Source organism: Oncorhynchus tshawytscha, linkage group LG08 (genome assembly GCF_018296145.1).
Source record: "Oncorhynchus tshawytscha isolate Ot180627B linkage group LG08, Otsh_v2.0, whole genome shotgun sequence".
NCBI classification, from domain to species: Eukaryota; Metazoa; Chordata; class Actinopteri; order Salmoniformes; family Salmonidae; genus Oncorhynchus; species Oncorhynchus tshawytscha.
In genome coordinates this window covers 54,945,572-55,017,660 of record NC_056436.1, presented here as the reverse complement: position 1 = coordinate 55,017,660, position 72,089 = coordinate 54,945,572, and the positions used below count along the sequence as shown (strand labels likewise).

General features: G+C 40.9%; 1 protein-coding gene across 1 annotated transcript; it reads left to right on the top strand.

The window, feature by feature from the left end:
• Nucleotides 1-13,513: 13,513 nt before the first annotated feature.
• LOC112256312 (gamma-aminobutyric acid receptor subunit alpha-2) lies at nucleotides 13,514-70,889 on the top strand. The gene is made up of 10 exons (XM_024429472.2): nucleotides 13,514-13,832; nucleotides 14,359-14,448; nucleotides 17,329-17,444; nucleotides 25,931-25,998; nucleotides 29,025-29,245; nucleotides 30,132-30,214; nucleotides 36,047-36,190; nucleotides 43,301-43,453; nucleotides 49,596-49,798; nucleotides 70,028-70,889. The coding sequence occupies exons 2-10, from the start codon at nucleotides 14,378-14,380 to the stop codon at nucleotides 70,334-70,336; spliced, it is 1,368 nt and encodes a 455-aa protein (XP_024285240.1). The 5' UTR covers nucleotides 13,514-13,832; nucleotides 14,359-14,377; the 3' UTR covers nucleotides 70,337-70,889.
• Nucleotides 70,890-72,089: the final 1,200 nt, after the last annotated feature.

Below are 72,089 nucleotides of genomic sequence, written 5' to 3'. Positions count from 1 at the left end.
AAACAACACTTGTAACAGGGGAAAAGCTAAGTATTTGTGAAGCATGACTGAGTTATTGTTACCATCTGTCAGAGCACAGTAATCATGTGCAATATTTTGAAATGCATCAATGTTTTACAGATTCATGAACGACACCAGAATAACAAGGTATGTCAAGTGTCATCATATTATTTCACCTTTTCATTCTAGAGAGACAAGGGTTCAACATTAGGGTTGAATAGCGGGAACCAGATTTACCAATATTTCCAGCCCAAACCCGCTCCCTTTTCCTGGGATAACTAACTGCAAGAAACCGGTAAATTATAATCAACTATTTATATGAATGTGAAATGGAACTGTAATCTCCAAAGACAAACATTGGCAGTAGAATGGCCTTACAGAAGAGCTTAGTGACTTTCAACAAGCAATGTTCCAACATCTAGTGGAAAGCCTTCCCAGAAGAGTGGAGGCTGTTATAGCAGCACAGGGGGGGACCAACTCCATATTAATAGCCATTATTTTGGAATGAGATGTTCGATGAACAGGTGTCCACATACTTCTGGTCATGTAGTGTACACAGATGAATGGATGGATGAATAGACTACCAGTCAAATAAAATTGAACACCTACTCATTCAAGGGTTTGTCTTTATTTTTTACTATTTTCTACATTGTAGAATAATAGTGAAGACATCAAAACTATGAAATAACACATCATGTAGTATCCCAAAAAAGTTTTAAACAAATCAAATATATTTTATATTTGAGATTCTTCAAATAGACACCCTTTGCCTTCATGACAGCTTTACACACTCTTGGCATTCTCTCAACCAGCCTCATGAGGTAGTCACCTGGAATGCATTTCAATTAACAGGTGTGCCTTGTTAAAAGTACATTTTTGGCATTTCTTTCCTTCTTAATACCTTTGAGCCAATAAATTGTGTTGTGATATCCCTATTTGGTAAAAGACCAAGTCCATATTATGGCAAGAACAGCTAAAATAAGCAAAGAGAAACGACAGTCCATCATTACTTTAAGACATGAAGTTCAGTCAATACGGAAAATGTCATGAACTTTGAAAGTTTCTTCTAGTGCAGTTGCAAAAAAAACAGAAAGCGCTGTGATGAAACTGGCTCTTATGAGGACGACCACAGGAAAGGAAGACCCAGAGTTACCTCTGCTGCAGAGGATAAGTTCATTAGAGTTACCAGCCTCAGAAATTGCATCCCAAATAAATGCTTCACAGAGTTCAAGTAACAGACACATCTCAACATCAATACTTATTTTCCACCATAATTTGCAAATAAATTCATTAAAAATCCTACAATGTGATTCTCTGGATTTTTTTTTCTCATTTTGTCTGTCATAGTTGAAGTGTGCCTATGATGAAAATTGCAGGCCTCTCATCTTTTTAAGTGGGAGAACTTGCACAATTGGTGGCGGACTAAATACTTTTTTGCCCCACTGTAGTAAAAATAAAGAAAAATCCTTGAATGAGTAGGCGTTCTAAAACTTTTGACCGGTAGTGTAGATACCTTTTCTTCTCTTCACAAAGAATCTCTGCATCTTATTCTAGTCCTATATTATTCAGCATGTCATTTCAATTAGGAAGATCAGCACAATGAAACATTTAATTTAACTGCTGAAATAAAGGAAGGAATGAAACAACAATGAAGATAGCCTACCTCTTTCTAATCCGCACCTTGCAAAGCATTAGGGGAAATGTTATGAAAGATAAGCTATACTGTGCCTACATAAAGCATTCATACCCCTTGACTTATCCAGATTTTGTCTTACCCATCTACACACAATACCCCATAATGACAAAGTGAAAACATGTTTTTAGATACTGTCATATCTGTCCTGATCAGGTCAGGTTACAGGAGACCACAACCCTACAGATTATCTCTCAACCCCAACAGAGGAGGAGAGATTTAGGGGTCTGAAGATGTGGGGGTTTTATGACCCCTCACGCCCCTGGTAAATCTCAGGCCACAGACAAATTCCTTTGTCCTGTTACTATGGAGAACCAGCCTCATAACATTAAACATGACATAAAGGGACTTTGGAACCATGGTTTCCGTCAGCCACAATGGTGGGCATGACGATAGATGGAATATGAAAATGTATGTCATTTTTGTTTTGTTATTAAAGGTTAATAGATGACGTTATTACGAAAACATTGTAATGTGAAGAGTTTTCCTAGTATATGTTTGATGTTTATACATTGTATGTTGTGTGGAAAATGTCCAAATCAAAGGAAATGTTTTGGTAAAGATGAAATGTTAAGTTAGTTGTCTAAAAATGGCTTTGAGTAAAATCTTGACCTTGCGTCATTAACTTGGTACACCCAGAGAATTGCCCTAAAGGCGGTTACGCCCATTTCTGACCCAAGGGTATAAAACCTGTGAGTATAGAATTTACAGAGAAGACTGCATGACCCAAGCTGCAGCTAAGGTCTAAAAAGTCAACGAACCTAGAACGCAACACAAGTTTGAAGACAAATCTTTTTCTGCCCAAGCTACGGATGAGTAGCTGTGTCTAAGCAGGTGAATTCAAGCCGGACCCCCTTAGCACCCAATCCCAGCGAATCGTGGTATCTAAGAGGTTTCATTCCTATGCTGTGAGCTCTGAGCTACAGAGCCGTCTGTCCTCAGAAGACCCCTTCCATAGCAAGGGTGAGGGAACAGACTCCTAACCCAAAAAGACACTGACATCGCGAGGACGAACAGAAAGGCGCGCCGGAGAAGTGCATCATCGAGCAGCCTGAACGGTCCACACGGAGGATCCACAGATAACTTCCCCACGTAATTACATAATTATATTCTGACCCATAAGAGCGGCAGTTTGGGGCAAGGATAGGGTTAGAATAGCATAGCTGACAAATTCACCCACATGTATATTTCTCTCGTGTACTTTCTTTTTTCTCTCTCTCTCTTTGAAATCCCCATTTTGGGTAACACGCGCCATAGTGTGTTGGCCCGTTATACTAAGTTCTAATCAATAGCCTATAATGTGTATCTTTTATCATCATTTTAGCTTTTTAATAAATAAATATTCAACTAAGATTGGTGTGGTACGAACTCATTGGTGAGACCCGGGTCCGTGCAGATTCACGGACTATACGACGTTCAGAATGAGATGGTAGAGGTAACTGGTTAATTAGCGGCTGTTGTAAAATCGATATTCTGAGTTCATTTGGGAAATAGAAACTCAATAAAAACTAGTTTTCCAATGGTGCCCTAGGTTAATGAGTTAATAATTGCTTGATGGTTGCTTGATTCAACCATGCAAAACTTTAATCATTCGATGAGCAACAGTCGTAACATTAACTAATACAACGTCGCAACAATACTTTAGCAAATGTATTGAAATACAGAAATATCTCATTTACATAAGTATTCACACCCCTTTGCTATGACACTCCAAATTAAGCTCAGGTACATCCAATTTCCTTTGATCATCCTTGTGATGTCGCTACAACTTGATTGGAGTCCACCTGAGGGTAATTCAACTGTTTTGACATGATTTAGAAAGAAACACGCCCGTCTATATACAGTAAGGTCCCACAGTTGACAGTTCATGTCAGAACAGAAAAGATATCATGAAGTCCAAGGAACTGTCAGTAGATCTCTGAGATTTGTGATGAGGCATATATCTGGGGATGGTTATAAAACAATTTCTAGATTGTTGAAAGTTTCCAAGGGCACAGTGGTCTCTATCATTGAGAAATTGAAAAAATGTCCCATCTAACTTAAAACTTCTTATGGCTGAAATCCCATTGACGGGATCGATTTGACAACAGCCAGTGAAATTCAAACAGAAATCTCAAAATTTAAATTCTTCAAACATACAAGTATTATACACCATTTTAAAGACAAACTTGTTGTTAATCCCACCACATTGTCCGATTTCAAAAAGGCTTTATGACGAAAGCATACCATGTGATTATGTTAGGTCAGCGCCAAGTCACAGAAAAACACAGCCATTTTTCCAGCCAAAGAGAGGAGTTACAAAAAGCAGAAAGAGAGATAAAATTAATCACTAACCTTTGATGATCTTCATCAGATGACACTCATAGGACTTCATGTTACACAATACATGAAAGTTTTGTTCGATAAAGTTCATATTTATATCCAAAAATCTCAGTTTACATTGGCGCGTTATGTTCAGTAATGTTTTGCTTCCAAAACATCCGGTAATTTTGCAGAGAGCCACATCGATTTACAGAAATACTCATCATAAATGTTGATGAAAATACAAATGTTATGCACAGAATTATAGATATACTTCTCCTTAATGCAACCGCTGTGTCAGATTTTGAAAAAGCTTTACGGAAAAAGCACACCATGTAATAATCTGAGTACAGTGCTCAGGCACCAAAACAAGCCATACAGATACCCGCCATGTTGTGGAGTCAACAGAAGTCAGAAATAGCATTATAAATATTCACTTACCTTTGATCTTCATCGGAATGCACTCCCAGGAATCCCAGTTCCACAATAAATGTTTGTTTTGTTCGATAAAGTCCATAATTTATGTCCAAATACCTCCTTTTTGTTTGCGCGTTTAGTTCACAAATCCAAATTCACAAGGCGCAGGCACTTAGTCCAGACAAAAGGTCAAAAAAAGTTTTGTTACAGTTCATAGAAACATGTCAAACGATGTATAGAATCGAAACGATGTATGTTTTTAACAAATCTTCAATAATGTTTCAACTGGAAAATTCCTTTGTCTTCAGAAATAAAAAGGAACGCAGCTCGCTCTCATGGTCGCTCGCCTGACTTAGCTCATGGCATTCTGCCAGACCTCTTAGTCAAACAGCTCTTATTCGCTCCCCTTCACAGTAGAAGCCTGAAACAAGGTTCTAAAGACTGTTTACATCTAGTGGAAGTCTTAGGAAGTGTAATCGGACCAAATTTTATACAGTATATTGGATAGGCAAAGACTTGAAAACCTACAAACCTCAGCTTTCCCACTTCCTGATTGGATTTTTTCTCAGGTTTTTGCCTGCCATATGAGTTATGTTATACTCACAGACATCATCCAAACAGTTCTAGAAACTTCAGAGTGTTGTCTATCCACATCTACAAATAATATGCATATCTTAGCTTCTGGGCCTGAGTAGCAGGCAGTTTACTCTGGGCACCTTATTCATCAAAGCTACTCAATACTACCCCCCAGCCATAAGAAATGATTAACAGAGCTTGAGAAAATCTGCAAGGAAGAATGCAAGGAAGAATTCAGATGTGCAAAGCTGATACAGACCTACCTAAAGATGAACCAAAGCTGTAATCGCAAAGTATTGACTCAGGGGTGTGAATACGTATGTAAATTAGATCTTTTTGTATTTCATTTTCAATAAATTTGCAATAATATCTAAAAACATGTTTTCACTTTGTCATTGTGGGCTATTGTCTGTAGATGGGCGATGAAAATATTGAATCCAGACTAACACAAAATGTGGATTAAGTCAAGGGGTAGGTATGAATATTTTCTGAAGGCACTGTATACATTGAGTGTACAAAACATCAGACACCTTCCGAATACCGAGTTGCAGTCATCGAAAAAGCCGGTGTTCCTAATGTTTTGTAGACTCAGGTTGTATATTTTATTTTAATTTCACCTTTATTTAACCAGGTAGGCTAGTTGAGAACAAGTTCTCATTTGCAACTGCAACCTGGCCAAGATAAAGCATAGCAGTTCGACACATAAAACAGAGTTACACATGGAATAAACTAAACATACAGTCAATAATACAGTAGAAGAAATAAAATTAAAATAAAAAAAGTATATATACAGTGAGTGCAAATGAGTTAAGATAAGGGAGTTAAGGCAATAAATAGGCCATGGTGGCGAAGTATTTACAATATAGCAATTAAACACTGGAATGGTAGATGTGCAGAAGATGAATGTGCAAGTAGAGATACTGGGGTGTAAAGGAGCAAGATAAATAAATAGATACAGTATGGGGATGAGGTAGATAGATGGGCTGTTTACAGATGAGCTATGTACAGGTGCAGTGATCTGTGAGCTGCTCTGACAGCTGGTGCTTAAAGCTAGTGAGGAAGATATGGGTCTCCAGCTTCAGTGATTTTTGCAATTCGTTCCAATCATTGGCAGCAGAGAACTGGAAGTAAGAGGAGACCAAATCGATCGATTGAAAAGCATGCATTTAGTTTTACTTGCATTTAAGAGCAGTTGGAGGCCACAGAAGGAGAGTTGTATGGCATTGAAGCTCGTCTGGAGGTTAGTTAACACAGTGTCAAAAGAGGCGCCAGAAATATACAGAATGGGGTCGGCTAAGGCTACATATGCAGCAGCCTACTAATTATAAAAATGTAAAACAGTGCCTATTATATTTAAAAACAAGGCAACAGTAAACATGTCATCCCCCACAAATGATGCAGCCCCATGGAGCTTGTTTAATTTACTGACCTAAGAGAGCATAGCTACATCTATGGGCTTTTATATTTTCCTGCCGTGCATAAGGTGCGGTAGCATTAGCCTATATATCATAGGCTATGTATTGGATAACAGCACAATCATTTGGGATTTTTTTGGGCTTGGACTCATCAATGTTTTTAATGTATGGCTCATCAGGTTAAGGTACTGTAGCATCAGGTTTGAATTGTTATGCCGTACAAAGCTCTAATCGAATTCAGACATTTACTGTACATGTTTTATGTTCTAGACTGACACTTCCGGTTGTGGCGGGAAATACCGGGATACCCGGTAGAAAAGTGATTTATTCTCAAGATGGAATATTTGTAAAATACCAGAAAACATATTCAAAAAACATGTTGGGTGAACAGGTTCTACCTGGAAAGGGTTCTAGGGTGACAAGCCGTAGAACCCTTTATGACCGGTGGAACCTTTTTCCAAGAGTGGGGATCATTACTGCCTTAAAACTTCTCTGGGATAGGCGGGACGCAAATGTGCCACCTGGCTAATTGCCAGGGAAAATGTAGAGCGCCAAATTCAAATAAAATGCTATAAAATTCAAACTTTCATTAAATCACACATGTAACATACCAAATTAAAGCTACACTCGTTGTGAATCCAGCCAACGTCAGATTTCAAAAAGGCTTTTCGGCAAAAGCATAAGAAGCTATTACCTGATGATAATACAACAGTAAACAAAGCGAGAAAGAATATTTCAACCCTGTAGGCGCTACACAAAATGCAGAAATAAAATATAAATCATGCCTTACCTTTGACGAGCTTCTTTTGTTGGCACTCCAATATGTCCCATAAACATCACAAATGGTCCCTTTGTTCGATTAATTCCGTCCATATATAACCAAAATGTCAATTTATTTGGTGCGTTTGATCCAGAAAAAAACAGCTTCCAATTTGCGCAACATCCCTACAAAATATCTCAAAAGTTACCTGTAAACATTGCCAAAACATTTCAAACTACTTTTGTAATACAACTTTAGGTATTTTTAAACGTTAATAATCAATCAAATTGAAGACGGGCCTATCTGTTTTCAATACAGGACAACAACAAACTAACGCTACTTTTCAAGACTTGCGCAACTCTCAACAGTGTTACACTGTTTCAAGATGGCCGTACTTCTTCATTTCACAAAGGAATAACGTCATCCATTTTCCAAAGACTGGTGACAACCAGTGGAAGCGGTAGGAACTGCAAACAAGTGCCTTAGAAATCTAGTTCCCCAATGAAAACTCATTGAATAGACAGTGACCTCAATTTATTTTATTTCTGAATGATTAGTCCTCGGGGTTTTGCCTGCTACATACAGTGGGGCAAAAAATTATTTAGTCAGCCACCAATTGTGCAAGTTCTCCCACTTAAAAAGATGAGAGAGGCCTGTAATTTTCATCATAGGTACACTTCAACTATGACAGACAAAATGAGAAAATTGTAGGATTGTAGGATTTTTTATGAATTTGTTTGCAAATTATGGTGGTAAATAAGTATTTGGTCACCTACAAACAAGCAAGATTTCTGGCTCTCACAGACCTGTAACTTCTTCTTTAAGAGGCTCCTCTGTCCTCCACTCATTACCTGTATGAATGGCACCTGTTTGAAATTGTTATCAGTATAAAAGATACCTGTTCACAACCTCAAACAGTCACACTCCAAACTCCACTATGGCCAAGACCAAAGAGCTGTCAAAGGACACCAGAAACAACATTGTAGACCTGCACCAGGCTGGGAAGACTTCATCTGCAATAGGTAAGCAGCTTTTTTTGAAGAAATCAACTGTGGGAGCAATTATTAGGAAATGGAAGACATACAAGACCTCTGATAATCTCCCTCGATCTGGGGCTCCATGCAAGATCTCACCCCATGGGGTCAAAATGATCACAAGAACGGTGAGCAAAAATCCCAGAACCACACGGGGGGACCTAGTGAATGACCTGCAGAGAGCTGGGACCAAAGTAACAAAGCCTACCATCAGTAACACACTACGCCGCCAGGGACTCAAATCCTGCAGTGCCAGTACATGTCCAGGCCCGTCTGAAGTTTGCTAGAGAGCATTTGGATGATCCAGAAGAAGATTGGGAGAATGTCATATGGTCAGATGAAACCAAAAGAGAACTTTTTGGTAAAAACTCAACTCGTCGTGTTTGGAGGACAAAGAATGCTGAGTTGCATCCAAAGAACACCATACCTACTGTGAAGCATTGGGGTGGAAACATGCTTTGGGGCTGTTTTTCTGCAAAGGGACCAGGACGACTGATCCGTGTAAAGGAAAGAATGAATGGGGCCATGTATCGTGAGACTTTGAGTGAAAACCTCCTTCCATCAGCAAGGGCATTGAAGATGAAACGTGGCTGGGTCTTTCAGCATGACAATGATCCCAAACACACCGCTCGGGCAATGAAGGAGTGGCTTTGTAAGAAGCATTTCAAGGTCCTGGAGCGGCCTAGCCAGTGTCCAGATCTCAACCCCATAGGAAATCTTTGGAGGGAGTTGAAAGTCTGTGTTGCCCAGCAACAGCCCCAAAACATCACTGCTCTAGAGGAGATCTGCATGGAGGAATGGGCCAAAATACCAGCAACAGTGTGTGAAAACCTTGTGAAGACTTACAGAAAACGTTTGACCTCTGTCATTGCCAACAAAGGGTATATAACAAAGTATTGAGATAAACTTTTGTTATTGACCAAATACTTATTTTCCACCATCATTTGCAAATAAATTCATTAAAAATCATACAATGTGATTTTCTGGATTTTTTTCCTCATTTTGTCTGTCATAGTTGAAGTGTACCTATGATGCAAATTACAGGCCTCTCTCATCTTTTTAAGTTGGAGAACTTGCACAATTGGTGGCTGACTAAATACTTTTTTGCCCCACTGTAGGTTCTGTTATACTCACAGACATGATTCAAACAGTTTTAGAAACGTCAGTGTTTTCTATCCAAATATACTAATAATATGCATATCTTATATTCTTGGCATGAGTAGCAGGAAGTTGAAATTGGGCAAGCTATTTATCCAAAAGTAAAACTGCTGCCCCCTATCCCAAAGAGGTTGACCACCTACACTCTTAGAAAAAAAGGTGCTATCTAGAATCTTAAGGGTTTTTCCAGCTATCCATATAGGAGAACCCTTTGGTTAACCTATTTGGTTCCAGGTAGAGCCCTTTTGGGTTCCATGTAGATTCGGGAACCAAAAATGGTTCTACATGGAACCAAAGAGGTTTCTCCTATGGAGACAGCCGAATTACCCTTTTAGCAGTGGTGGGGAAAGTAGTCAATCGTCATACTTCAGCAAAAGTAAAGATACCTTGATTGAAAATGATTCAAGTAAAAGTGAATGTCACCCAGTAAAAGTCTGAGTAAAAGTCTAAAAGTATTTGGTTTTAAATGTACTTAAGTAAATGTAATTGCTCAAATGTACTTAAGCATCCAAAGCAAAAGTATAAATAATTTCATGTTCCGTATATTAAGCAAACCAGAGGGCACAATTTTCTTTTTTTATTCACGGATAGCCAGGGGCACACTCCAACACTCAGTCATAATTTAAAAACAAAGCACTTGTGTTTAGCGAGTCCCCCAAATCAGAGGCAGTAGGGATGACCAGGGACGTTCTGTTGATGAGTGTGTGAATGTGACCATTTTCCTGTCAAAATGTAACAAGTACTTTTGAGTGTCAGGGAAAATGTATTAAGTGAAAAGTACATTATTTTCTTTAGGATTGTAGTGTTGTAAAAGTGGCCAAAAATATAAATAGTAAAGTAAAGTACAGATACCTCAAAAAACTACTTAAGTAGTACTTTAATGTATTTTTACTTAAGTACTTTACATTACTGCCTTTTAGAACCCTAAGGGTGAGAAACTAATGTATGACATTAGAGAACATCCTGTAACATTATCATAATAATATACAAAGTACATTGAATTAATAAGCGAATTCTATTACAAATTAAACAATTATACATACTTCATTGAACCCATTAGACTTGCAACCTCTTCATATCTCTATTTCTCTCTCACACACATACACACTCACACTCTCTCTCCCTCTCTCGCACTCTGTCTCACACACACTCTCTGTCTCACAAATACACACACACACACTCTCTCTCTCACAAACAAACACACACACTCACAAACACACACTCTCTCTCTCACACACACACATACACTCAGTCTTTCACTCAAACACACACACACAAAATTTCGCCTCCCGAGTCCTTGCTACCTGTGAAGATGTAACACGGCTTGTCTTTTCTCATGAAGCAGTGGGATCTTTATCAGTGTCACAGACCCTCGACAGCCTCTTCATCTGTATTCTGCACAGCTTGTTGCCGAGGCAACTGGCGAGAGACAGGTCTGGCAGTTCCAGCAACATGTGTAGGATCAGCTGACCAAAATTATGATAATGTGCGGCTGATTTAAGTGTGTGATTTGTGTGTTCTCATAAATCACCGCTTGCTGTTAATTGCCCTTGTTATAAGTTTTTCTGAAATAATTCCAGCATGTCTAGTTTAAATACACAATTACCGTAGTATCTTATCTTGCCATTTTATAATAACGTAAAACACATGAATGCCCTATATCACCTCAGTAAGCAGATTAGAATATTTAATAACATGTCTATTTTGGATACACATTGAAATAGTGTCAATGTCTTGACTGTTAATATTGCAATCTTCCCCTCACAGATGATATAGCTATACTGTGAGGAACAATAGATGATAAATATGAGTAAAGATCATTTTATGAGTTTTAGATGGTAAAATTAGATGTTCCTTTATAAAGATGGGACGTGATATGTTGAGAGTTACAGTAATATTTTTCTCCAACAGAGGATGCTGTCATCCTCATTACTGGTTGTTGTTGTTGGTATTGGCGGCAAGTGAAACATCATTCAGGGGCGGGAGTGCACATTTCGGCAAGTATTCCTCAACCCTGCAAATCACACCTTCAGTTCCTATCCAGATTCATTCTGCTACATTAATCATCTTGCCGTGTCACTCTGTCATCTTTTCCAAAGATGAACCCATGAGTCCTGTAAGCTTAATGTGATGCAACACCTAGCAATACAAATGATGTGCCATAATAAGTTTTCTCATGATCCTTTTCTGGCTGCTATAAAGTGTTCTTTGCCAATGGCACAGAAATTGGGAAAATATTTCTGTGCTTCAAATTCCTGTGAATTCTAAGATTTGCTTGACCTCATTGAACTGTATTCTTCCTTCCAAACTGGTCTCCCTTTCAGCCATGGAGTTTAGTGTACCCTGTTCATTCCAGGTTTGACTTGACAGTGGGCATAGACCCCTTAAAATGAGAGTGAAAGTGCCATTGATGACCGGTCACAGACTCCCAGGTATGTCCACTAATGGGATCAATGTAACCGTCCCCTGGCATGGAATGACAGCCTCCTCAGGCTGATTAGCTGCAGTAATAGCTCAATGCTGGTGGGAAATTGTGTTGTAATGAAAGGGTGGGTCGGAGTTTTAAATCAGTTATTGTAATATCGTGGTCTTACGCAGTACCAGTACTACAAGAATGTGCTTTAACCTAGTCTTGGAACTAATAACCAAATTTCACATGCTCCTCTGTCATTTAACGGTCCATCAAACTAGCTGGAACCAAACTATAGCTTTAATAATTTGTAAATACATTTCCCCAAATAATCAATATTAGGTCTGAAGGATGGTCCCTTTGATGGCTGGTTTGTTCACCTACATTTTTTCCTCAGCTGCCCACAACCTTGGTCTGTCAGCTACCAAGGTGTCTGACACCACGCTGGCCTGGACGTAAGAGGACACAGAGAACAAGGAGAGGGCAAAAAAGAAGGGTGGAATTAGCGGCATCAAGGAATAAAGAGTGGAGAAAGATTCAGCAGATGGGAGGGAGAAATGACGGAGGAGGGGAAAGAGGGGGGAGAGTGTGTGCACAGATTGCGTTGAGGGGTGACATCCGGGTAGCAGTATGGCACACAGATACATTTGAACATGTGAAAATCTGAAAAATCTAAAGTCATTGCATGTGCTGGTTAATATGAATGTAAATGTAGTGAGAGTGTTGTTATTATGTATTTACATGTAGGTTATTGATTGAGAGGTGGTGTGTTTATTCCTTACACTTTTAGGCAACCATTTATTTCTCTGTTAAAACAAGACGTTTTGGGGCTGTCTCTCAGCTAAGGAGTTATGAACGGTTAAATCTCGCTCTCATCTTGTCACTATAACCGTGTTTATGTTGGTCTTCATGTGTACAAGTGTTCCTTCCTCGCCATTCAAATGACTTCCCCCATCCACTCACAAGCCACCTACATCACTGTGCCACACATGATTTCGTTTTCAATAAGACACTGGAGACATAATCAATGTATCTGATAGTTAGGATGTGCAAATAAATAGGATTTTACTGTAGACTAGGCCTATATAGACGGAATGAGGCAGTTTATGCGTTTCCATTAGCAAATATGTAGAGGAAGCCTACAGATGGAAGTGGTCTTCAAAACATGTTCATTTTTCTTCTTCTTCTTGGATTGGAAGTATCAACATTCCTCTCTACTTAAAAAAAATGGATCTGCTATGTGGAAAATGCAAATAGACTAAGATCAAATTTGCAGCTCCTTGCTTTCACTAGATAGTGCCATTTTTCTTTCAGAAATAGGGTATTTCTCCTCCTATGTGTTTTGCTCTTGGAGTGGTTACAGCTGGTTACAGCTGGTTTACAACTGATGTAATCTTTCTTAGAGCTCTAAAGAATTAACAAAATGCCATGCAGTGTATACAATAACCCGGTATTATTATGGATGACACAGTATTATGCCATTGGATGAAGATTACGGTAATGTTCATTTTAAATGTAGAAGCAAATATTCCTCAACTTTAGCCGACTAATTACATGTGTTCATTGAAAAATTGTTACTGAACGTTGAGTGGATACAAAATAACTATCTTTAGGACCCTTTATTTTCCCGTCTTTAACCATGTAGTTTAGCGTGTGTGTGTGTGTGTGTGTGTGTGTGTGTGTGTGTGTGTGTGTGTGTGTGTGTGTGTGTGTGTGTGTGTGTGTGTGTGTGTGTGTGTGTGAGAGAGAGAGAGAGAGAGTGATATTGTCGTGGCTCGGAGCGTGTGTTCTTCCCTTTCACCAGCTAAACTGAAATGGAAACAGAATGGGAAAATGTTAGACGCTGAACGTCAGTGACATCAAGGAAAGGATAAAGACATTAAGTGCATAATTGGCCACAACTGTAATTATTGGTGCTTTGAATGTATAAGGCTCGCTCTTGTTATACTCGTGCGCGCTTATTCCATCTTGACAGTACACCGTAGTGGCTCCACTGGGTTCAACTTTCACATCTGGCTCAATTTCTGTGCTGATAATTGCTTCAATTAGGCTACACCCTGCATTCCAGGTGAGTCTCCTTGCTGATGAAAAGTCGTTTTGTGGTGAGAATGATTTGATACAGTTCCTGTCTCCGCCGATAAGTAGGCAGGAGTAGCCTAGCCTAGATATCATGTAGAGTTTATCTCAGTGGGGATATCCCTCAAGCATTTCGGCACAGAAGCAAGGGATTTCAGATCTGTGGTTGAACTCGTCCACTGCGCTTTTGAACTCGTTCACCACTACACGCTAAATGTTCTGTTAGGCAGTGGAAATTAATTATCATTCAACACAGGCATGTTATGTGTCAATCAATACTAATTGCAGTCCCCCTAGAAAACATTCTGTAAATATTAATGTCATGTACGTTTTTCCTCTACGGGTCCAAATGATGTATTCCCAGTAATACTGTAGGCCTTTCTGGGTATATATTCTCCGAGTTCATTCTGTGTAGGCTATTTGAACATATTCCCGTACAAATAGACCTAGAAAAGAAACGTAACATCGCCAGTTTGATCCATTATGGTTCCATTCATTATTGTCTTCCCTGCGTGTAGGTGTAGGCTACATGCAGCTATGAGGAATAGAGACTACATTTTTCAATGTCTGTTCATCTGCCTCTCGTTGACGGTCGTCTGGCAAACGAGGTAAGTCGTTACCTTGAATAATAAAAATTAATCAAGTATGTTTTGTCACATTACAAAGTAAAACTGAACGTATAGCGTACCACTATATCTAGAGTTTGTAATTGAATTAATATTTTCTCCTAATCGTATTCCTTTAGTTTTGTACACCACAGTGTCGGGATTCTACGTGCTTTGGTAGCCTACTTTATAGGTATCGCCTATGTATTTAGGATAGTGAACATCAGGCTTTTGTCGACTTGGGGGTCTTTTTGAAATCAATGAAGTGGGGAAATTATCGGATTAAGTTCCTATGGGTGGTGTAGAGAAATGCTATTTCTTATACAGGTGACCAAACTATTGTTAATACAGGGCTACGACTCAAAGTAAAGCCCGTCTACTTATCTAATTTCTAACAGTGGCGATGAAGTACAGACACTATTTTCAGTCAGAAAAAGCTGTGCTCACACCATGATGCCATGGAGAAGTGCTCATATCACTATAGCCACACTGTAATATGTTTATCATCAGAGCATGGGTCACGAATATGCAAATAGCACTTCATGTCAATGCTCAAGGAATGACATTCCATGCGATCACTCAGTTCTCAATTGTACCGATGTAACTACATACCTTGTATTGTATGACCATTGTACAGCATCAGTAGCCTACAGCCTATACAGTTTCTCTATAAATAAACGTGCTTGTAATCTACACATATTGGGACATGCTCTTCATTTTGTGACAGCATATCGTAGTCACGTAGTGTAATTCTCAAATGGACTAGGAAGTCTCATGGTTGCAACATTTTTGACACGTTGCGCTTGACTCGCTGTGTCCACAGCGTTCACGAATGTAGCTTGTAGACTGATATTAGCTCACAAATCAATCAAGAAACCAATACATGATCAATATCAAACATGTGCATTTAATTCAATTACGCCTCTTCCCGCTCATTGGATTCATGAAACCGATGACATTTGTGACCCACCACCTCAATTCGGTCTTATGTACAGTAGCAACATTTTAAATTTGAATTTTTACATTGGATAAAATTAGAGACTCAGAACTACAAAAAGGTATATCATACACTACAGTTGAGGAACAATGGAAACTAATTCTGCTTTGAAAGCTGATAAACTTGTAAACTCACTTTTGACAAAATGTGCCTTGAATGTTTTGGTACATCTAATGGAGAGCTCTTGTTTGTCTACACCTATTCAGCATCGTTCACATCCTCTTAAGACTTAGTGAGGCCATGTGCTAAACAGAGTGAGTAAGGTTGTGTATTAAGCAGCCAAAGATCTCAAGACTACAAAGGATGAAAGTAGTAGCAAAAAGTAGTTGTAAAATACCCTTTAACTAGTCCTTGGCCTATATCCTTATCTGATTTTAGTGCAGGTCATGTTGTTTTTCACATTAGGGTCTCTGGTAAACACAAAGTATATCAAATAAAATGATGTTTATTTGTCACATGCACATGAAACAGAAGGTGTAAACAGTACAGTGAAATGGTTACGTGCATATTTGCATAGTAGCAATATAAAAAAAATTGAATGTGTGCAGATAAAAAATATTGTATAATTGCTAGATGATGCTTACCCAGACACACTTGTCTAAATTGATGGGTCATGTGAAATAAACTCTATAACCACCCCCAGCTAGACATGTATACATGTTCATGAAATACAATAGATGGCCGTAATCACCCCTGGACACACCTGGCTAATTTGGTGGGTCATCTAATCATCTGGCGAAGTGGAATATTTGTTTTAGACATGTAGCTAGCTAGCTAATCAATTAGCCATAATCCCAACCCATAGCTACAGTACAAACATATTGCCATAGCTAGCCACCATGTATGAAACGTTGTAGTATGAATCTGCAGGTAGCTGAAGTTAACCAACTAGGCTCAATGTTAGCTAGCTAGCTAACATTAGACTATAACTAGCAATGCAAATCAATTTCTGAGATACAAATAATATTACTACACTGATCATACACGTAACATTAGCTAGCGAGCTAGCAAGCTAACATTCACTAGCTTGCTAACAGTATGCTTTAACTTGCAATGAAAACAACTTTCAGAAAAAAGGTGAAACTTGTAATGTCTGAAAATGTAGCTAGACTTACCTGTACACATGTATGAATGCTTGTTTCGTTGTGTCAAGTTACTCCGGTTCACACCGAGTGCAGAAAGTCGTAACTTTTCCCCACTGATCTTTGTCAATAGTGCCAGGAAAATTTAGGGCAGCAATGTTGTTGAGAGCAGTAGCAACACTTTTGCAGCTTTCCATGGTTAACGTTATATCTTTTTAAAAAAAGCCTTTGTAGCGAGGATTATCTACACACACTGAGCAGCTCATGTTATAAACAGAAGCCAGCTACATGGCAGACCAATCCGAACTCATCTCTGGGCATGTCCAGCCCATCCATTATCTCAGCCAATCATGGCTAGCGGGAAGGTTCCTGACATGTTTACGTGGCTAAACCAACTAGGCTTGTAATTTTACATTTTTATTCATATTTACAGATGGTGTACAAGTTTGTTATTAACGTCTATGAAAGCTCACATGTTCCAGAGGACGTTTAAAAAATATATATTTTTAAAATCGAAGTGCATTTTTTTGGGGGGGCAAAGTATTACCTACAAAAGCCTCTCTTGTAAATTACTGATGTGCATCATATGCCTGGCTTCCAGAAATGGGTCACATTTTTATATTCAATTGTGTTTTTGCTCCAAGATCAGATGGCACACAAATGTTCAGCATTGAAATGGGTCATCTGGGAGAATGCTTGGGAAAGGGGGAGATGTGTGTGTGTGTTTTTATCTTCCCTCTTTCATTCCCTCTGGAATAACTGTGCAAAGGCCTTGTCAATCTGACACTCTTGTCTGTCCCCAAGGCCAGTCATTGCTGATCCTACAACAGATGCCTTCAAGAACAACATCACTCTCTTCACACGGATCCTCGACAGACTTCTAGATGGCTATGATAATCGCCTTCGACCCGGCCTTGGGGGTAAGGAATCTCTCTTGGCTTGATTTTCCATGACAAAACAAGCTTAGGCCTGTATTCATAAAGGGTGTCAGAGTATGAGTGCTGATCTAGGATCAGTTTTATATTTGACATAATAATGAACAGATTATATGGACAGGGGTGACCTGATCCTAGATCAGTACTCCTTCTCTGAAACTCTTTATGAATACGATTCCAGTTTGTGGACACACATTTTAGAAACACATGGTATAAATTCACATCACAGATTGTGATGACTTTAACTTTGTTGGCTTCATTTGATTAATTTTCCTGTCAGGTTTAGTGAATCTTAGTGGAAGTATTCCTCACAGTATTTCATATTCCTCACAGTCAGCATGCAGAACAAATACTGCCAGCGATGCTTCTGCTTGTGTCTTGTAATGTGAAAGATAGTGCAACCATAAATCGTGTAGAGTGCAGCTTAAATTTGTGTGGAGCAGCGAAACGCAGTTCAGGCAATATTTTCTCATGACATTTAATGGTGCTGCACATGAAACCACATGAACATATCGGTCATCAGTGAGCTTGTTATTCCAAATCCTCAGTATAAAGCCGTGTCCCAAATGGCATCCTATTCTCTGCACAGTGCACTACTTTTGACCAGAGCCCTATAGGCCCTGGTCAAAAGTAGTGCACAATAAATTGAATAGGGTGTCATTTGGGACGCAGTCCTGTTTGGTAAAGGTAGTGTTGTCTAGTCAGCAGGAGACAACGTTTCAATAGCTCTTCCCCAGAGGCAACAGCATGTGAATACTGTAATTGTTGCAGTACACGATAACACTATAACATGGTAGTTCAGCTACAGACCACTACTACCACCACACAGAGAAAAGGTTCCCTTAGCACTTTATTAGGAAACTGCCCTGTTATATTACAGCTGCTCTCAATCCACAGTGTCAAGATATTGGCTGGCGCCTTATCAAGTGGGCTATTTGCTGCACTAGCACACAGTCCACCTGGGAAAACAAGTGACGCTCTGTGGTGTGGCACGATGGTCTATTTAGGAACCTTCGGTAGACACGAAGACACGCTTTATATGTTCCTTATCCTACAAACCTGTATTGGTAGGCATCCAAAGCTCCTGAATACAGAATCAAACCCTCAATCTTTGACGTCAGCACCATGCTCAAACCCATTAAGACATTCTGTATTTATCTACACACCCAGCAACCATCAACTAAAATCTGTAAATGTGACAACAGATCATAAACTATATTTTAGTACTAGGTGTAGATCAAGGATATTATCCAATAAACTAAATGGGAATCACTGGGGCACTTTAAAATGGGGTGGAAATTGTATTGCACAGAATGACAAGTAGTTTTGCGTTGGTGTAGCAAGCCATATTTATAAATGGGTGGTACAGTAAACCTACACAGAATGTGCTATCGTCAAATATACTTTGTTTGACCATTAGCTGTAATAACAATTAAAAGCTGATGAGAATTGAGGAGAGTATTTTGATTTATGATATATAATCTGCTCTTGGGTCCTTAACAGATACATTTCTGTCTGCCTGAGGTGGACATCCAGTCTGTACAGTATAGAATTCTCATTATGTGTTTGTCAATTCTGTTCTCCTGCGCAAACAGGGCAAATCACCTGCCCGTCGTTTTGGCCCATTATGTCGTAACCCTTGATTTATAGTTGTATCTGTTGGAATAACCTTGGTTGCTTTCAATCCTCCTCCTCCTCAGTAAACTTTGACCTGTGCACTTAGACATTGGACCCAACCCAGCACACAGCCATCATCAATATCAGACGTCATCGTCTGCTGTGGCCTGGACTGGGATGTGTGGTTCACACAGGTTCTCGTTATTCTCTCGATCTCGTTAGCTTTCACTGCAATTTTAGCAATGATATCTGAATGGCGATTGTAGTTTCTTTAGACAATCGAAAATAGACAACTTAACATTTCACATACATGGATCCACTAAACTAGACATGACATCGGCTGGGACATAATGCCCAACATAAATCAAAAAAGATTAATAAAAAGACACAAAAAACACCAACTCTGACGTACATGAATTTGAACAAACATTTATGACATACTTGTTTGATTGAGGTGGTTTTAGTAATGCATTTAGAACACTCAGACTCATCAGACGTTTGAAGGCTCTCTCTTTAGAGGCACGACAACGTGTAATGTCCACATTTCGACATTGCTAATGTCAACTGAGAAACCAGTAACCTGCTGCCATGCTCCTGAATACTTGGGGTGATACTGCTACATCCCATGTTTTGTATAATTTGTGCATGAAATCACAAATGGCTCATGTTTCATCGCTTATCTATCCATCTAACCACAGTAACTAAATTGGTTGAACATGCTGCTCCTTCCGTCTTTGATAACCATTTGAGGCGTATTTGTCACAGTTTAGTGCCAAAATCTCACTCTGCCAATCTGAGATCTGTAGGGGGAAGGCGTTCTGACAGGGAAGTGTTATGCGATTGAACACCGGCCCTCAGGCATCATCATGGATATTGTTTGATGTACAGTGTCAGACATCTCATTGCTGACCACCACCACCACCACTGGTTCTTTCCATGTGCCGGCAAAGAACTCCGGATAGGGCTAGTGGCTAGCTAGACACTGGAGTCATCTTTCACCGCCTTGACACTTTACCCTGTGTGTGTGTGCATGCGTACGTGTGGGTCAATGTGTGTGCGCGCTTGCACGCGTCTGAGTATGTGCGCGTGTGTTCTAGCCTTTAACAAGCTCATAAAGGATAAACACTTGGTCAGCATAAACCTCCGCCTAATGATTAGGTTGCCCTCTAGAGGAAAGTATAGATTGAGCTGAAGGTGAATTGTGTGCCTAGGTCTAGCCGACTAAACTCAACACCACGATTTACGATATAGCTGATTGGCGACTAGTGTGGGTGGACTTGAGCTCCGGCGTCTCATAAAATGACTTTAAAAAAAAATCAAAAATGACTGATTTCAGCACTCAAGAATAGCCCGCAATTACAGCGAACAACATGTGTAATTATAGGCTATTCTGTTGGCGCTGATGTGTATTTTATGTGACATTGGAGCTCCAGTTTGCCCACGCTAGTCGCCTCTCAACTCCATTGTACATTCCTGGAGTATAGTTTAATTGGCTAGTCTAGGTCCAGTAACAGAAGGTATTACTGACATAATGGTGTGATGATGATAAACAGCACAGCACATGAATCAATGATGGAGGATGATGGGATGGATTAGTAACAACTGACCTGGAGAAAGAATTTTATTTTTATTTTTTCGATCAAATGTGATATTTAGAAGCACTGAGACGAAGTGGTATGATAGTGTCGAATAGTCCTCGCTTGAAGTGTAGTGTCTTTGTGAGATCGTACTACTCCGATTCATACAATTATTTGTCTAAGCGTCTTCACTGTGTGGCTATGAAAGAATCTCCTTCCGTCATGAGAAGATGCCTCTTCCTCCCTCCACCATCCACCCACCTCTCCACCTCTCCCTCCATTGCTCCATCCATCCCGTCTCATTTCCAGGTGGCCCCAGAGCCCGGGCCTCCCAAAGAATCTGTTGAGATTCAGGGGGCCATCAGCTCAAAAGTAGCATCTGCCATATGGGTGATAGTCTTTGTTTTTGTCTTGGGGAAGGGCTGGGAAGGGTTGCCTGGATGGCAGTATGGTATAGAAGCACTGACATACTTTCTCTATGGAAAAAAACAAAAACAATTCTCCATGCCTAGAGGTACTGAATCATCCGCAGACTTCTGCAACCCAAAATTGAGTGGCTTATGAAGCAAGTACTATTTGATGCCTATGCTGCATTTGTTTTGCCATCTGTTCGACAAATGTTAGATGCCAGAGACGCATTTGACTTCCGATGAATAACAGAATATTTTTGTGTTGCATATTAATAGTGTCGGTCTTCACTTTTGTTTTTAGAAAGTGCATTGCATTTTCCCCCTAGAGTTTCCCCCAAGAGTTCTCTTTGCTTTGTGTCCAGGTTTGTCTTTAAAATGTACCATAACCCCTAGCCAAAACAACTCCATTCCCAATCGTTAAAAAATAAACTGCATTGCGTGTTCTGTTGTCGTCTTTATTTGAGAACTACACAACCCAGCAGCAGCAGCAGTGGCAGAATAACCTGCAAACCTGCACCTTTAATCCTCTGTGTTTCCAGTCTGATTGTTTAACCAGGCGTAGCTGCTGACTGGTCCATACGAGGGTCAGAAACGCACACAACCCCGACACCTCACATGTGCACCTAGGGGGAAACTCTTGATTTCCTGACGCTCCTAACTAATATGCGTTTGCCTCCTTTTCAGTACAGTATTGAGAGACCATTCATGTCATTTAGAGCAGCTACGGTATTTTAGGTATTGGAGGATATGTAAGTTTGCCTGGCAGGCAGGTCATATCCATGCTTCCTTGTAAAGGTTGTTGTGTGTCATATAAAAAAGGGGAGACCAGGTGTGATTGTCACCCCTCTTATCTGTGCTGTATTTCTTAACCTCTCTGTCTCACACAGCCCTGTTCCACGTTAATTGAAGGAACCGTATCTCACTTTGTATATACGGTTTTTGTATTGAACTATAAATATTGCACTCATATGTTCAGTTTGCTTGTTTACTAAAGTTTAGTTAGACATTTGATAGCTCGGTCGGAAGTCTAAACGCATATAAATGACAAGCTAAGGGAACTTGACTAGACCACTCGCTTTGTTCCGTCTGAGCTGAAGAAGTGAACCTACATTACTTGATACTATAAATAAAGTGGCCTCACATCCTCAGGCTTCAAATGCACTCTGGTTTCTTTTCTAAATAATAAAACGAGCGATTTATCCCCAAGAGCCACTTCTTTGTACTAAGTATGCATCATTTGTACATAACTCAGTACATTTTTTTCTGGATTCTTTTCTAAATAATAAATAAGTGATTTGTCCTCAAGGGCCTCCACTCCTTTGTATGAAGTATGCATTATTTGTACGTAACAGTATTACTTTTTTCGTGATTTGGTTCACTTTTCCATTGAAAATGAATAGGCTGCTATTTTTTTGGGGATGATTTAGTTCTATGGTGTTATTGACTGTAGGCTTGACCATAGAAACATAGAGCAGTGTATTATAGGATCTCTAAAAACAGTGCATTAGAATGGGCTACATCAGGGTCACTGTCAGTGGAGACATATTTCAGATTTCTACATATCTAGTGTATTTATTCATCTAGTGTGAGTCTGCACACAGCAAGGTGTTTTCATCCACACATATGCATTCGAAAAGTATTCAGACCCTTTGACTTTTTCCACATTTTGTTACATTACAGCTGTATTCTAAACTTGATTACATAAAAAATACTCCTCAGCAATTTACACACAATACCCCATAATGACAAAGTGAAAACTGTTTTTTTGAATCTTTGCAAATTTATTTAAAATATAAAACAGATATACCTTATTTACCTAAGTATTCAGACCTTTTCCTATGAGACTCGAAATTGAGCTCAGGTGCATCATTTTTTCATTGATCATCCTTGAGATGTTTCTACAACTTGATTGTAGACCAACAGGCACGCCTGTCCATATAAGGTCCCACAGTTGACAGTGCATGTCAGAGCAAAAACCAGGCCGTGAGGTCGAATGAATTGTCCGTAGAGCTCCTAGACAGGATTGTGTAGAGGCACAGATCTGTGGAAGGGTACCAGAACATTTCTGCAGCATTTAAGATCCAAGAACACAGTGGCCTCCATCATTCTTAAATGGAAGAAGTTTGGAACCACCAAGACACTTCCTAGAGCTGACCGGCCGGCCAGCCAAACTGAGCAATCGAGGGAGAAGGGCCTTGGTCAGGGAGGTGAACAAGAACCCATGGTCACTCTGATAGAGATCTAGAGTTGCTGTGTGAAGATGGGAGAACCTTCCAGAAGGACTACCATCTTTGCAGAACTCCACCAATCATGCCTTTGTGGTCGAGTGGCCAGACCGAAGCCACTCCTCATTAAAAGGCACATGACAGCCTGCTTGGAGTTTACCAAAAGGCACCTAAAGACTCTCAGACCATGAGAAACAAGATTCTCTTGTCTGATGAAACCAATATTGAACTCTTTGGCCTGAATGCCAAGCGTCACGTCTGGAGGAAACCTGGCACCCGAGTGGCATAAGGCACTGCATCTCTGTGTGCTAGAAGCATCACTACAGACTCTGGTTAGATCCCGGGCTGTATCACAACCGGCCGTAATCAGGGGTCCCATAGGTCTGGTCTGATAAAACAAAACTAGAACTGTTTGGCCATAATGACCATTGGTATGTTTGGAGGAAAATGGGGGAGGCTTGCAAGCCGAAGAACACCATTCCAACTGGGAAGCACGGGTGGCAGCATCATGTTGTGGGGGTGCTTTGCTGCAGGAGGGACTAGTGCACTTCACAAAATAGATGGCGTCATGAGGTAGGAAAATTATGTGGATATATTGAAGCAACACCTCAAGACATCAGTCAGGAAGTTAAAGCTTGGTCGCAAATGAGTCTTCCAAATGGACAATGACCCCAAGCATACTTCCAAAGTTGTGGCAAAATGGCATAAGGACAACCAAGTCAAGGTATTGGAGTGGCCATCACAAAGCCCTGACCTCAATCCCATAGAAAATGTGTGATCAGAACTGAAAAAGAGAGTGCGAGCAAGGAAGCCTACAAACCTGACTCAGTTACACCAGCTCTGTCAGGAGGAATGGGCCAAAAGTCACCCAACTTATTTTGGGAAGCTTGTGGAAGGCTACCCGAAAGGTTTGACCCAAGTTAAACAATTTAAAGGCAATGCTGCCAAATACTAATTGAGTGTATGTAAACTTCTGACCCACTGGGAATGTGATGAAATAAATAAAAGCTGAAATAAATCACTCTCTACTATTATTCTAACATTTAAAATTCTTCAAATAAAGTGGTGATCCTAACTGACCTAAGACAGGGTATTTTTCTAAGATTAAATGACAGGGATTCTGAAAAACTGAGTTTAAATGTACTTGGCTAAGGTGTATGTAAACTTCCGACTTCCACTGTACATGGATGATTTATAAAGCCAGGCACATTTAACCGTTAGACTATTGATTATAGACCTAGTGAAGTTGGAGTTTCTCTTCTCACTTTCCTTAGACAATTAAGGCAAGTGCTGTTTTCTCATCTCCTAACTCCGCTGCTGCCTCAGCCGCATTGTTCTCAACACCAATAAGCTGGTTAACTTTGCCATTATGCACATAGCAACATGGTCTATTAAAAGGTGCCAATTCAACAGCGCACTGATGTGTTTCAGAACCGCGGACTACGACCACTATCCAACACGGGAGAAAACGCATTTGTTATAAAGTTACGTTATTTTTTATTTGTGTTGCACAATTGTTCTTACATAATATAACCATATGCAATTTCAGTTGTACATGTCTTCGAGTGATGGATTGTGCCATCCCCACGGCCTCCACAATGGATCAGTCCTCTCAGACAGGTGCGAATCAGACAGCTGTCTTGTACACCATGATTATTATATATTGTTTTTGATACTGCTCAACTAAAGAAATCTCGGTTGACCAACAGCCTATTGAGCAAACAATTTTGGTGGAATGGAGTTTTGGCTTTCCATGTTGATAGACCAAAAAAAAAGAGTTTCCAACCTCTCTGCGAATAACAGCTCATTTCACATTTTCCCCATTCCCACTTAGACAGTCCTAGCTAAACTATGCCTGGAGAAATTGCTCTTTGCTAAGCAATTGTTGTTTCTTTTTGACCATTTTAATTGAAAACTATCATGGTAAGGTACTTCATTGTTACCCAGATATAATTTGATATTGAGATCAAAATGGCTGCATTGGACCTTTAAACACCTATTTTATAGTGCAATCCAGTGTATGTATTGCTAAATGTATTGCACACATTACCCAACGAGCCGTCTGTTCCTCTCGATATGTACTAGTTCATAAATAATAAGCATATCCATTACACGTCTGTGTGTCATTTGTCAGCAAACGCAGTGAACAGAGCGCGGTGAGCGCACTGGGCCAGCTCTCGCTCGCCGAGTCGCCTTGCATGAGAGCACTTTATTTTAGGCTAATGAGAACCTCTTTAGAATACACATGAGTTCGTGTCTGTGTGAGTTACTGTGTGTGAGTTGCTGTGTGTGCGCAGCAGAGGATACATGCAAAGCCTGAAAGCTTTTTAAGAAATTACCCAAGCGTATAAGAGATTAACTTAATGAAAGAGATGCCCAGGAGAGAAACCAAAATGTGTGTGCTGTTGTTTTCTCTAGCATTGAACAGAGGTAGGCCAGACAGGATGGTGTCGTTAGGAGTAAAAATTGAAGTGTTGTTTTACTGCAACGCAGGGAAGTGCCACTCAAAATAAGAGCCTCAGTAATTCATACTGAAGTGTCTAGTAATAGATCTGTTTATTCATGTTCAGCGAGGAAGAAATGGTCTCATGATCCGCCTTCGTTTGTTCTATTTTAATCCTTCTTGTTATTATGTTTTTCAGATCGTGTAACAGAGGTGAATACTAATGTCTACGTCACCAGCTTTGGCCCAGTTTCAGATACAGACATGGTGAGACCACATTCTAATCTTACAAGTACCCTGTTACCACACTGAACCAAACTGGGCTGAACCAAGCCAAGCTGTACTGGGCTGAGCTGGTTACACATTCACCATAGTTGCTGTAACTGTGCTGGAATGGGCATTGTGAATGGAAAAATATGCAGGCCAGCACAGTACAGTTTTGGTCTACCCTATAGTGTGAAGCATGCATGTAGGGAAATGAGTTTAACCTGACCACATCAAATGTACCACTATGCAGAAATAACTGCAATTTATTACCATGACAACACAATTATGTTAAACAAGATATGACGGGAAAGGACCAAATTGGTTCTTATAAATGGTTTCTGTGGTGTTTTACTATAATATTATACTGTTGTAAGAATGGTTTGGGGTAAACACTTAAGTTTTTTTATTGTAAAACACCACTGAAACACAACAGAGATCTTAATTACTACACAAGAACGTAGAAAAACCCAATTCTGATTTTGCCATTTCAGGTATTTTGTTTACTGTTTCATTGCAAAACCACCATTCGGCGACATTTCCCTTTCTGTCGCTTATTTGGACCTCTTAGTCCTGTTCGTATTCATTAGGGCACACCATATCAACACATTTTGCAACTGAAAATGAAAACAAGCATTTCTCATTGGATGGATTCTGTTTGCCCCTTCCTGTTTCTGTCCGTTTTTCTTCAGTTTGGTGCCAAATGAATAGGACCCTGGTGTTTGTGTTTGTTCCAAGCAGCTTTGCCTGGCTCTAGTGGAGCACCAAAGCCCCCTAACACTGACGCCTTAAGATTACAGCTCCCCTGATCGTCTTCAAAGGGGGCTTCAAAAATAGCCAAGAGACCCCTCACTCCCTCGCTCTTCCCCCGGGCAATCCATCCGCTCCTCTCTTTCTCTTCTCTGGCCAGGCATCACACCTTGTTACCTTTCCCCTTCGCTTTCCTCCGCAGCAGACTTAAGATCTCTGTAGCCAATGCTCCAGCTTGCGTCCCCTATTCAATTTCACTGTTCAAGCGACATGTTTAAATCAGGTTCTGGAAGAATGAGGGAGAGAGAAAAGGAGCGATAAGGCGCACATGCGTTTTATTCCCATTGTGTTGCTACATTGTTCTACCCTTCTTCATCCTGAGTGCTATTTCACTGTCTGGACTCCTTTTGGTACAGCAATATTATATATATATATATATATATATATATATACACACACACCTCTCTCTCTCTCTCTCTCTCTCTCTCTCTCTCTCTCTAAAGGCAGAATTGTCCCTTCTTTCTTCTTCTTCCCTGGAGCCCATCCCTATACATCGTTTCCCTCTTCACGGCAACACCTTTATCAGTCTTACTATAGAGCGAGATGTGTTCTCTTTCCCCCCCACTCGGAGCCGTGCCTATTCCTTCGACTGTTTTGTTTTATGAATTATATATATATATATATATATTTTTTTTTTTAAATAAAAAATCAACTAGTTATTCAAGTCACTTCTTCATTTATCTTGGGCTTGTGTTCAAGAAAATACACACAGATTTTTCATTCCACACTCACAGTCCCATTTTAAAAATGGCAACATCCAGCATGAGCCATTCTTTAAATGAACATTATTGTAGGAGCCGTTTTGGCCTGTGTGTTTGTTCTGTTGTCTGTGTGGCCAGGAGTGTAATTGCCTGAATATTACCGTAATATAAGATGCACCCAAATTGGCTCCAACAACTACGAATCTATGAAACATTTATGATATTTGAAGAGCAATGCAGAATTCAAAACCCTATCACCCCTAAAAGCAACATATACATTAGACATAAGTTCCCATTAAGTATTCACTAGGGGAGTGTGTCCCATGACGTGGTAAGGAGCGTTAACTTAAGTTGTGTACGATCGTCTTGATGCAAAGCCATGCCTTAATAAACGCCTAGGGAGACTATCAGTATTATAATTTATTAATGTGTGCATGGTTGACGGTAGCTTGTAGACATGATTGATAACGCCACATAGCAATCTTTGGGATTTCCATACCGAGTCCAGTGGACTGCATGAGGTGCAAATCTACTTTGATAAAGCACAGAATATTGTTATCTGTTGTTGCCATCAAATGGCTAGTTGGCTGAAGGTAAAATGATGAATTGACTGTTTTCATTGCCCATGTGGTCTCATAAGCTGTGATGTGCTCACACCTAAGGCATGTTTTTCCCATTCCAGCTCATATGATATTGAACACAGCTAGTAAGCACACATGCACACCTCTTTCAATACACTTTGCCCTGGAGGCTATAACAAGCCAGGTATCCTTTGGAGAATGACGGGAGAAGCAGGAGGAGGAGAGAGAGATTGTTCTACCTCAGCACTGTATCTCATGGCTCCAGGGCTGCTAAATCAAGTAGTGGGGGTTGGATAGGCAGGATAGGTACATGGCACACTAACACCAGAGACCTCACCTTGTATAGGCTGCTCCGCTCTAAAGAATGAAACAGAAAACTCCCATTCGGTGTGGATTAATGGCAGGCCCAAGTGTATGCAGGAGGAGCAGTGAGTCAGTAATGGATGTTATAGGGGCTGCATTGTCTGGAGGGGATAAGACAGAGAGAAAGTGTGCCATCCACCTAAGCTTCATCACAGGCTGTTTTCACAGCCTCTCACTAGGTGCCGCTTGTGATTTATCTGTTTAGACTTGAATAATTTAACAGACGCCTTGCTCAAGGGCACATCGGCAGATTTTTCACCTCATCGGCTCGGGGATTCGAACCAGTGATATTAAGGTTACTGGCCCAACACTTAACGGCTAGGAAAACTTTCAGGGCAATTGTAATATAGTAGGGACTGACAGCTAAGGAAGGTTCAGAAAGGCAGGTGGTACAACAGAAGATATTGTGTCATTTTTAGGTGAAGGTGCAGGTTTTCATATTCACAGTGCAGAAATCATTTGCAATAAAACATTTTTATATATCTTTTTTTATTTTTTTAAGTGAACTTACGGTTCAAGGTTTTATTGTCTGTAATCGATTGCCGATTGCTGACAACGTTACTTCTGCCCACAGGAATACACGATAGACGTGTTCTTTCGGCAAAGCTGGAAAGACGAGAGGTTGAAATTTGACGGGCCCATGGACATACTGCGGCTGAACAACTTGATGGCCAGTAAAATATGGACTCCGGACACATTCTTCCACAACGGGAAGAAGTCGGTGGCTCACAACATGACCATGCCCAATAAACTACTGAGGATTCAAGACGATGGCACCCTACTTTACACCATGAGGCAAATACAGCTCAAACCAAACTATTTGAATTTGTGTTAGGAATGATTCATGAAGTTGAATGAAATATTATTACTGTGGCAGGTTTAGCTTGTTCTTTCAATTCATGTGGAACAGAAAAACACAGTCAAAAGTATGAGCACCGTACCCAGTCTCTCCCAATGTCACCCTTAACCTAAACACATTTTATTTGAATGCATGACACACATTGCATGTAGCACATATCCCCTTGTTTCTCCTCATCGAAACAGTTTCGGTGTACGCCTCCCTTTGCCGCAGTAACCCCCCTAAATCAATAATTATGTTATTTATTGCGATATTTGACTCACTCAGTGCCAATGACAGGGGACATTACTTTGACAAGTGAGTCCCTGTAGAATACAGATGAAAGCATTGCCCAGTCAGAGGCTATTTGAATGGAATCACTTAGGAAAAGAGCATTGTCAGGTCCTTTAGGCTGGAATTGATATAGATAGAGAGCATCTCCACTGCACACAGTGCAATATATTTCAGAAATAGCCCACAATAAATCTGGGGGATGCTCATAGTTTGTGTGCCCTATAAGCATTCTCTATCTCTAGAGCTTTGGTTTCCATCAACTCTGGTTTATTACTGATTGCACCTTAGTTTAGATTAAAAGAGGCTCTCATGCTTGTTTGGTACAACTCCATTGGTTGTTCATTCTGACAATACCAAACACGACATATAGCTACAGGATGTAATAGCCGTAACTATTGCATACTGGTTCACATCAACCATATTTGATGGAACAGTGCAGAGAATAACAAAGTGAAAAGGATGTATGCCTGCACAGTTTGGTCGGCACGAGTGTGTGTGTGTTTTTGGACGTTACAGTGACGCATTGTGCTCCATGTGTGTTGTATCTAGGTTGACGGTTCATGCGGAGTGTCCTATGCATCTGGAAGATTTCCCCATGGACTTCCACTCATGTCCCCTGAAGTTTGGCAGCTGTGAGTAATGCACGATTGAGGAGTGCAGAGACACAAAGGGACACTGGGGGCGGCAGGGCATGACTCTCCTGAAAAGAACGTGTGATTTGAAATGCATGCAGGAATCAAATGTGTCTAAGATTTAGTTGCTCAATAGGTCATGTGTCATATGTTGCCGGGGTCTGACTTAATACATCTGTTGAGAGAAAGGGATAACGCCTGTGCTAAGTACCGTAGCACTAAGGATCCAATTGATTGGGAGTCCTACAGAAAGTTAAGAAACACCAGTAAAACTAAAACAAGAAATCCAAAAGCATCCTTCTATGGATAATACAGAGCCTTCCGAAAGTATTCACACCCCTTAACTTTTCCACACTTTCAATTTAGATTCAATTTAGATTTTGTAACACTGGCCTACACACAATACCCCAATAATGTCAAAGTGGAATTGTTTTTTAAAGAAATGTTTACAAATTAATAAAAAATGAAAAGCTGAAATATCTTGGGTCAATAAGTATTCAACTCCTTTGTTATTTATTTTACCTTTATTTAACTAGGCAAAGCAGTTAAGAACAAATTCTTATTTTCAATGACGGCCTAGGAACAGTGGGTTAACTGCCTGTTCAGGGGCAGAACAACAGATTTGTACCTTGTCAGCTCGGGGATTTGAACTTGCAACCTTCCGGTTACTAGTCCAACGCTCTAACCACTAGGCTACCCTGTAGTTCAGGAGTAAACAATTGCTTAACAAGTTAAATAATAAGTTGGACTCATTCTGTGTTCAATAATAGTGTTTGAATGACTACCTCATCTCTGTACTCCACACATACCATTTTTTGTAAGGTCCCTAAGTCGAGCAGTGAATTTCAAACAATTTCAATGACTCACAAAGAAAGGCACCTATTGGTAGATGGTAGAAAAAAAGAAAACATTGAATATCCCTTTGAGCATGGTGAAGTTATTCATTACACTTTAGATGGTGTATCAATACACCTAGTCACTACAAAGATACAGGCGTCCTTCCTAACTCAGTTGCTGGAGAGAAATTAAACTGCTCAAGGATTTCATCGCCAATGGTGACATTAAAACAGAGTTTAATGGCCGTGATAGGTGAAAGCCGAGGATGGATCAACAACATTGTAGTTACTTCACAATACTAACCTCAATGACAAAGTGAACAGAAGGAAGCCAGTACAGTATACAAAAATATTCCAAATGTTTGCAATAAGCCACTAAAGTAAAAATGCAAAAAAATGTGATAAGGAAAATAACTATGTCCTGAATACAAAACATTATGTTTGGGGAAAACGCAACACATCACTGAGTACCACTCCATATTTTTGTGGCTGCATCATGTTAAGGATATGCTTGTCATCGGCAAAGACTAATTCGTTTTTTAGGATAACAACAAACGGAATAGAGCTAAGCACAGGCGAAATCCTAAAGGAAAACCTGGTTCAGTCTACTTTCCAATAGACACTAGGAGACAAATTCACCTTTCAGCAGGACAGTAACTTAAAACACATGGCCAAATATAGACTGGAGTTGCTTACCTGTCACGTATACTCACCTCTCCAGCCTCTAGGTCATCAGGCTGCTGATTATCCCACACACCTGTCACCCTCGACAAATCTCCCCAGTGCCTCATGACACTCACCTGGACTCCATCACCTCCTTGATTATCTGCCCTATTGTAAGGTTCTGCTTTTCTTTTCTTAGTCAACCTTGTGTTCTTTTTCTTTGTGTTCTTGAAAGTAGCCCTGTCTCTTTGTGTTCTGGAACGTAGCCCTGTCTTTAATTTTTGTTCATTGATTTCACCTATGTTCGTTTCTCAGCTGGTCTCATCAGCTCCCTATTTAGTTCAGTTCTTTCTGTTTTTTTTATGGTTGTGAGGTATGTTTGTTTTTGACTGCCTACCTGTGTTTGACCATTGCCTGCCTGTGACCACGATTCCTGCCTTCTGCAAAGGCTTAATAAACATCTGTCGCGCTCTGCGCCTGAATCTACACCTTTTTCTCCCTGAGCATTCATTACAGAAACCAATACCCCACAACCATAGAAACAGAAAGAACTGAACTAAATAGGGAGTGGATGAGACCAGGTGTGAAATGAACACAGGTGAAATCAATGAACAAAAATGAAAGAGATGGCTATGTTCCAGAACACAAAGAAACAGGGCTACGTTCAGGAATACAAAGAAAAAGAACACAAGGTTGACTAACAAAAGAAAAACAGAACCTTATACCTATATCTGTCACTCCCCTTGGTTCTTTCCTCAGATGTTATTGACTCTGTTTCATGTCGGTGCGTTGTTTGTGTTTCGTGTTCATTTATTAAAACACTTACTCCCTGTACTTGCTTCCCAACTCTCAGTGCGCTCGTTATAGTACCAAGATGACTTTGAATGTTCCCCGACTGTCCTAGTTACAGTTTTAACTTAAATTGGCTTGAAAATCTATGGCAAGACCTGAACATGGCTGACTAGCAATGATCAACAACCAACTTGACAGAGCTTGAAGAATTAAAAAAAAAAAAAAAGTGCAAATATTGTACAATTCAGACGTGCAAAGCTCTTAGAGACTTACCCAGAAACGCTCACAGCTGTAATCGCTGCCAAAGGTGATTCGAACAGGTGTACTTCTGTAAATGAGATTTCAATTTCAATAAATGGGGTATTGTATGTAGATGGGCGAGACACAACAAAATGTGGAATAAGTCAAAGAATATGACTATTTTCTGAAGGCATGTATGTATGTACAGTGGGGCAAAAAAAGTATTTAGTCAGCCACCAATTGTGCACGTTCTCCCACTAAAAGGATGAGAGAGGCCTGTAATTTTCATCTAAGGTACACTTCAACTATGACAGACAAAATGAGAAGAAGAAAAAATCCAGAAAATCACATTGTAGGATTTTTAATGAATTTATTTGCAAATTATGGTGGAAAATAAGTATTTGGTCAATAACAAAAGTTTATCTCAATACTTTTTTATATACCCTTTGTTGGCAATGACAGAGATCAAACGTTTTCTGTAAGTCTCTTTAAAGTCTTTTTTTGCGACTTCACTTGAAGAAACTTTCAAAGTTCTTGAAATATTTTGTATTGACTGACCTTCATGTCTTAAGGTAGTAATGAACTGCTGTTTCTCTTTGCTTATGTGAGCTGTTCTTGCCATAATATGGTCTTGGTCTTTTATCAAATAGGGCTATCTTCTGTATACCATCCATACCTTGTCACAAAACAACTGATTGGCTCAAACACATTAAGAAGGAAAGAAATTCCACAAATTAACTTTTAACAAGGCACACCTCTTACCTGGAATGCATTCCAGGTGACTACCTCATGAAGATGGTTGAGAGAATGCTAAGCGTGTGCAATGCTGTCATCAAGGCAAAGGGTGGCTACTTTGAAGAATCTCAAATAGAAAATATATTTTGGTTTGTTTAACAGTTTTTTTGGTTACTACATGATTCCATATGTGTTATTTCATTGTTTTGATGTCTTCACTATTATACTACAATGTAGAAAATAGTCAAACTTCCGCCAGTTACAGCAAAATCATTGCATAACCACTGAGGGTGTTGAATTGTTTCGATAAACAAAACAAAGAAATGGGGCCAAATGCTTCAGCCCTTAAAAGCAACACAAAAAAAAGCTTAGTGAGTCAGTACTTGACATTGCATGTTGTGAAGTACACTGCAAGCCATCCCCTGGCTGTAAAATGTATGACCTATCAACCCTAAAAGCTAAAAGTCTACGCCTGTGGGAGAGGGGGTTCTACTAAGCTAACATATGAAATAGTTTTAAGATGGTCATACCGTGGATCATTTAGCTATTCAATTTTTTTATTTTAAGCCCCATGCAGGTATAAAAAAATATACAATTTGATACGATATTGAATTTGACCTTTACTGCTGTAGCCCATAGAAACTCATTGAATAACACATCCATAAATGGCAAAACAGAGAGTCAAAAAAAAATCAATCTTAAAGACGTTTTTTTTGTGTGTGTGTCCATACTGCCGTTCATTTTAGAAATCCGTACTGCGTTACATTGAGACACTTGTGGGTGTCCTCGAACAAACGGAGAACACCGTTGTGTTCGTAAGTGTCTCCCCTTTCCATAATGGACGCTGTAGACAGAAGTTGTCAAATCGGCGGTACCGACTTCAGACGAGTCCCGTGGGGCTTGTGGGACAAACCGTTCAGACGCTGCAGACGTTCGTTTGTGAGAAGACCTATTTTTCAGGACGCCTCTTAGTCTGCCAAAACAGCACTGCAGCTCTGTCACTTTCCACTGCAGATGTGGAAGGCCGACATGGGTTCAATCCTGCACGTCCGCCTATCTCTAGCTTAAACAGACGGATTTCGATGGGGATTTTTGCGTTGTGTTTATTGATTGACGCATGGCTGCGTCAATCGACTATAGGGGGAAACTCATCCATTGCCAATAACCAATTAATAATACAAGCCTTACTTTAAATGTCAAGATGAGTTAATATGTTATATGTTTTCATGGCGCAGCAAGACTCGCAGGGAGAGAGTATGATTCCCTAATGACATTGATGAGTCACTGTCGATGTTTACTATATGAAATGTGTTGTCCTCTTGATATCTGTGCCTCTGTATAAAACACCCACGATGGGAGAGCTTCCTGCCAAAACCATCACATCTTGGCAGAGCTTCCTGCCAAAACCATCACATCTTGGCAGAGCTTCCTGCCAAAACCATCACATCTTGGCAGAGCTTCCTACCAAAACCATCACATCTTCCTCATCGTGGGTGTTTTATACAGAGACACATATCAAGAGGACAAGACATTTCTATATACACTGAGTATACCAAACATTAGGAACACATGCCTAACATTGAGATGCATGGGGCATGGACTATACAAGGTGTCGAATGCGTTCCACAGGGATGCTGGCTCATGTTGATTCCAATGCTTCCCACAGTTGTGTCAAGTTGGTTGGTTGTCCTTTGGGTGGTGGACCATTCTTGACACACACGGGGAACTGTCGAGCGGCGTTGCAGTTCTTGACACAAACCAGAACCTTGAAACCTACTACCATTCCCCCGTTCAAAGGCACTTAAATATTTTGTCTTGCCTGTTCATGCTCGGAATGGCACACATACACGATCCATGTCTCAATTGTCTCAAGTCCTTTTTTAAGCTGTCTCCTCCCCTTCACCTACACTGACTGAAGTGGATTTAACAATTGACATCAGTAAGGGATCATAGCTTTTACCTGGTCAGTCTATGTCATGGAAAGAGCAGGTGTTCTTAATGTTTTGTATACTCAGTATACACAGTACCTATCAAAAGTTTGAACACACCTACCTTTTCAGGGGTTTTTCTATATATTTACTATTTTCTACATTGTAGAATAATAGTGGAGATATCAAAACTGTGAAATAACACATATGGAATCATGTTGTAACCAAAAAAGTGTTAAACAAATCAAAATAGATTTGAGATTTTAGATTATTTAAAGTAGCAACCCTTTGCCTGAATGACAGCTTTGCACACTCTTGAATGAGCAGGTGTCTAAACTTTTGACTGGTACTGTATGTATACACACGTCTATGGTGTCATTTGGATCCTATATAATTTATACTAGGAGTTTATTTCTTAAGTCAATAGTCATTTTCTTTCAGTTGCCAAACAAAATGTACAACAGTCATTGAGATAAGCATCTGGAGTAGCTTTTTCTGTCGGAAGTTATACAACCCTTAAACAGTTCAGTGACTTTAACGACACTTTTCTATTAAATGATCAGAAATGACAATGAACCACTGCCCTATTTTCAAATGCCACACTTATGCTGTTACCCTTACTCTCTCTGGGGTCTTAGATGCCTATACGATGTCAGAGGTGACTTACGTCTGGACCAGTAAGCCCGCCGACTCTGTGGTGGTGGAAGGCGAGAGCTCCCGTTTGAACCAGTACGACCTGCTCGGCCAAACAGTGGGCCAAGAAACCATCAAGTCCAGCACAGGTAAACTCAGGATATTACCGTTTTTTTTATCGTTTTGGTACTATTTCCACAAGTATGTGGTACATTTTCACAACTCTTAGTACAAAACTCCAAACTGGCCAGGCGTGTAACGCAGCCAGCCTTTCATTCGAAACCTGTCATTGCGCATTCATTTGGATTGTAAACATCACCACACAACCATTGTTTCAAAATATAAGTTAATTGTGAAATGTAATAAGAGTATTGGTTTAATCCACAAAACACAACATAATGATATCTATTCAATTTATACGTTTTAACGACACGTTTATCCAATAGCAAACAATGCAAGACAGTACGTGTTTGAAATCATCCTTAGAAGTGTCGAAAGTAATATGCTACTGTACTGCAAATTACAGTAGATTTCACAGTTTTGACATACACTTAAATTACCCAACAAACTTACAGAATATCTATATTTCCCATAATATCTATCCAATGTGTAATCAATGGTGTGATCAATGAGGACATCCTCTACTAATTCATGCAAAAAAAATAAAAAAGATATTAAATAAAAAAATGTAATGAATCAAAATTAAACATAATGTTTAGCACACATTCATTTGCATCAAGCCTGTCTTAAACATTTGGCCATAAATTCTCATCCACATCACAATGAATGTTCTCATTGTTCATGCACCATGGGAGAAACCTTTTTTGTATGGCGAATCCAAGCTTGACATTGGTCTGCACTGATCCATGGCCAGAAGGAGGGTGGCACACTCATGGGGATGGCTTTCATAAACCTTCCACCATGCTGAAAACAAATGAGAGGATGGGGGCAGGTATAGGGTCACGAATGGGGGAATTGGGGATGGGCCCGAAACCATGCCTGAACCACCTCTGCATGATGGAACCCGACATTGTCCCAGACAATGACATAGGTGACCCCTTCACCGTGACAGACCTGCTTAATTCAATTGAGAAACACAATGAGTTGTTCAGCGTTGTAGAATCCAAGTAATGGCCTACGTCCTACCACACCATCTTCAGAGATAGCGTCGCCCATGGAGATGTTTCCCCCACGTTGTCCAGGCACTTGGATGATCGCTCGTTGGACGATGAGGTTCCACCCACGGCGTCGAGTTTTGGCCAGGTTGAAGCCCACTTCATCAACAAAGATATACTTGTGATGGTTCATAGCAGCGTCAAGCACCATCACCCTCTAAAAATATATTTTGGTTAGTTATTTTTACAGGATAGTTCCAATATGATATTGTGAAGTAGCATGTGCATTAATAGTAACAGCAATATGGTATATAGTGCTGTACCTGAACATACTCGGCCCGCAGTTGTTTCACCCAGTCGTTGTTTCTCTCAAAAGGCACCAGGTAAATGTGTTTCATAGATACCTGGTGCCTCTTCAAAAGGCGGGCGATTGTTGGTGGGCTGATGAATGCCACATTGGCAAAGGTGTCATCATTCTCCTCAATGGCCTGCTTTATTTCAGACAGCCGTATGTCATTCCTGGCCCTCACTATTTCCACCACTGCCCACTCCTGCTGGTCAGTCAGCACACGGCCACAGCCACCACTATGGGGTCTTCTGTCAATTCTGATGGTAGAACAGAGTATACTGTCAATAGATCATACTGTAAGAATACTGTAATATGTTTTATGAATTTACATGCATTACAATATGTCATTTACTGTAAATGTCATGGTAAACCATAGTACATATCCTGCAGACTAAACAGTTTTCTTGGCGAAATGTTCTCATAATCAAATTGACGGTCAATCTTTTCAGTTTGGGGTGAACTAATCTGACAGCCTTTGCCGTGGTAAGGCCTCTGTTTACAACATGGTCAACGACGATGGCCCGGACTTCATCAGACACAACAGTTCCCTGTCCTCTGCCTCGCTCTCTCTGATGTCTACCTCTTTGACGATGCCCATGCCCACCTCTTTGACCTCTTTGACAGGGCCCACGCCCATGTCTTTGACCCCTTTGATGGGACCTATGCCCACCTCTGACGGGCCGCTTGGCCACAAGCTCTTTGATTTCTTCTTCTCCCTTGCTGTCTATCCTGCTCCATGTTGAAAGAAATTGCATGTGTACACACACCGTGTGTATATGGTGACCAATTGTGTTTACCACTATGTGAAATCAATTAGTGATAATGAGTAGTCATTAGGTATGGTTATCATGTATCATACATGTCATTTAGATGTTTATACTTTACAAACACATATTTTATGTATGTTCTCAAAATCCATATATAGTAGACAAAACAGTTTAAAATCTATAGCTTTACCAAACGGTTAAGTGATTAACCATTAAGCGCATATGGATTAAGTGATGGTCAAATGTATTTAAACAAATGACAAGAGAATCGTATAAAAAGTATTGTGAGAATTGCATTGTGAAAGGCAATTACTTTATATGAAAGGTATTTCTAGATGAAACACTGATTAGGTTTGCTGAAAAGTTTCTGCGTGATTTTGTGTGTTGTACTTAGTGATTTGAAATGTGCTTAACGTTTTTTTTTTTAATTGCCTTTTTGATAATCTCTTTTGAGTTTGGTACTGAGTTGTGACATTTTACCACACTTGTGAAAAGACTACCAAAGCGAGAAAAAAAAAGAAAAACGGTATTTCACTTGGTTATTCACTCAATTAGATAAGCACATGCTCCCACCTGCAGGCCTGGATCACATCGCTGCCACCAAATGCAACAAAGTGAAAAGAAACAAAATCAGAGTATCTGTGAAGGACAGTGGGCATGTATAGAAATTTATTCAACATCCATTTGTAGTTGGCCAACGTTTAGTGCTTGTCACTGCTGGCTGCATACGTTTGTTCAGTGGTTCTCAACCCGTTTTGGTTACGAAATCCCCCAATTACATCTCACTCATCACAAAGAACCCCCTCTTTTGCAACCAAAGACTAGGCCTAGATTCTTATGAAATCCTACAAAGACCCCACTGTGGATTTGCCAAGTCTCCCCAAGAGTACTAGAAACCCAGGTTTCGAAACATTATTAATTGACCCAGCCTGTGGATAACAGAGGCTGAAAGACTGTTCAGTCCCTGTCCTATCATACTGAAACAGTCCTCTCATGCCTGATGAGCTTATTTGTAAGAGCTGCGACTAGTCTGACTAGGGAACCAACTGCACAAAACAACAGCCGATTCCGCTTTGACTGTTGAAACGAGAGACTCTCCACTTTACTTTGGACCAATCGGACTACAAAGGCTTCGGAGATACAGGTGCGCAGCCTCCTACGAGAGGGGAACACTCCTGGTCTACTCTGTCGTTTTGAGAGGAAGCAGAAGTACAGCTGTAGGAGCTGCCATTCACTGAGACACACAGGGGAGCGCCGTTCTGAAAGGAGGGCCGCCTCCTTATTCCTGAGCTGTGCTGCTGGTCTTATTTTGGAGCCGTCGCAAGACACAAGAGGCGCCTTGTCTCACAAAAGTGCACCAGAGCGATAAATGGGGAAGAAATGCTGTGTTCTGGGCTGTGAAACAAACACACAGTAAAAAAAAGGGAAGGAAAAGTCTGTGTATAGGAACAGATGGGAAAAAAAAGCTGTCAACAAAGGGGTTGGAGGGGAGTCCTTAGCGTAAGGAGAGGCATTCGACAGTGACACACACTCCACCAAGAGGCAGACAGGCTCGTTTTAGTTGTATGGCGAACAGGTTGTTTGTCAATATTGAGCATTGTGACCTTTCGAAATGCAGTTATTCATCTGATTTTCGGGGTGTTACAAAATATGTGTATTACTGAGGGAAAGCAGAAGGCACCGTGGAATTATATATATTTTCTTATTACACTACATTTCGTGACTGTGCTCCACCATTGAAATAAAAGCAAAATATGCTAGGGAGATGTTGGCTGCTTTGAATAATACCAAAAGCTCCTAGGAAAATACAGAATATTAGTTATTTATAGCCACAGAGAAGGCAGAGAGAAACCCAGAGAAATGTGGGATGCGCTCCAGCTATGTGGCATGGCATGGCATGGGATTGTCTTGCCACCATGACTTTGGCAGCAAAGCGGATCAATACGGTGGCCAGTGTAGTGGTCCTCAATGATTAGTATCTGCCCCCCTCTGCATGTCTCCGCATGCGTCTCTGGGGAGCACTTTCATCACAAAAGTCATTACATGTTTGAAACACTCTTGAGGACCTTCATGACCAGGTCAGTCTGGTTCTATGCAGCGTGGATCTATTCTCCTCCTCTGTCATCCCTCCTTTTCCTCCTCCTTCCTTCCCTTCTTCTTCTTCTTCTTCTTCTGTCCCTTCACTTAGACATCACACACTCCCGGGTTTAGTGCCACTATCTATTACTACCCATAAGTCTACATTCCAACAATGTAGACCAAAATTACTGTTGGATGTTTTAACATTCAATGGGAATTTCTAATCCTTTTTCATTGAGGAGAAAGCTCTACGATCCCAACTAAATGATTCAGTCATATGCCACTGGTCTGAAAGTGCAGTGCTTAAAAGATTGAATTCCTGGGCTTAAGTGCCACTAAGAGCGTTGTCCAAGTGAAATACGGAGGAGCCCCCCCGTCACTGAATCCCTTCGTTTTACTATCCCCTACATATTTGCTGATTGTGTTTAAATGAATCATTCATTAGTACCGTGTCAGTGTGTAGTCTACCGTTGCGGTAAACTAGGTCGTTTGGCACGACTACCTGTACTCTGAGGCTTGAGTGTGAGGGACATCTTGCATCGGGCCATGAACATAACAGCGAAATTGTTTTAGAAAATCATTTCGTTTTGTTGTGATCTTAATTTACATTGATTCACAGAGAGGACAGGGGGTGTTTTACAAAGCACATGAGTGGACCGGAAATGACAAAATAACTCAAAGTAGATGTCTAATCAAATCAAATCAAATGTATTTGTCACATACACATGGTTACAGATGTTAATGGGAGTGTAGCGAAATGCTTGTGCTTCTAGTTCCGACAATGCAGTAATAACCAACAAGTAATCTAACTAACAATTCCACAACTACTACCTTATAGACACAAGTGTAAAGGGATAAAGAATATGTACATAAAGATATATGAATGAGTGATGGTACAGAACGGCATAGGCAAGATGCAGTAGATGGTATCGAGTACAGTATATACATATGAGATGAATAATGTAGGGTATGTAAACAAAGTGGCATAGTTTAAAGTGGCTACATGTATTACATAAAAATGCAGTAGATGATATAGAGTACAGTATATACATATACATATGAGATTAATAATGTAGGGTATGTAAACATTATATTAAGTAGCATTGTTTAAAGTGGCTTGTGATATATTTTACATCAATTTCCATCAATTCCCATTATTAAAGGGGCTGGAGTTGAGTCAGTGTGTTTGCAGCAGCCACTCAATATTAGTGGTGGCTGTTTAACAGTCTGATGGCCTTGAGATAGAAGCTGTTTTTCAGTCTCTCGGTCCCTGCTTTGATGTACCTGTACTGACATCGCCTTCTGGATGATAGCAGGGTGAACAGGCAGTGGCTCGGGTGGTTGTTGTCCTTGATGATCTTTATGGCTTTCCTGTGACATCGGGTGTTGTAGGTGTCCTGGAGGGCAGGTAGTTTGCCCCCGGTGATGCGTTGTGCAGACCTCACTACCCTCTGGAGAGCCTTACAGTTGTGGGCGGAGCAGTTGCCGTTCCAGCCCGACAGGATGCTCTCGATTGTGCATCTGTAGAAGTTTATGAGTGCTTTTGGTGACAAGCCGAATTTCTTCAGCCTCCTGAGGTTGAAGAGGCGCTGCTGCGCCTTCTTCACTATGCTGTCTGTGTGGGTGGACCAATTCAGTTTTGTCCGTGATGTGTACGCCGAGGAACTTAAAACTTACTACCCTCTCCACTACTGTCCCATCGATGTGAATAGAGGGTGCTCCCTCTGCTGTTTCCTGAAGTCCACAATCATCTCCTTAGTTTTGTTGACGTTGAGTGTGAGGTTATTTTCCTGAATATTTGTACATTTGAACGAATTCATGAAAATGTGCATCTCAAGTGGAGGTGTGCTGGCATCATCAGTGCCGACAGGAGGCTGAAGCTATCTAGAATCAGGCTCTCCATCTTCATTTACACCAACAGAGGGCTATGTCAGCGCTGCCCTATGTCTCCTGCCTCATTCTGTAATGAGGGTGTATTGCTCATCTGCTGGGAAGGCATCCTTCCCCTGGTCTACTCCATTCCCCATCAAATGTGGCTGACTTAACAGGCTATAGGGGAAGGCAGGCTAGCCACCTCCCATCTGCCTCTTTAGAACAGTGCAAGTCCCTCACCACCACCGTCTCCAGGACACCACTGGGTTTGGAGGGTGAGATTAGTATCTTCAGTATTTCCCATCCTTGGTGGCCTAGGATCTTAGTATCCGGCTGATGATATCCTCCCCAAGCTGAGGCCAGGTAGTGAAGTCCACACACCTCTACCCACCCCCCGTTGGGCAGAAGAGCAACAGCCCAATCTGTGGTCTTCATCTTCAGCCCGGGGTGAAGGGTGAGATCCATGTCATATGATCCCACGTTTTCCACCCATTGTGGAAATCATTAAGACTCCCTCTAAATGGGTGTAAAGCAGGCAATACTGTAAGTGCTCTTGAATAACAGAGATACAAAATATTTTGCGATTAGCCAGAAATATAAATCACGTTTTCCTTCTGCCAAGTGGCAGTATCAAGGCCTTTATTGCAGAATCACAACAAATGAGATATATTTCTCTGTTCTGTTGCCATGGGTAACACGCATCTTTCTCTACTCATCTCTAATCTTGGGTTCTTTTTTAGATATTCTCCCATTACAAGTCGTGCATGCTGTTGCGTCATTGGCATTATTTAATGTCCTCGGATGCGCTTTAGTTTTCAGATGCGGTTATACAGTCGCCATGTGCAATGCTTAATTCAATTGGCCTTGTTTGAAATTTAAAAAGTACACAATTTTTCTAACATTGCATATCAAACCCAAAGTATCCACATCCATATTATTATGAATTCGCATAGTGATAAATGTGAACTGGTGAAAAATATATGTATAATTGCATGTGAATTCATATGGTTACCCTTTAAAGAGTGGTACTCTAGTTTGGGCAGTATAAGTTAATAAAGCACTCTTTTCTCTCTGCAGGCGAATACACTGTCATGACGGCACATTTCCATTTGAAGCGGAAGATTGGTTACTTTGTGATACAGACCTATCTACCATGCATCATGACTGTCATCCTCTCCCAAGTGTCCTTCTGGCTGAACAGAGAGTCCGTGCCAGCTAGGACTGTGTTTGGTGAGTATGGGGCCACCTATCCTGCTTTGATGTCAAAGGGAGATATGCACAAAGGTTTGAGAGGATTTGTGTGTACCCCTTTTGCTCTATCCATATCTCTCCTGCTTTCTTCCACCATTTTTTAACTTACCCAAGCATTGGTCCTCTTCTTACCCTGTCTCACACTACTCACTATATCTCTTTCTCTCCTCCTCCCTGTCTTATTTTGGCTTGGTCCTGCATTGGTGACATAGTAGTGGCAAGTTATCATGTAATGCACATCGCCTAATTGCAGTTCAGTGTTGCTCTGTGGTGCCAGGAGCTTTGAAGATGTGCCCTGTGTGTCCGTTTGCCTGTTTTCCGACCCACTCTGCGGTATAGCTGTTTGTATTACTGTGTAATGAATGAGCAACACTTGTTCCAATCCTGTGCGACAGCCTGAAAAGCCAAGTGAGTGTTTGTTCTGCCATAGCAAGGTAATTGAATTTAGTGCTAGGGGCCAAGAGGAGGGCTAGCTTAATAGTGTGATCAGAACTTAGCCTGTTTACGAAAGCAGGGGGTTGTTTGGTAGCCAATGCCAGACCCCAGCAAAAATAGGCATTTTCTTTTCAGGACAACCAGGGATACAGGTAGAACACAAAACAATTTGACATAAACAGTTGCATTCATGAGTTTTATTGACAAATGTCAATAAAACAAAATAAGGCCTGCCAAAGCAAAAACCTGATTAAAATTAATTTATAGGAATTCTCTATGTACAGAAATGGTTTGATCAGTGAGAAATTAATATTCAACTTGTCAGTGACAACTGTGTGGAGTTTGTGACAGCAACTATGTGAGTTTATTACAGTAGTATAGACACTTTATCCCAGGATTTCATATGATCGTCTATGTAGAAAAACACCTGACCTTCTAAATCAAATCAAATCAAATTTTATTTGTCACATACACATGGTTAGCAGATGTTAATGCGAGTGTAGCGAAATGCTTGTGCTTCTAGTTCCGACAATGCAGTAATAACGAACAAGTAATCTAACTAACAATTCCAAAAAACTACTGTCTTATACACAGTGTAAGGGGATAAAGAATATGTACATAAGGATATATGAATGAGTGATGGTACAGAGCAGCATAGGCAAGATACAGTAGATGATATCGAGTACAGTATATACATATGAGATGAGTATGTAAACCAAGTGGCATAGTTAAAGTGGCTAGTGATACATGTATTACATAAGGATGCAGTCGATGATATAGAGTACAGTATCTACATATGCATATGAGATGAATAATGTAGGGTAAGTAACATTATATAAGGTAGCATTGTTTAAAGTGGCTAGTGATATATTTACATCATTTCCCATCAATTCCCATTATTAAAGTGGCTGGAGTAGAGTCAGTGTCATTGACAGTGTGTTGGCAGTAGCCACTCAATGTTAGTGGTGGCTGTTTAACAGTCTGATGGCCTTGAGATAGAAGCTGTTTTTCAGTCTCTCGGTCCCAGCTTTGATGCACCTGTACTGACCTCGCCTTCTGGATGACAGCGGGGTGAACAGGCAGTGGCTCGGGTGGTTGATGTCCTTGATGATCTTTATGGCCTTCCTGTAGCATCGGGTGGTGTAGGTGTCCTGGAGGGCAGGTAGTTTGCCCCCGGTGATGCGTTGTGCAGACCTCACTACCCTCTGGAGAGCCTTACGGTTGAGGGCGGTGCAGTTGCCATACCAGGCGGTGATACAGCCCGCCAGGATGCTCTCGATTGTGCATCTGTAGAAGTTTATGAGTGCTTTTGGTGACAAGCCGAATTTCTTCAGCCTCCTGAGGTTGAAGAGGCGCTGCTGCGCCTTCCTCACGATGCTGTCTGTGTGAGTGGACCAATTCAGTTTGTCTGTGATGTGTATGCCGAGGAACTTAAAACTTGCTACCCTCTCCACTACTGTTCCATCGATGTGGATGGGGGGTTCCTCTGCTGTGTCCACAATCATCTCTGCTGTTATTTTCCTGACACCACAAGGGCCCTCACCTCCTCCCACAATCATCTACCACTTAGTTTTGTTGACGTTGAGTGTGAGGTTATTTTCCTGACACCACACCTCCAGGAAGTCCAGTACCCAGTTGCCCTCACCCAGGGTCTCCTCCCTGTAGGCGATGAACAGCATTCTCACATATCTCTAATGTCTCTTGTGAGTCTAGAGCAAAACATGTTACAAGTGGGGGTTCTGAGAGTTTTCTTTTAATAGTTTGAAGCTCAAAAGTTCAGCTCCACGTTAATCAGAAGAAAAAGACAAATCCAATGGTGAATGTAGCTCAAATACAAAGTTTAGAATGGTTAGAAGTCCTAAATCACGCTGGCGCAACGGTGGGGCCTCATTGGGTTAATATTCCCCCGTGGGCTACATAGACTGCAGAAATATGCTCTGTACACCTGGGCAGACATTGATGGACAGATTTTAGTTGGTCATTTGAAAACATGTACAGCACAGTCATATCACTGCAGAGATGATTACCATTCACACATGATAAACACAATATATTATATAAAGAATAAGCACATTACACAATAAAGTCAGTAACTTCTGGTGTGAATAACCTTTCTGAATGAATCATGCAAACAGAGCAAGCAACTTTTGACTGAAGATGGCAATTAAATATGTACTCTGGAGCTGTATGATTCTAAAGGCCACATAACTCCAACTAGTGAAAAAAATAGGTTCATTTTAGCAGTTACTGTATGATAAGTATCATGTTTTCTGCTTAATACAAATTATACATACAAATAATTTAGGTTTTGTGATAATTACCTTTTACAAGTAACCTTTTTTTTTAAAAAATCCCATTTATGGTGGAATGTCTGTTCCAGGCTTTACTGGTAGATTGGTTTGGTAACACTGAAGGGAGGCTGTGCTAGCCTGGCATACACTTTTGAGGGTGTTAGTACTGTATGTTAGTGTGTAGGTAGCACCGCCAACAACTATCCTGATGTGTTCACGGTAGAATGGGACATGGTTGTGTAACCAGCTTTAAAGGATCAGGACATTTCTAGATAGGATTGGGTTTGCTCTGAAAAGGGGGAGTTGGTTGGTTTATTATTCTCTGTGTCCCTTTAGCCTCCTCATATTTCAGTGCCACAGATAGTATACCCTCGGCGAAGTGGGCAGCGAATTCATGTTTTTCTGCAGATAAGAAAAAAATTGGTTAAAGAAATTCAAGCGTTTATTCTCAACCTTAGTTCTTAAAAAAACAATTTGAGTAAATACAGTCTCATCTCTTATTTGCAGAGACAATGTTTTTACTTCATGTTTGATGTAAATGGCATCCAGACACTTTTTTTTGCGATTTCACTTGTTTCTGAGAAACTTACCCCAACCACCGATTCACATTTTCATCCGCGTTGTGCAGTAAGGGGGCTCTGAAAAAGTTTGAATAAATGCTCCAAAAACGCCCAAATGTGTCTTTTTAGAAATGGAAAAGCTCTCAGTATAGTGATGCAGGTCTTTAGATGTTGTACACGTAAAATGTCACCGACCATCTTATGTAGAAACATGTAAAATTGTGATTTTTAAATTGGATAAAAGTAGAGACTTTTAGAGCTACAAAATGGAATGTCATACGCTACAGTCCGCACACCGGACGCTCTGGCCGATGAGTAGGGTTGATCCGAACGTTGATCTGGCAGTCAAGCACCCAAGCTAACTGGCTAACCATTTTACTCACCCTAGGCTGTTTTCATGTTATCCAGAGCGTTGGTGACTGTAACTGTGCTGCTGGCAACAATTTAATTATGCTTTTTGCCAACGTTTACTGATATCGGCCATATTCAAAGGGTGTTGAGCATTTGTAAATTCATCAGTTATTCTGCGCTCTCTGGTACACTCAGACGAGAGTGCTCTGAAATCGGAGAAGATGGCCAGGCTGAATTTACAAACGCATCCAAAATGGTTACTTGTATAGTGGAGTCTTTTGTTAAGGAATCTAGCTAGCTAGCTATGTAAACAATGAAGCATAATCCCAACTCACGGCGTTACTACCTTGCATGAAATCTAGAATCGGATTCCTGTTTCGCAACAAAGCATCGTTCACTCATTCTGCCAAACATACCCTCGCAAAACTGACTATCCTACCAATCCTTGACTTCGGCGATGTCATTTACAAAATAGCCTCCAACATTCTACTCAGCAAATTGGATGCAGTCTATCACAGTGCCATCCGTTTGTCACCAAAGAACCATATACTACCCACCACTGCGACCTGTCTGCTCTCGTTGGCCGGCCTCGCTTCATAGTCATCACCAAACCCACTGACTCCAGGTCATCGATAAGTCTTTGCTAGGTAAAGCCCCGCCTTATCTCAGCTCACTGGTCACCATAGCAGCACCCACCCGTAGCACGTGCTCCAGCAGGTATATTTCACTGGTCACCCCCAAAGCCAAATCCTCATTTGGCCGCCTTTCCTTCCAGTTCTCTGCTGCCAATGACTGGAACTAATTGCAAAAATCACTGAAGTGGATACTCATATCTCCTTCACTAGCTTTAAGCACCAGCTGTCAAAGCAGCTCACAGATCACTGCACCTGTACATAGCCCATCTGTAAACAGCCCATCTATCTACCTCATCCTCATCCCCATTCTGTATTTATTTATTTATTTTGCTCCTTTACAACCCAGTATCTCCACTTGCACATCCATCTTCTGCACATCTATCACTCCAGTGTTTAATTGCTAAATTGTAATTATTTCATCACTATGGCCTATTTATTGCCTTATCTTACCTCATTTGCATACACTGTATATAGACTTTTTCTCTATTGTGTTATTGACTGTATGTTTTGTTCATTCCATGTGTAACTCTGTGTTGTTGTTTGTGTTGCACTGCTTTGCTTTATCTTGGCCAGGTTGCAGTTGTAAATGAGAACTTGTTCTCAACTAGCCTACCTGGTTAAATAAAGGTGAAATAAAAATTCTAATGAATCTGCAAGGAGCGCTATCCAACCAGGTTCAATGTTAGCTAGCTAAGCAAATGGCTCTGAGATATGAATAATAAGGTCATACACATAATGTTAGCTAGCGAGCCAGCCAGCGAACCATAATGACAACTCATGACATTACTACCCTGCATGAATCTGCAGGTAGCTAACCAACCAGGTTCAATGTTAGCTTGCTAACATTAGGCTATAGCTAGCCAAGCAAATGGCTGTTTCTGTCAAAATAAGAAACATGTAATATCTGAAAATGTAGCTTACATACATCATTCATGGTTGGAGGGGACTCCTGTCGGATGACATGGTTGCCCTTCGTTTGGAGATGTAATCCAGAGACAGGTGCTTTCTCCACCTCCTTCTCGATAAAACTCAGTCCTCCAGAAATTGGAGATCCCCACTTATGCAGTTTTAATACACGTTAGACAGGATTACCTAGACATACTGACCAGCTCAAATAGACAGAAGCGTGCTATATGGCAGACCAATTCAAACTCATCTCTCGGCATGTCCAGCCCACTCATTATCTCAGCCAATCATGGCTAGCGGGAAGGTAGTTTACTTTTTCTTTGGCTAAACCAATGAGGCTCGTAATTAAAAATGTCTATTCGTATTTACAGATAGCATACACGTTTGTTATTAAGGCACATGAAAGTTCACATGTTCGAGAAGGCATTTGGAGAAAAAAAACGCATTTTGATCAAAAATAAAAGTTTACGCTCAAACGGTTCTCCTGTGAATCAGTGACCCACAACATACGCCTAGTTTCCTGAAACAGATCACAAATTCTGTCATTCGGAACCCTATCTGCAAGATTATATTCAATTTTGTTGGGACTCAAATATGTACCTACATTTACATATCAGCCAGGACGCACACTGGCTAACTAGTGAGGAAAACACAGGAGCTGGAGATCGCCCAGCATGCTCTGCTGCACTTCACAGGTGTGCGGAGCTACAGCTCTGATATGATGAACTTCGATCTATTCTACAGCACTATGATAACTACTATTTCTCCACAGCCTTTTGTACAAGATGTTACATAAAATAGTTTTTACTATACACCTACTCTTCTTTGCTAACCAGAATGTAATTACTTGGCTGTACATGGTATCTGTAGATAAGGTACTTAAAATGATTGAATTATAATCTAAGGAAACTGACGACACTGAAACTGTTTGCTGTTCCCCTAGGTGTAACCACTGTGCTGACAATGACCACCCTGAGTATAAGTGCTCGTAACTCCCTCCCCAAGGTGGCATATGCCACGGCCATGGACTGGTTCATCGCTGTCTGCTACGCCTTTGTCTTCTCCGCCCTCATTGAGTTTGCCACCGTCAACTACTTCACAAAGCGCGGCTGGGCCTGGGATGGGAAGAGCATTGTGAATGACAAGGTAATGGAAGCATATCTCCCTCCGATTGCCTGACATGCAGCATTTTCAGAGAGAATCCATAGTGATCTTTTTGTTTTGATGGGGCCCAACCCATTTCCATATGATATCCAACCAGAGGGCCTCAGAATGTGTTGTGTTTGCATCAGCATTCAGGTCGTTCCCTGTGCGGCAGCCACAGGGAATACTGGAGCTCGAAGACCATGTGCATATGAACGGATTTACGTAATGAATGTATAAACACACATTTAGTTGCCTACAACCATACAGATCAGAGAAAACAATATGGTGATACAAACACAGAAGGTCACAGGCTTTTTTAAAAACTTTATGTTCAGGGAGGGATATTAAATTGGGACCCCATGAAGCATAGCCAGGTTAAATGGGTTGAGATAACAGAAAATAACATATGGAGAGGGAAACTGTGAGAGCCATACAGTGAAAAAGACTATCTGTGTGGGAAGATCAGTTTGAAGTGAATCAGACTTTGTGGGGGTAATAAACATTTGCTGTGACACACTTTGCGTCAGTTCATTAGTTAGACACCACAAAAAAACTAAAAAGTGAAGAGGAACGGTTGGGACTGAGTTTGAATACATCCTTCAGAATGTCCGTATTCATCTTTAAAAAAGCATATATATTTAAATATACTGGATATTTCAGTGCTCATTCAAAGTAATAAAAGTAAATGAAAATACATATCATGTAATACTTTTGACCAGAGAATCACTAACCATGTACCGCTAACCTACAGCTGAATTGATTGGGAAATTACAGTGGCTAGGTCGGCAGAAAAGAAAGCAGCATTTCGTGAGTGATTCCCAACTGGGCACAGATGTCAATTCAACTTCTATTCCATGTTGGTTCAATAAAATTTCTATGAAATGTCGTGGAAACAACGTTGATTCAACCAGTGTGTGCCCTGTGAGTCCTCACAAAACCTAAACCAAAAAAAGAACCAGATTTTGAGATTTTCACGAAATGTAATGAATAGAAGAGTCCTTCAGAGGAAGGATTGTTTACATATACTGGACATTTGTATCTAAAAGCATAATTGAAAAATTATTTTCAAAGTTGGCATATTTACCCAGCCTGCTTTAAGACTCCATAGGTGCTACAAAGCATATTATGCGTAATATGAGTAGTATTTTGATTTCAATAACTTTTGTTTTATATTCATGTAGGAATATTGAAAAAGATAAACATGAATTTTGAAAATATACAAATGCTGGTTTGTCAATTGTTTCTGTCCCAAAAAAACAAAACATTTTGGTGACCAAAAGTTGTCTGTTCTTTCGAGCAATCTATTACTCGACATTTTTAAACTTGTATTTTTCCATATATAGACAAACCCTGTGTTTGAATAAAAATAACTAAATGCATTGAGCTTGTCTGATGCTTTAAGCTTACAGTTTGATGCCTCATGAGGGTGCCAGAGATCTAGATAATCATAAAAAATGTATTTAAAAAAGAACCTTAACCTGCCCCAACTCTTCTCCTCCCTCTCGTGCTGGCTTTTGCAAATTCTGCAATTAATCCCCTGAAGTTTCTGGTAATAGGCTACCTGAAGAGTTCGTAGCCTCTCATTTGGAATGGCAATTTATCTAACCATTTATTTAAAAAAATGTATTGTACTTTTACCCCTTTTTTCCCTAATTGTAGTTAGTCTTGTCCAATCACTGAAATTTCCCTTACGTATTCGGGAGAGGCGAGGTCGAGAGCCTGCCAAGCCACACTGCTTCTCGACACTCTGCTTGCTTAATCCGGAGGAAACACTGTCCAGCTGGCGACCGAAGTCAGCTTGCAGGCGACCGGCCCACCACAAGGAGTCGCTAGAGCGCGATGGGACAAGTCTGGGATAGAACACCACTGTGCCACTAGGGAGGCCCCTTATCTGACCATTTCTACCGATCTGCGTGCCAGTTATGGTTTTCGTATGCACATTTTCGTGAACCAGTTTAATTTAATTAATAATAACTCTTCATATCTCAAAATCATTGTCACGTGGTTAATCAAAATATGCAACATTGTATGAAGTATTCTGGACGCTCAGAGATTCCTTCACCAGTGAGCTCGGGACAGACACAGTTGTAGGCAATTTGAGGCAAGGGATAAGAAGCAGTGCTTAGCTTGGGCAGGAGCTCACCGGAGCTGAGTACCGGCACCTCTAATGTTCTACTGCTTGAGCTCCTGTTCCTCTTATAGAATATTAGTTCAAAAGTATTGTGGAGCTCCTGCACCTACATATAAACAGTACTAGCACCCAAAATGAGTACCGGAACCTATTTCAATCCAAGTCTAGCACTGATAAGAAGCTTATTTTATGACGTGTCCACTGGATCAGAGCATGACATTTTTCCCTTTCATGCTGTGGTTATCGAAAGGGAGAGAGCTGGAACGATTTTTCAAATACATTGAGGAACTATTATAATTCTCAATGGATGTAAAAACAGACGTTGTTTGCTTGCTGTTTGAGGTGAAGAAAACATTACTTTGAGAAGCTCCACAGATCATTAGTGGTGGTGTGTTAAGCCAATCAGACATACTATCAGATCCCCAAATGAACACATTTATATGCCTACATTTGCAAGCAGGCCAGGTAGCCTAAAGGTCTACTTCTATGCATGCGTGTCCTTACTCAACATTGACAGGAGCGCTCCAAACTAAAGACAATGACTAAAGTGACAGAACTCTTAAATGGAATTTTAAAAAATTAAACGTGTTTTTCACAACTGCAGTATAGGTTGTGCATTCTGCAAACAATGTGTGCACTCAGACAATGAGAACAGGAAGACTGGAATAATCGTATTGAATGTATTAAAATAAATAACTGTAACCAAATTAACAAACATTGTACATTAAGAATTAATGGTAAATGTACTACTAGCGATATATGTCATGGGAAATTGATATACACTAACAATCAAACACAAGCAATTCACACAATTAAGTTAGGAAACAGTGAATGTGCACAAATTGGCAGGAGACAGTGCATTCTGGAGAGAGAAGGCAATTGTGCATCTGGGCGCACGGTCAATCCGACTTCTGCATTGGCCATGCAGCATTTACGGTGATATGGCCTCAGCAGAAGTCAGGGCATTCATACTTCTTTAGTTTCGCGGAGCAGTGCAGTGCTGTTGTCAAGGAAGTGAGTTTGTGTTTCTACAGGATGTACCGCCTCCACCTACCGTCAACCAATCATGTCAATGCAGAGCTATACGGTGCCCTCCGCATTGTTACAACATTTGGGAGGCACATGGCGATGAGGTACAGAGGTTGATTTGGCCTCTGGAGGCACACCCTCCATATGGAGCCTGCGACCACATTTTAGAATCAGGCATAAATTGGCTTTTAGTCTACGCCTCAGCAATGAATTAGTTTACTGAGATGGGCGCAAATAAAAATATATATTTGCTACTGCTCGACTAAAACAAATCTTTGTCGACCAACAGCCTAATGACCAAACAATCGACCAGTCGACTAATTGGGGTCAGCCCAAACAATTCCATTGATTTTACTGAGTTACAGCTCATATGAGGAAATCAGTCAATTGAAATGAATTCATTAGGCCCTAATCTATGGATTTCACGATTGGGAATGCAGATATGGGTCAGGCTTGTGCGTACTTGTGGTGAAGTCAGGTGCAGGAGAGCAGAGAATTGTGAACAGGCGCACACTTTATTTCGGCAGGAGAGAGATACAGTCGGACGCAGCTGCGTCAAAAACCTCCAGCCTACAAGGCAAAGTGTAAAGCGCGCAAAACAGTCACAAAACAGTCACAAAACATCAAATGTATAGCAGTACAAACAAGCTTTGTGTAATAACACGGAAAACCGAACGCTAGCCTAGTGCGTACAAAAACACGTAACACACAAACAATTTCACACAAAGACATGAGGGGTAACAGAGGAATAAATACATGTAGTGTGATTGGGAATGAAAACCAGGTGTGCAGGGAACAAGACAAAACAAATGGAAAATGAAAAAATGGAGTGGCGATGGCTAGAAAGCCGGTGACGTCGACCGCCAAACGCCGCCCGAACAAGGATAGGAGCCAACTTCGGTGGAAGTCGTGACAATATGTTGGTCACAGATAACAACAACAAAATGGGCCTCAGGATCTCATCACGGTATTTTTGTGCATTCAAATTGCCATCGATAAAATGCAATTGTGTTTGTTGTCCGTAACTTATGCCTGCCCATACTATAACCCTAACGCCACCATGGGGCACTGTTCACAACGTTGACATCAACAAACAACACCATACAGTTGAAGTTGGAAGTTTACACACACTTAGGTTGGAGTCATTAAAACTCATTTTTCAACCACTCCACAAATTTCTTGTTAACAAACTACAGTTTTGGCAATTCAGTTAAGACATCTATTTGTGCATGACACAAGTAAATTTTCCAACAATTGTTTACATTATTTCACTTATAATTCACTGTATCACTGTGGATGTATTTCAAGGCCTACCTTCAAACTCAGTGCCTCTTTGCTAGACATCATGGGAAAATCAAAAGAAATCAGCCAAGACCTCAGCAAAATAAATGGTAGACTTCCACAAGTCTGGTTCATCCTTGGGAGCAATTTCCAAACACCTGAAGGTACCACATTCATCTGTACAAACAATAGTACGCAAGTATAAACACCATGGGACCACGCAGCCGTCATACCGCTCAGGAAGGAGATAACGTTCTGTCTCCTAGAGATGAACGTACTTTGGTGCGAAAAGTGCAAATCAATCGCAGAACAACAGCAAAGGACCTTGTGAAGATGCTGGAGGAAACAGGTACAAAAGTATTTATATACACAGTAAAACGAGTCCTATATCGACATAACCTGAAAGGCCATTCAGCAAGGAAGAAGCCATTGCTCCAAATCCACCATAAAAAAAACAGACTACGGTTTGCAACTGCACATGGGGACAAAGATCATACTTTTTGGAGATATGTCCTCTGGTCTGATGAAACAAAAATAGAACTGTTTGACCATAATGACCATCGTTATGTTTGGAGAAAAAAGGGGGAGGCTTGCAAGCTGAAGAACACCATCCTAATCGTGATGCTCGGGAGTGGCAGCATCATGTTGTGGGGGTGCTTTGCTGCAGGAGGGACTGGTGCACTTCACAAAATAGATGGCATCATGAGAAAGGAAAATTATGTGGATATATTGAACCAATATCTCAAGACATCAGTAGCCTAGTGGTTGGAGCGTTGGACTAGTAACCGGAAGGTTGCAAGTTCATACCCCCGAGCTGACAAGGTACAAATCTGTCGTTCTGCCCCTGAACAGAGAGTTAACCCACTGTTCCTAGGCCGTCATTGAAAATAAGAATTTGTTCTTTACTGACCTGCCTAGTTAAATAAAAATAAAAAAGGAAGTTAAAGCATGGTTGCAAATGGGTCTTCCAAATGGTCAATGACCCCAGGCATACTTCCAAAGTTGTGGCAAAATGGCTTAAGGACAATAAAGTCAAGGTATTGGAGTGGCCATCACAAAGCCCTGACCTCAATCCCATAGAAAATTTGTGAGTAGAACTGAAGAAGCATGTGCGAATAAGGAGGCCTACAAACCTGATTCAGTTTCACCAGCTCTGTCAGGAGGAATGGGCCAAAATTCATCCAATTTATTGTGGGAAGCTAGTGCTAGGCTACCCGATACATTTGACCCAAATTAAACAATTTAAAGGCAATGCTACCAAATACTAATTGAGTGTATGTAAACTTCTGACCCACTGGGAATGTGATGAAAGAAATAAAATCTGAAATAAAACATTCTCTCTACTATTATTCTGACATTTCACATTCTTAAAATAAAGTGGTGATCCTAACTGACCAAAAACAGGTATTTTGTACTGGGATTAAATGTCAGGGATTGTGAAAACTGAGTTTAAATGTATTTGGCTAAGGTGTATGTAAACATCCAACTTCAACTGTACATGTGGTCTGTAGTTGTGAGGCCGGTTGGCTCAACGTTTTTTAAATTTAAGCTTTATTTAACTAGGCAAGTCCGTTAAGAACAAATTCTTATTGACAATGACAGCCTATCCCGGCCAAACCCTAACCCGGACGATGCTTGGCCAATTGTGCGCCGCGCTATGGGACTCCCAATCACGGCCGGTTGAGATACAGCCTGGAATCAAACCAGGGTCTGTAGTGATGCCTCTAGCACTGAGATACAGTGCCTTAGACCGCTGTGCCACTCAGTGTTGGAGGTGACTTATGGTAGAAAAATGAATGTTAAATTCTCTGGCAACAGGTCTGGTGTACATTCCTGCAAGTCAGCATGCCAATTGGACGCTTCCTCTAAACTTGAGACATATGTGGTTCTTGATATGCCACTCCTGTCAGATGGATGGGTTATCTTGGCAAAGGAGCATTGCTCACTAACAGGGATGTAAACAAATTAGGGCTGACCCCATTTAGTCCACCGGTCGATAGGCTGTTGGTCGACCGAGATTTCTTTAGTTGAGTAGTCGCAATTTATTTTTTTTTTTAATGGTGCACAAGACACCTGTCTGATTCACACCTGTCTCAGTGGACTAATCCATTGCGGAGGCCACGGGGATGGCACTGTCATCACTCTAAAACATGTGATACAGAAATTGTATATGGTTGTATTATGTAAAAAACTAATGGTGCAACACTAATAAATCTAATATTATTTTATTACAAATAAGCTTTATCCCGCGTTGGATATGGTCGCTGTCCGCGGTTCTGAAACATAGTCTTCAGTCCACCGTAGAATTGGCGCCTTTCCCTATGTTGCTATGTGCATAATAGCTAAATTAACCAGCATATTGGGATTGAGGCAACAATGTGGCAGAGGCAACTGCAGTAGAGACGAGGGAACAGCCCTTGCTTTAACCCCTATTCGGGCGGGATTTGATTTACTGGGAGTGGTCAGGTAATGCAATTATGTGCACAAGCGCAAAACACCACATCTGTCATTGTAGTCACGTCCGAATCTGCCATGTCGGTAATTTGTACATGGCAGGAGCGTAACAATTCCAGCCAGAATAACCTACAGTTTTTTGGGGTGAACTCCAAGGTCCTCTGATAATACCAGTACCGTGCGAATCGACATCCCTATGTTTTGAGAGAAATATTGGAGTTTGATGCTCATGATTTGAGCAAGAAAACAATAACTGATTCGATAAATTGAACGAAGTGAATGTTTTTGTTCATATATTTTGTGGGTGTGAATTGAATATTGCCAAATGCATCAATAATTTTTGCGCCTATTTAATGTAACCCCTTGCTGTTAATACATTGCAAACAGCATACACTTGCGCCCAATAGCCTTAAAACGCATCTCAAATGCAAGTGCACTGTTTAGCTCACATCTGAAGGTTGGGAGGCATTTGGGACGTATACTACGGATTGCTAAAATATCCTAATGATTATGATCACACTTTCTCAATTCAAATGTTATGGCAACACTACACCAAAGATGGATCGGTATGGTTTAGAAACTTGGGAACCAAGTTCAAGTTATCAGTGTAGCCCTGCTATTGCCTGGACTTGTTCAAATATTTTCACGGTGAGAAAATAACTTCCAGGCTTCCGTCATAACTGTCAATTCCTTGGGGGAAAAAATGAAGAATTGCTGTTTGTAAAAAAACTAATCCCGTCCGAATCGTCCTCTGGAATAACGGACGTCTGGGGTAATAAATACATAACCAACGTTCTTTAGTAATTCTAGTCCCATGCGAATAGGGCTTAGCCTGTCTAAGAAAATTGAGGAGAGAGCAAACCCCAATTTAATTAGGTCTGTAAACAATAGCCTAACTGTTAAATGTGCCTGGATTTATAAATCATCCATATATATATATCTACAGAAATAAGACAGATCTTGCTTATGTTGCCTGTTTGAGTGTTTGTTTAATAGCCTGCTGATTCCGTGAGCACCAACCCTCAAGCAACTGAAAAATGTCAGATAAAGCTATTTCACAGATTTGGCTGTTTTTAATCTTTGTTATGCTGTAATAAAGGCTTTAGAATTGTTTTCCATTAGAACAGACTGGAATAATTTATAATGCATTTAGTGTTGTTTACACTGTTACAAACAGGCAGAAAAAAATATATTGTAATCTAACAGCACCTGTTTCTTATACATATGCACGCAACTCTCACTCTTATACCCTCCTTTTTCTTGATCTCCTTATTTTGTTATTATTACAATTATTCTTATGATCATCATTATAACAATAAGTAATGTCGCTATCATTAGTAGGCTTTGTATGGTTTCCTTGTATAACCACCATTGAGCTGTAGGCCCAAGTGCACCTTACCGTGTCCTATATTTCAAAATATAGGCTAGTTTGTCATAACCAATTTATTGATGTGATTATGATATGCTATAGGTCAGGCCCTATTGGTCACATGCATACGATGCTTACATGTTTCACGTAGAGAGAGCAAGGGTTGAGGGAATAGGGAATGTTTTTCCGAATGTTTTTTTTGGTAACAGAACTTTTCAGTCAGAAACAAGTAAGAAACTAAATGGATGAAATTATGTTGCAGCTTCAGCGCAGACAGCGCAATAAAACACTTGCTGCGTACTCCCGTACGGACTCAGGAGAAGCGAAGGTCAAGAGCCATACGTCCTCAGAAAACACGACCACGCCAAGCCACATTGCTTCTTTGCACAATGCTCGCTTAACCTGAAGCCAACCGCAACGTGTCGGAGGAAACACTGTACACCTGGCGACAGTGTAAGTGTGCATGTGCCTGTCCCACCACAGGAGTTGCTAGAGGGCGATGGAACAAGAACATCCCGGCCGGCCAAACCCTCCCCTAACCCAGACAACGCTGGGTCAATTGTGCGCCGCCTCATGGGTCTACTGGTCAAGGGCAGCTGCGACATCGGGCTCTTTCTTGAGTCTTTTGGGTCTTAATTATTTAATCAAACAGTGTGCTTCAAGCATCAAACAAGCTCAGTGCATATGTAGTTGGTTTTATTCAAACACATAGGGTATGTCTGTCTATATATGGAAAAACAAGTTTAAACATTTCAACCAAGATTTTTGTTGTTATTGGGGACAGCTCTAAAACATATGCACATCCCTGTTAGTGAGTATTTCTCCTTTGCCAAGATAATCCATCCACCTGACAGGTGTGGCATATCAAGAAGCTGATTAAACAGCATGATCATTGCAAAGGTGCACTGTGTGCTGGGGGACAATAAAAGGCCACTAAAATGTGCAGTTTCATCACACAACACAATGCCACAGATGTCTCAAGTTGAGGGAGTGTGCAATTGGCATGCTGACTGCAGGAATGTCCACCAGAGCTTTTGCCAGAGAAAATGTCCCAGTCCAACCGGCCTCGCAACGGCAGACCCCGTTTAACCACACCAGCCCTGGAACTCCACATCCGGCTTCTTCACCTGCGGGATCGTCTGAGACTACCCACCCTGACAGCTGATGAAACTGTGGGTTTCAACCGAAAAATGTCTGAACAAACTGTCAGAAACTGTCTCAGGGAAGCTTATCTGCGTGCTCGTCGTCCTCACCAGGGTCTTGACCTGACAGCAGTTCAGTATCGTAACCAACTTCAGTGGGCAAATGCTCACCTGTGATGGACACTGGCATGCTGGAGAAGTGTGCTCTTCACAGATGACTGGTGAGTTAAGCTATGGGCAGTCATAAGCTACGGACAATGAACACAATTGCATTTTAGCGATAACGATTTGAATGCACAGAGATACCATGACGAGATCCTAAGGCCCATTGTCATGCCATTCATCCGCCGCCATCACCTCATGTTTCAGCGTGATAATGCACAGCCCCATGTCGCAAGGATCTGTACACAAGTCCTGGAAGCTGAAAATGTCCCAGTTCTTCCATGACCTGTGTCATGTATTTGGCATTATTAAAGTGAAGACTAATTATTATTACGTGATTAAACTAATCATGTAAATGCAATTAACTAGGAAGTTGGGGCACCAAGGAAAATCTTCAGATTACAAAGTTATAATTTTCCTAATATAACTTTTCAGATATTTTAACATTTGATCAATTAGTCATCTAATTAATTAATTCTTCTTTACCTCACGTTAGTCTTATTCCAAACGTCGTAAATTGTTGGTTATCTGCACGAACCCAGTCTTTGCTATGAATCATCCATACATCAATTGTCTTAATCATTTATTTCCTAACTAACTAAATATCACAGAAATGCATAAACAAACAAACAAACAGTAGGTATGGTTACAAGGAAATTATAGGGGATGTGCCCTAGTGGGCTAAACCGGTATGGCGGCTTGGTAGACAAAAGGACTGAGAAGGACGCAAAAGACAAAACACACTACACAGTTGATAATTATAATAATTGAAATGCTCATCCTTTGCACATGAACGCTCACTCATTTGGGAATAATTGCAATCAATATATATATATTTATGCTCAGTGTGTCATCGTGATCTCTGTTGGAATCGTCCTTTTCTGTTGGAAAGTTCATCCGAGATTCTCTCCGTGTCCCTGGAGTCTTTGGTTGAAATGGATACTTCAGAGTAACATTCAGAAATGTTCTTATAGAGTAGATGTTTCGGCTGTTGTTGGTCTTCGCATTCAGTCGACATAAATTCTAGCTGCAGACTAGTAATTAGTATCGAAGATTTGCTCTTATTCTGTCGGTATCAATAGTCTCAGAGTTTAACAACCATTACAAACTTAGCTTATACTGAAGGTACGCATGGTCTCTACTCAAACCTTAAGCCTTTCGGTAATCGAGGTGCGCTTGGTCTCTATTCAAACCTTAGCCCTCTCGGTAATCGAGGTGCGCTTGGTCTCTATTCAAACCTTAGCCCTCTCGGTAATCGAGGTGCGCTTGGTCTCTATTCAAACCTTAGCCCTCTCGGTAATCGAGGTACGCTTGGTCTAAAGGGAATTCCTCCAGGTGGGGGTTATATTCGTAACAGTAGAAAGGGGCTGTCCCTCGACGCCAGATCAATGTCTGTGGTCATGGGGCGGGCCAATGATTTAGTTCAACTTTAAAGGGAATTGGATTCTCTTTCATTAAACAGTTTAAAATCACATTACATAATTTCACAAATAGTTCCATCTTTACTCATTCATTTTATACAATAATTAGATACATGCCTCAGAATGGAGGCCCCTGTATAAACAGAGTTATGGTAATGTGGCTGTATTGTCTTTCCTGAGGTCACAATCATAAAACAAAATTAACCAGTCGTAGCTGGATTCTCCACCGACCATTTCCACATTCTCCAAAACATGGATATTGTTCAGTTCTCAAGTTCTGTGAGATAGAAGAAGTTCCTTTGTTCTACTGTGAACCCTCTCTATACCGCATGGCCGGGGGCGAAGAGAGTCTCAACTCCCCTACCCTTTTTTTAAGGTATCTGTGACCAACAGATGCATATATGTATTCCCAGTCATGTGAATTCCATAGATTATGGCCTAATGAATTCATTTCAACTGCCTGATTCCCTTAAATTAACTGTAACTGTCACGTTGTATAAATGATTGGAGACAGGCGCAGGAATTCGTAATAGGGGGGTTTAATACTCCACCCAAAATATACAACATGCCATGAAAATGCACAGGGACAAAGCCCAAAACAGACACGTATACAAAAACACAGGGTTGTAACCCAAACAAAAGAGCAAGGTCAAACCTCTATTAAATACACGGGACGAGACCCGCAATACACTACATGGGGTGAGACCTATAATAACAAATGCACAACCATACACTGACGAGACCCGTAATAACAAGTGCACAATACACGCAGCGCGAAAGCCGAAATAACAAATCACAGGTACTCACAGACCAAAGGACATGGGATCAATAACCGACCAAACAATGGTGAACAGAGGGCACATACAGTATTTACAATTACTAATCAGGGGGAATGGGAACCAGGTGTGCGTCATGAAACAGTTCAGTGACGCCTAGAGGCCGGTAACTTGGCCCTCCGGAGCTGGTGCACGGAATGAGCAGCAGTACCGGGGGAATCCGTGACAGTAACTCAGTAAAATCTTTTAAATTGATGCATGTTGCCTTTATATTTTTGTATACTCACTTTTTGGGGAAGATGTACACAACTTCATGAGGTGGAAAGCACCAATATCGCCAGGCACCCCTATCTGGAATAACCACACTTTACCTCCAGATGTGACAACACCTTTAAGTGGTGGTTCCAAAGTGGCATCGTTCATTTTGAGCATGTGTATTATGACGGATCTCTAACAATTTGGATTATCCACGGACCGTTTCTTTAAATTCTTACAACTCAGAAATCTTGTTCAAGCGCTTCAACATAATCTGGATTGAACCTAAGACAAACACTGAAAGAAGCTGCTATGCCAGAGAAGTTGATTGCCAAGTTATATCAAGGGTTGATTGAAACTCTACCTGATGGTTCAGAACCTATAAGGGGGAAAAAATGGGAAACAGATCGAAAGGATGAAATTGAGGAGAACCATTGGTCACATATGTTAAAATGTTCATACCTGCCTCTACAACCTAAGACATAAACTCGTGTAATTTAAGATTATTCATAGGATTTACTACACTTCTGCCAGAATGCATATAATGCACCCAGAAATGTCACATCTCTGTTAGAGATGAAATAAGGCACAAAGGAACCCTTTACATGCTGTATGCTGTGGTCCTGTGATAAACTGCCACGATTTTGGGATGATGTATGTGCTATCATTTCATTGTGTCTAGGAATTTATATCCATCCATTTCCACGATTATGTCTGTTGGGAAATGTAAATATTGGTGATCAATATCCGGTAATGTTTTGCTGTAAAAAATAATGTATAGCCATCATATTCACCCTCAATAACAAACTGGAGGACTGAACTAACTAGCTGCATACTGTTGGATTTTGTATGTTATAAATGTAAACAAAAAACAGAATAGTTTGACAAAATTTGGAAAACATATGTTGATCACATTAGGGAATGTGTTTTATTGTGTGTGTTTTGTTTTGTGTTATTTGTGGGGTGCTGTTGGTTTGTGTGGACCATGATAATTCCTTAGTGATGTGGACACAGAGGAACTTGAAGCTCTCCACCCGCTCCACTAGAGCCCTGTCGATGGGGATGAGGGCGTGCTCGGCCCTCTGTTTCCTGTCATCCACAATCAGCTCCTTTGTCTTGCTGATGTTGAGGGGGAGATTGTTGTCCTGGCACCACACCGCCAGGTCACTGACCACCTCCCTATAGGCTGTCTCATTGTCGTCTGTGATCAGGCCAACCACCATCGTATCATCAGCAAACCTAATGATGGTGCTGGAGTCAATCGCAAACACCCAGTCGTGGGTGAACAGGGAGTACAGTAGGGGACTAAGCACGCACTCCTGAGGGCCCCCGTGTTGTGGGTCAGAATGGTGGATGTGTTGTTCCCTATCCTCACCACCTGAGGGCGGCCCGTCAGGAAGTCTAGGATCCAGTTGCAGAGGTGTTCAGTCCGTGTCCTGAGCTTAGTGATGAGCTTGGAGGGCACTATGGTGTTGAATGCTAAGCTATAGTCAATGAACAGCATTCTCACGTAGGTGCTCCTCTTTTCCAGGTGGGAGAGGGCATTGTGGAGTGCAATAAATATTGCATCATCTGTGGATCTGCTGGGGTGGTATGCGAATTGGAGTGGGTCCAGCGTGTCTGGGATGATGGTATTGATGTGAGCCATGACCAGTCTTTCAACGAATTTCATGGCTACATATATACGAGTGCTACGGGGCGACTGTCCTTTAGACAGGTTACCTTGGCATTCTTGGGCACAGGGACTATTGTGGTTTGCTTCAAACATGTACAGTAGGTATTACAGACTGGGTGAGGGAGAGGTTGAAAGTATACTCAGAGTACGCTTTCTGGTAATCCATCTGGCCCCACAGCCTTGTGAATGTTAACCTGTTTAATGGTCTTACATCGGCTACGAAGAACGAGATCATACAGTTGTCCGGAACAGCTAGTGCTCTCATGCATGGTTCAGTGTTGCTTGCCTCGAAGTGAGCATAGAAGGAATTTAGCTCATCTGGTATATCTGATTTAGCTTTGTAATCCGTGATAGTTTGCCAGCCCTGCCACATCAGACAGGTGTCAGAGCCGGCATTGTAGGATTTGATTTTAGTCCTGTATTGATGTTTTGACTGTTTGATGGCTCGTCGGCAGCCTTAGGGGCATTTCTTATAAGCATCCAGATCAGAGTCCCGATCCTTGAAAGCGACAGCTCTAGACTATAGCTCAGTGAGGATGTTGCCTGTAATCCATGGCTTCTGGTTGAGATATGCACGCAGGGTCATTGTGGGGACGATGTTGTCGATGCAGATATTAATGAAGCCGGTGACTGATGTGGTAAACTCGTCAATGTTATCGGATGAATCCCGGAACAAATTCAAGGCTGTGCTAGCGAAACAGTCCTGTAGCTTAGCATCTGCTTCATCGGACCACTTCCATATTGAGCACATCACTGGTACACTGGTACTTCCTGTTTGAGTTACGGCCTGCGGCAGCCATTTCCTTGTGAGGAGGCAGTGTCTATGCAATATCATGTTGTTAAAAGTAGCTAGAGAGGAAATAATGATACGGAAAATATTATCCTACAAGATTCAATCAAGCTACGTTTGGTTCAGTTGCATCCCATTAGAAATGAAAAACTGGCACCTGTCATCATTCCACACTAGTGCTGGCCAAAATATCATATCACAGTATTTTTAAATTTTTTGACGGTATGACTGTATTTTATGGTTTTGAATAATAAAAGTCCTAAATTTGCTTTATGAGTAGTGCGTGACCCTAGGATGGTCATACATTCTAAATGATTTCAATGCGTCTCTCTCCATTCTGATTGTTTTATACTGTTCATTCAACTTTCACCCCCTCCGAAAATCTGAATTTTCATGAATTATGATTATGTATTTTATGCACTCATTTGAGATAATTCCTAGGCCATATTTTTAACCAAATGTTGCAATTGCGATTTGACTTGCAATTTAGATCAAAACACTTGAAACTGTTGGAATCATGGAAAAATAATGATTATTTGAATTCTATAGTTAGAAGATAATAGTGGGCACTTTGAATACAGTATTTGACTTGACAAAGAATAAAAATGCCAGGGAGGAGTTATTGTGACAGGGTAGGACAGGGTTGGTCAGTGTTTCCTAGGGGACCCTATAATCTTTGCTGACATTAAAGCTTCATTTCAAACTCATACCCTCATCCACTTACCCTTGCCTTATGCCCTTGGGGGAATCCCCATCACCATCTTGGACGTCAGTCCAAACGATTAGCCAAAAAAGGGAAGTCCGCAACGTAAGCCCCTCAGCCCTCGTTTTTAATTGGGTTTGCGAGTGTACAATTTTGTTCACTTCGGGGCTTGAAACACCCCATAATTCAATTCGCAATGATTGTACATCCGCTAAGAAAAGTCAGCCGAAACTTAAAACCTCAACGTCAATATGGATAAGTCAACATACAAGTGTAAGTAAAAACTAAATGTAAAAAGGTTAGAAATTGTGCTACTAATGCACATGACGGCATAAACACGTCTCGTAAAATGACGGCACAAACACATCTCGTTTTTGTTTGGTTAGTTTTTGGAAATTGTAGAAATAAAACATTTTCCTTCTTCAGAAGTTCCAGCTAGGCAGGCTAACATTAGTTAGATAATTAATTTGCTAGCTATCATACCGTAGGTGTATATTAATAATTATATAGTTAATATAAGTAGACATGCAATCATAATTGACAGTAGCACATATAAAGCAGCCACAAGCTACCCGTGGCTGAAAACACAATAATCGCAGGATGAACGAGTGACAAATTTCCGGGCAAGGCCGGTCCATTTAAAAATCATTCCTTCCTCCCTTGCCCTTTGCCCTGCAAGTGTATACTCGTCAGACGTCATGATACGTCATCAGAAGTGTCCAGTTAATTTGAGGGCTGAGGGGATAGGGTGTCTTTTAAGTGTTTGGAATGCAACCTAAATGGTTTCTCTTAGCTTCTTCATATTCATGCTATGCCTATTCCTCTTTGATTTAGAAGATACTGTTGCACAAACAACAAGCTGATTTTGGCCTACACCAACACTGGTATCAGGCTGTACAGCTAGCTACATTTTCTCTGACTCAGTAGATTTACTAACCAGCTAGCCAGCCTACTAGCGATTATCATTAGCGGCTAACACGACAATACCAAATAGCTGTTTGCAAATGTAAGAAACATAAACTAATAGTGTAATTATAGAATGCTTGTGGATTTATATTAAGAAGCAAAGTGGAAACATCATCGTAGTCATCAACATTGTTGATTTCCGGGGGACTCCCGGGTGGCGCAGTGGTTAAGGGCGCTGTACTGCAGCGCCAGCTGTGCCATCAGAGACTCTGGGATTGCGCCCAGGCTCTGTCGTAACCGACCGGGAGGTCCGTGGGGCGACGCACAATTGCCCTAGCGTCGTCCGAGTTAGGGAGGGCTTGGCCGGTAGGGATGTCCTTGTCTCATCGCGCACCAGCGACTCCAGTGGCGGGCCGGGCGCAGTGCGCGCTAACCAAGGTTGCCAGGTGCACAGTGTTTCCTCCGACACATTGGTGCGGCTGGCTTCCGGGTTGGATGCGGGTGCGGCTTGGTTGGGTTGTGTATCGGAGGACGCATGACTTTCAAGTTGTAGCGATGAGACAAGATAGTAGCTGCATTACTCCGAATCATCACAGCTAGCTAGCTGCAAACGAGTGGCTACTGTTAGCTAACGCCTCTGTCCCGAAGCAAGCACCAGCTAGCCTTGAGCGACTGTTGACATCCAGTGGAAGCGATAGGAACTGCAAGAAGGTCCCTTAGAAATCTGGATTCCCAATGAAAATCCATTGAAAAGCGAGTGACCTAAAAAACAACAACATTTGAATGGTTTGTCCTCGGGGTTTCGCCTGCTAAATAAGTTCTGTTATACTCACAGACATGATTCAAACAGTTTTAGAAACTTCAGTGTGTTTTCTATCCAAATCGTCTAACAATATGCATATCTTATCTTCTGGGGATGAGTAGCAGGCAGTTGAATTTGGGCAAGCATTTCATCCGGACGTGAAAATACTGCCCCCTGTCACCAAGTTAACAAACCTCCAGACGAGCTTGTCATACAACACTCCTTCTGTGGCCTCCAACTGCTCTTGAATGCAAGCAAAACTAAGGTCATGCTCTACAACCGATCGCTGCCCGCACCTGCCCACATGTCTATCATCACTACTCTGGACAATTCTGACTTGTGAATATGTGGACAACTACAAATACCTAGGTGTCTGGTTAGACTGTAAACTCTCCTTCCAGACTCACATTAAGCATCTCCAATCCAAAATTAAATTTTGAATCAGCTTCCTATTTCACAACAAAGCATCCTTCACTCATTCTGCCAAACATACCCTCGTAAAACTGACTATCCCTACAGATCCTTACTTTGGCGATGTCATTTACAAAATAGACTCCAACACTCTACTCAGCAAATTGGATGTAGTCTATCACAGTGCCATCCGTTTTGTCACCAAAGCCCCACATGCTACCCACCCTCTGTGACCTGTATGCTCTCGTTGGCTGGCCCTCGCTTCATATTCGTTGCCAAACCCACTGGCTCCAGGTCATCTATAAGTCTTTGCTAGGTAAAGCCCCACCTTATCTCAGCTCACTGGTCACCATAGCAGCACCCACTCATAGCACGCGCTCCATGCAGGTATATTTCACTGGTCACCCCCAAAGCCAACTCTTTTTTTGGCCGCCTTTCCTTACAGTTATCTGCTGCCAATGACTGGAACGAATTGCAAAAATCACTGAAGCTGGAGACTTATATCTCCCTCACTAACTTTAAACATCTGCTGTCATAGCAGCTTACCGATCATTGCACCTGTACATAGCCCATCGGTAAATAGTCCACCCAACTACCTCATCCCCATAGTGTTATTTCTTTTTTTGCTCTTTGAACCCCAGTATCTCTACTTGCACATTCATCTTCTATCACTCCAGTGTTTAATTGCTGAAATTGTAATTATTTCACCACTATGGCCTATTTATTGCCTTACCTCCCTAATCTTACTACATTTGCACACACTGTATATAGACTTTTCTATTGTGTTATTGACTGTACGTTTGTTTATCCCATGTGTAACTCTGTGTTGTTTGTGTCGCACTGCTTTTCTCTATCTTGGCCAGGTCGCACTTGTAAATGAGAACTTGTTCTCAACTGGCCTACCTGGTTAAATAAAATAATTAAAAATTAAATTGTTGCATGTGCTGCATTGACCATGCAGACTGAATGCAACACCAAATGCGCTCTTTGAGTGACAGGGGCAGAGCTAGATCTGTGTGGAAAGTGGCATGGAGAGAGAGGAGAGAGAGAGTGGAGAGAGATGGCTCAAGTTATGGAGTAAACTATAAAAATGGACGTAACACAAGGCGTATCACATTTAACAAACCAAACATTCAAATACAGTTATAGAAGGTAAAGTAAAAACCCAACATGGTCCGTGCATCAATACCGGTATATAGTAAAATACAGCATACTTCCCAGCCCTATTAGTTGCACAGATGCTGGTCATCACTTTTTACGATTATTTAATATGTTGTCCAGACAGGCTACTTTAGGAAACTTTCCAAATGGACATAGAGAGAATTAGAGAACTCACTCACTCACACACACACACACACACACACACACCACTAAAAGGACCCATCAATCAATGCACAAATCACATTCCTCCTTTTCTTAAAATATATTTAAAACCTAGGCTCACCTTCAAATCTTGTCTGTAGTCTCTCAGAAAGTAGACCTAGGCTACATTATAGTATAATGCTAATATGATGTAACCTAGAATTTGACAAGTAAAGTTTAAAGGTGGGAGAGAGAGACAGCTATGGTATTGGGCCTACTAGAGACGTTGGTTATGTAATTATTACAGTAGCATGTGCCTTATTCCAGAGGAAGATTTGCACAGGATTAGTTTATTCAAACTGCCCCCTGTAATTCTTCATTTCTTTTCATTCAATTGAGTCTATGACGGAAGCTAGGTGGTTTTTATTCTTGGTGTGAAGATATTTCTACATCGTGTCTTGACAATAAAAGGCTATACTGATCACTCGTGCTTAGCTGCCAAATGTACTGCATAGGTGTCCCTATAGGCCACATATTTCAATTGAGTAAATGTGATCATAATCATTATTTTAGCGATCCACGTTAGACGATGTTCAACTTCAATTCATTGGCACAAAACGTGCGTCAGACAAAAATATTGTTTTGTCTCTGACTGGCATAGAACAGGTAGTGGTCACCTACATTCAATGTAGTAGGTTTAGGCTAGAGCCAATATATGAGCTTACATACGTAGGGTGGATTAATAGCCCAGCCTATGAATTCACTTCTAATTTACACATCTCGGTCTTCACTCTTCTCTTCTTTGCCAGTTCATGCATCTCCACTGGCCTCTCTCTCCATCTTCTCTCTATTCCTCTTATAGCTCCTGAACCAGTAGCCTAGCCCAATGAGTGTCCTAGAAGTAGCAATATAGTTTTGGCCACTTATTTTGAGCAATTCAAATAAATAAATAAATATATATATATTGAACTGGCAGAGAAGTTTGAATGGCGCGAGCTTCTCTGGTATGATGTGATCACATTGGCGGGTGGTAATAATGCAACAAACGCGAATTGTCTGTTCTCTCCGCGCCCAATGTTCATGTTTACAATCCAATGTATAACATCAGAATGCCCAATGTAAGAAGGTTTCCAATCAAATGTATGAATTAAGTTAGAACGTTTGCCTATCAGTCTAATTTCCATAAACGTTGTGATTGGATGACAGCTGGGAGGGTTATCGAATCAGGGTCATATCCTCTGATCTCCTCGAGCTCATTAATGATAGAATGTTCATATTTGACGATTGCAGAAAGGCCAGTCTTATTGTCAAATGACAGGAGTGGCAAGGAGTGGAATGTAATAGCTCAACAGAGATGGCAACCAGGCTATCACATAGTAATTCCCTGCTAAAATGTTGACAGTATGGTGCTCGACAGCACATCCAAGACCCGGCTGGCATTCATTCTGCCACTTCTCTGCATTTAGATTGATGCATTACCCTATCCCAGATCCCATTAATTATTATTAGGAACCTCCCCTGGGTGCATTCATCATCTAGGACTGTCTGGAACACATGCTAGCCAGAAGTGTCAGGTCCGTCTGATGACCGCTAGCTACTAACTTTTGCTCTTTCCCACAGAAAAAAGAGAAGGCCTCCGCCATGAAGAAGAACAACGCGTACGCCGTGGCGGTGGCCAACTATGCACCCAACATCACCAAAGACTCTGGGTTGTCCACCATCGCCAAGGGCAGCGCTCCTGACCCCAACATGGCAGTTGGCAAGGTGTGTGGTAAGGCAGACCCAAAGAAGACTTTCAACAGTGTGAGCAAAATCGATAGGATTTCGAGGATTATGTTCCCGGTCCTGTTTAGCAGCTTCAACTTAGTCTATTGGGCCACATACTTAAACAGAGAACCTTATATAAAGGATATGGTGCGCTCAACCTAGAGGCCCCTCCCTCCTGCATTGTAATATATCCGAATTACGGGACTAAAAGACTTAGCAAATACGACTAGTATCTGCTAACTCTTGGTTCGTTGGTACAAGACAGACAAGCCCTGGATTGCTTTGTGTCCCTCTCTTTCCTGTTTTTTCTACACCACTTTCTGCAGTGCTTTTGGAAACAACTGGCCTTTGTAAATACAGCATAAATGTACAATCATGACTTTTGTGTGTTTTGTGATATAATCAGTGAACAATACATTTATTTCGTGTGCTTATGTTCTGTTGACCATTGATGGCTCCATGTTTGAAAAGTTTATGAAAGGAACCTCGAGATGTTTATTTTAGTCAAAAAGTTTTAGAAATTATTCTTATTTAAAAATATATATATATTTCATCTTATTTATTTTTTATTTTTTTGTGGGTTAAGTATGTAATATTTCTCAGCGACCAGAATTTCTCAATTATGTATAAAGTTCTTTTTCTATACAAGCCAATACAAAAATGTAAATGCTTATGTTTTATTGCAATGTGGTATATTATTTTGTTAAACAAAATATCAACATAAGCAAAACAAACAATGTTTTTTGTGTGTTGATTTACCATACTGTGTAATGATTGATTAATTGATTTTATTTGCCAGTAAAAAACAACATTTACCCACAGTACATACATTTAAAAACATGACAGGGATAACACAAAAAAGTCTGACTTATTTCCATTGTGAAGCCTTAAAATGGAATGGATGAAGGGGTTGTTTGAAGCGTTTGAGGGAGGGTGGGAGCATCAATGATCTCAGTGGAGGGAGAATCATGGTAGCAGACAGGGAAGTCTGACAGTCAGTCAGACACGGACAGGTCCGTAGCCTCAGCCACACATCTCACCGTCTTAGATGTCCTGTGTAGCAATTTGGCTCAGACTAAGTACAGTGCCTTCGGAAAGTATTCAGACCCCTAGACTTTTTCCTAATTTTGTTACATAACAGCCTTATTCTAAAATGGATGAAATAAATAAAAATCCTCAGCAATCTAAACACAATACCCTAAATTGACAAAGAAAAAACATGTTTTTATACATTTTTGTTCATTTATAAAAACTAAAAACAAAAATACCTTATTTACATAAGTATTCAGAACCTTTGCTACGAGATTCAAAATTGAGCTCAGGTGCATCCTGTTTCCATTTATCATCCTTGAGATGTTTCTGCAACTCGATTGGAGTCCACCTGTGATAAATTCAATTGATTGGACATGATTTGGAAAGGCACACACCTGTCTATAAAAGGTCCTACAGTTGACGGTGCATATGCCAAGCGTCACATCTGGAGGAAACCTGGCATCATCCCTACAGTGAAGTATAGTGACAGCATCATGCTGTGAGGATGTTTTTCAGCGGCAGGGACTGGGAGACTAGTCAGGATCGAGAGAAAGATGAACGGAGCAAAGTACAGAGAGATCCTTGATGAAAACCTGCTCCAGAGCGCCCAGGACCTCAGACTGGGGCGAAAGTTCACCTTCCAACAGGACATCGACCCTAAGCACACAGGCAAGACAAGCAGGAGTGGCTTCGGGACAAGTCTCTGAATGTCCTTGAGTGGCCCAGCCAGAGCCCGGACTTGAAACCGATCTAACATCTCTGGAGAGACCAGAAAATAGCTGCTCCCCATCCAACCTGACAGAGCCCGAGGGGATTTTACAGGGAAGAATGGGAGAAACTCCCCAAATACAGGTGTTCCAATCTTGTAGCGTCATACCCAATT

Coding starts and splice junctions, on each gene's coding strand:
- LOC112256312 (XM_024429472.2), top strand. CDS start 14,378: ATGAGGAATAGAGACTACATTTTTCAATGTCTGTTCATCTGCCTCTCG. Junction 29,246..30,131: donor ACCCTACTTTACACCATGAG/GCAAATACAGCT, acceptor TGTTGTATCTAG/GTTGACGGTTCATGCGGAGT. Junction 30,215..36,046: donor TCCCCTGAAGTTTGGCAGCT/GTGAGTAATGCA, acceptor CTGGGGTCTTAG/ATGCCTATACGATGTCAGAG.